The sequence below is a fragment of the Castor canadensis genome, chromosome 18 (genome assembly GCF_047511655.1).
Source record: "Castor canadensis chromosome 18, mCasCan1.hap1v2, whole genome shotgun sequence".
Classification (NCBI taxonomy): Eukaryota; Metazoa; Chordata; class Mammalia; order Rodentia; family Castoridae; genus Castor; species Castor canadensis.
This window is the reverse complement of record NC_133403.1, coordinates 11,864,378-11,936,466: the sequence shown is the minus strand read 5'-3', so window position 1 is coordinate 11,936,466 and position 72,089 is coordinate 11,864,378. Positions and strand designations below refer to the sequence as shown.

The following is a 72,089-nucleotide window of genomic DNA, read 5'->3' as shown; positions in this document are numbered from 1 at the left end:
ACTTGGGCCTCAGGAAACAGCATCGGGGGCTCCTCCACCATGATCTGGAACCTCCTCCTCCTCTGCCTTCCCACCCACTATACATGTGCTGCCTCTCCTGGAGCTCCAGGACCAGCCTGGTATTCATTCTGAGCTCAGCAAGGCCCTACCTGTGAGAATATGATCAGAAACCTGCTAGCAGGATGGCATCGGTATGGCTGGCAGCCCACACTGTGTTAACTGGCTTTTGGGGCCTAAGGAGCTACGGCTCCCCAGAGAGATGGGCAGGTTTGCTCCAGTGCTCAAAGGCTCCATCCTGCAGCCAGGTGCATGGGTCACTGGGACAGGGTTGATGCTGAAGCCTCCCTGAAGGGCCACATAATCCCTACAGGACAGGGTGGGTGTGTCATAGTAAGGGTCCTTCATCTTCAAGCCCATCTCTCCTTTTCTCTCCTGCAGGCTCTGTAGACTCTTACACGCTGACTCAGCCTTCCTCAGTATCAGTGATATGGACAGACAGGATCACCTGTGGGGGAAAACAACACTGATAGTAAAAGTAACCACTGGTGCCAGCAGAAGCCAGGACAAGCCCCTGTGCGGGTCATTTACTATAATAGAACTTGGCCCTTGGCCCTCAGGGGTTCTCCGGCTCCGACTCAGGGAACACTGCATCCTGAGCCTCCGTGGGGCCCACGTTGCGTATGTAAGATGGAGGACAGCAACACTGTCCACAGTGACATATACAAATGAGGAAATGAGGTAAGAACCCTCCACCAACCGGGCTCCCACAGCCTGCTCTGGTACACTTGTAGGAGGGAGCCTGCCACATGGCGTGGAAGTTTCTAGTCCTGACCCTGCTCTAAATGCATGATGGCTTTCTGGACCTCTCCAGGCACAGCCGATTCCATCTTAACCTGATCAGGACATTTTTATTGATTTCATCTCCCAGGTGCCTAAGGCCAAAGAAAGCCAGTTAATCACACAATACCGAGTGTTACTATTAATGATAATTCTACTCTGACAAGATCTTAGTAGAAGGGGCTATCAGAGGAGAGTTATAGGGTTGGAAGATGATTCACATAGCTCACTTGTGACAATATACCTGAGAAAAAATATTAAAAGAGAAATGATTTATTTTGATTTACATTTCACAAGTTTTAGTACATGGTCACTTGACTCCTTTGCTTCTAGGCAAATTTACATGGTGAGACAGAATGCGGGGTGCAACAAAGAGGCTAATCTCATTATGCATAGGAGGGACAGGAAAAGAAAGGATACTACTTTTATTTTTTCTTCTTTGGTTTTGTTTTTATATTTACTTACATGTGTATTCCTTTTTTGTGCCACCTTCCTCCCCACCAACACCCCGCTTCCAGGAAGATCATGTTCCACCCTCTTCTCCGATTTTATTGAAGAGAAAATAAGAAAGACATAGAGTTTTTGCTAGTTTGGGATAAAGATAGCTATACAGAGAGAATCCTAGCATTGCTTCCATGCACTTGTGTATTGCCACGCACATTTGTTCATTTCTACCGGAACTCTTTGCTACTTCTTGGTCCCCTTCCCATAGTGGCCTCTGCCATTTAAGATTACTATATTTGTTCCTCTACAGTGAACACATCAACCACATTCAAGTTTTAGGTTTCCTTCCCTTTCCCTATCCCTCCTGCATGCATTTGCCCCTTAGTGTGTGACCCATGTCCAATAATATTACTGCATTTATTTTGGGTCTATAATCCGCATATGAGGGAGAATATGCAATTTTTGACTTTCTGAGCCTGGCTAACTTTGCTAAAGATGATGTTCTCCATTTCTATCCATTTACTTGCAAATAACAAAATTTCATTCTTTGTGGATGAGTAAAAACCCATTGTATATAAATACCACATTTCCTTGATCGAGTCATCAGTTGTGGGCCATCTTGGCTGTTTCCATAGCTTGGCTATTGTAAATAGTTCTGCAATAAACATTGGAGTGCAGATGCTTTTGTTATAACTTGAGTTACATTCCTTTGGGGGCATCCCTAGGAGTGGTATTACTGGATCATATGGCAGATCTATGTTTAGTTTTTTAAGGGGCCTCCACAATGTTTTCCGTAGTGGTTGTACTAGCTTGCATTCCCACCAGCAGTGTATGGGAGTACCTTTCTAACCAAATCCTCACTCACATTTGTTGTTGCTGGTGTTCTTGATGACAGCCATTTTAACAGGGGTGAAGTGGAATCTTAGTGTGGTTTGATTTGCATGCCCTTTACTGGGATGGTGAGCATTTTTTCATGTGTTGCTTGACCATTTGGAACTCTTCCTTAGAAGAAGTTCAGAGTACTTCAGTTGCCCACTTCTTTAATGTGTCATTGAGTTTCGGGGAGTTTAGTTTTCTGAGCTCTCTGTATATTCTAGTTAACTGTCCTTTGATGTACAGCTAGCAAATATTTTCTCCCAATCTGTGAGAGGTCTCTTCGAGTTAGAGATCATTTCTTTTGTTGTGCAGAAGCTTTTTAATTTTATGTAGTCCCATTTGTCCATCCTTTCTCTTAGTTGCTAGGCCGATGAAGTTCCAATGAGGAAGTCCTTGCCTATTCCTATTGCTTCCAGGGTATTCCCTGCTCTTTCGTGTATTGACTGCAAGGATTCAGGTCGGACATTGAGGTCCTTAATCCATTTTGAGTTGATACTAGTTCAGGGTGACAGGCATGGATCTAGTTTCAGTTTTGATCAGGCAGATAGCCACTTTTCCCAGCACCATTACTTGAATAGTGTCTTTTCTCCATCGTATGTTTTTGGTGCCTTTGTCAAAAATAAGGTAGGCATAGCTATGTTGATTCATATCCAGGTCCTCTATTCTGTTCCATTGGTCTTCATATCTGTTTTTGTGCCAGTACCATGATGTTTTTATTGATATAGCTCTGCAGTATAATTTGAAGTTGGGTATTGTGATGCCTCCAGCATTACTATTTTCATTCAGTATTGCCTTGGCTCTTCACAGTCTTTCGTGTTTCCAAATGTACCTTAGGGTATATTTTTCAATCTCTGTGATGAATGTCATTGGAATTTTGATGAGTATTGCATTAAACATGTAGATTGCTTTTGCTAGTAAAGCCATTTTTGCGATGTTGATTCTACCAATCTATGAGCATGGGAGATCTTTCCATCTTCTGTAGTCTTCCTTGATCTCTTTCTTCAGTGGTTTGTAGTTAACCTTGAAGAGGTCATTTACATCCTTCATTAAGCTTACTTGTAGGTATTTAGTTTTTTTAAGGATATTGTAAATGGAATTGTTTTCCTGTATCCTTTCTGAGGATCATTATTGGTCTATAGAAAAGCTAATGATTTTTGTAAGTTGACTTTGTATCCTACCACCTTGCTGTAGCTATTTATGGTGTCTAGGAGTTTTGGGGTAGAGTTTTTTGGGTCTTTAAGGTATAGGATCATGTGGTCTGCAAATAGGGATATTTTGACAGTTTCTTTACCTATTTGTATTCCTTTTATTTCTTCTTCTTGCCTAATTGCTCTGGCTAGGAATTCCAGGACTATATCGAATAGGAGTGGAGAGAGTAGGCATCCTTGTCTCATTCCCCTCAACCTTAGGGGAAATGGTTTCAGTTTTTCCCCATTAACTATGATGTTGGCTATAGGTTTGTCATGTATAACCTTTATAATGCTGAAGTACATTCCTTCTAGTCTTAATTTTCTTAGAGCATTTACCATTAAATGGTGTTGAATCTTATTAAAGGCTTTCTCTGCATCTATTGAGATGATTAAATGATTTTTGTCTTTGCTTCTATTAATGTGCTGTATTATATTTATAGATTTGCATATGATGAATCATCCCTGCATCCCTGGGATGAAGCCAACTTGGTCATGGTGACTGATTTTTCTGATATGTTGTTGGATTCAGTTTGCCATTATTTTATTGAGGATTTTTGCATCAATGTTCATTAAGGAGACTAGCCTATAGTTCTCATTTTTTGGAAGCAGTGTAATATGAAATTCATAGAATGAGTTGGACAGTGTCCTTTCCCTTTGTCTTTGTATTTCATGGAAAAGTTTAAAGAGTGTTGATATTAGTTCTTCTTTGAAGGTCTGGTAGAATTCAGCTAAGAATCCATCAGGTACTAGACTTTTATTTTTTGGGAGGCTCTTTATTGCTGCTTCAATTTCATTACATGTTATCGATCTGTTTAGGTGGTTTTTATCTTCTTGGTTCGGTTTTGGATGGTCATAAGTATCTAGAAATTTGTCCATTTTTTCAAGGTTTTCCAATATATTGGAATATAGGTTCTCAAAGTAGTCTCTGATGATTCCCTGGATTTGCATGGTGTTTGCTGTTATCTCCCCTTTTGAATTTCTGATTTTACTGATTTGGGTTTTTTCTCTGCTCATTTTAGTCAGATTTGCTAGGGGCTTGTCTATCTTATTTTTTCAATGAACCAGATTTTTGTTTTGTTGATTGTATGGTTTTTTTGTCTCTATTTCATTAATTTCAGCCCTTATTTTTATTATTTCTCTCCTTTTCCTTGTTTTTTATTTTACTTGTTCTTGTTATTCTAGGAATTTGAGATGTAACATTAGGTCATTTATTTAAGATCTTTCTGTCCTTTTAATATATGCACTCATGACTAAAACTTTCCTCTTAGGAATACCTTTGCTGTGTCCCATAGGTTCTGGTAGGTTGTGTTTTGATTTTCATTAGCTTCCAGGAACCTTTTGATTTCCTCTCTTATTTCTGCTATGACCCCCTGATCATTGAGCAATATATTAGTCAGCCTCCAATTATTTTCATGTTTTCTGCTGTTGTTTTTGTTGTTGAGTTCTAGTTTTAATGCATCGTGATCAGATAGAATGCAGACAGTTACTTCTCTTTTCTTTTATTTGCTGAGGCTTGCTTTAAGATATGATCTATTTTGGAGAAAGTTCCATGGGCTGCTGAGAAGAATGCATATTGTGTTGTTGTTGGATGAAATATTCTGTAGGCATAAATTAGGTCCATTTGATTTACGGTGTCATTTAGTTCTACGATTTCTTTGTTGATTTTTTGTTTGGATGACCTATCTATTGGTGATAGAGGGGTATTAAAGTCTCCCACTTTCACTGTGTTGGAGACTTTATGTGCTTTTAAGTGCTTTAGTGTATGTTTGATGCAATTGGGTGCACTGACATTGGGTGCATATAGGTTGATAATTGTTATTTCCTTTTGATGCATTAGCATGAAGTATCCTTCTTTGTCTCGTTTGACCAATATAAGTTTGAAGTCTACTTTGTCTGATATTATTGCTACTCCTAAATGTTTTCAGGTGCCATTGGCTTGATAAATCTTCTTCCACCATTTTCCCCTAAGCCAGTATTTATTTCTGCCAATAAAATGGGTCTTTCATAAACAACAGATTGTTAGATCTTCCTTTTCAATCCAGTTTGCCAAATGATGTCTTTTGATGGAGGAGTGGAGTCAGTTAACATTCAGTGTTAATATTCATAGGTATGTAGTGATTCCTGCCATTTACTTGTTTTTGTTGTTTAAGGATTTGATTGCGTGCAGTCAGATCAATGCTATTCTCTGATTCCTTGTCTTTTCTTCTCTTGTAGTTTGATGCTTCCTGTCCTCTTATGGTTTTGTTTGCTTTCATCTTCTCTGTTCAGAATCCCTTGTAGAATCTTCTCTACTGGTGGCGTGGTGGTCATATACTGTTTTAGTTTTTGTTCATTGTGAAAGATTTTTATTGCTTTCTCAATTTTGAATGATAGTTTTGCTGGGTAGCATATCCTAGGATTGAAGTTATTTTCATTCAGTACCTGAAATACCTCACTCCATGCCCTTCTTGCTTTTAAGGTTTCTGTTGAGAAATCTGCTTTTATTTTGATGGGTTTACCTTTATATGCTATTTGTTTTTTCAGTCTTACAGTTTCAATATTCTTTGTTCTCTGTGCTTGTTGTTTTGATGATGATGTGCCATGGGGAGGTTCTACTTTGTCCTGGGAGCTTCCTGTACCTGAATGGACAAAACTTTCTGGAGATTTGGGGAATTATCTGTTATTATTTTATTGAATATGCTGCATATCCCTTTGATTTGCACCTCTTCTCCTTCTTCAACACCCAGGAGTCTCAGGTTTGGTATTTTGATGGAGTTGCTTAGTTCTTGCATATTCCTTTCACAGCTCTTGAGTTGTTTCACTAATATTTCTTTTGTTTTTTCTTTTCAAGCTCTGTATTTTATCTTTGAACTCTGAGAGTCTGTCTTCCACTTGTTCAAGTCTGCTGGACTTGCCTTCCACTGTTTTCTTGTTTCACTAAAAGGACTTTTAATTTCCAGGATTTCTTTTTGATTCCTTCTTCAGAGGTTTTCAAAATCTGTGATCAACTCTTCTTTTGTATTTTGTAATTCATGTATCCCTCTTTTTATAATATCCTTTGTTTCACTTTGGTGTTTGTTGAGGTCCTCTCTAAGTTCCCTTATTTGTTTCTGTGTCATCTTGTGTTTTTTGTTTTTTGTGTCTTGAAATTTCTTGAGTGCATCTTGTACATTCTGGTTGACCATGTCTAATATCTTCTCCATGAATTTCTCAGAGATTTCTTCTTTGAGGGTTTTTTTTGTGGGCACAGCTGAGTTCCTTATTTACATTTATCATTGTTTTGTTGAGGTCAGGGATTGGGTATCCATTTTCTTCATTTCCCACTGAATTCTGTACTGAATTATGTTTTTGAGGAGAGTGGTTTCCATCCCTTTCTTCTTCCCGTCACTCCACTTGGTGCTGTGCCTTTATGTTTTTGGTATGCTAGCTGGTGAATTTGATTGCCTGATTTCTTTCCCTGATTGAATTTTTGTGTTGTGGTTGACTTGGTTGTAAGCTAGCTTAACATGCTCTCTCTGACCCTTGTCTGGGGATGTAATTTACCATTAACGAGTTCACAGTTTCAATGCCAGACCAGTTGTTAATGAGTTCTGTAGAAAATCCCTTGATGATAATATCTATAAACAGTCGGAGTTGGGAGGGAGTACTTATTATTAAGTTAGTTATAGATTATGGGGAATTGGTAAAGGTGACACTAAAAAAAAGGTGAGGTGGGAAAAGGAATGAGTGGGTGGGTTGATATTTATGGGGATTGCTGGGTTTTGTGGACCTTGTGTGTGTTTGGGTGCATTTCTTTTGTTATAACGGACAGTGTTTGTATCAGGGATTGCAACAGTCTGGGGTTGTGTGCAGTTGGTGAAGTAGACTATCAACAGGTGGTGAGTGTGTAGAAGGGAAGGGTAGTGTGGTGATAAATTAGGGGAGGGCAGGAGGGGAAAGTGAAGACAGGGGAAAGAGTGGATGAGAAGGAGCAGAAAGAGTAGTTGGGAAGGAGAACAATGGATTGTAATCGGAAGGAAGGAGATTGAAGAGGATGAGAATGGGGATTAGAAAATTTTGATTATGGAGTTAATAATACAGAAATAAAAAAAGAAAAAACACAATAAAAAAAACAGGTTTAAACTGGTTCAGGTCAGTTTATTAATAAAAGTTCTGGAGTTATTCCTTAGATGTCCAGTCTTGGTATTGGTGTTCAAGCAGAAGCTCTCATGTGGTCTCACCGGGTGAGTGGCTTACGAGTGGCATTGGACCTTCTGCTCACAAGATTAGTTGGAGTTGTGAGGTGAGGTAAGATTGCCACCTCATGAAGGGTGGTCAGAGCTGTTTTCAGCAGACAGCAGCTGAGGTGTTCTTCAGTCACAAGTCTGATTGCTCAGCTCCTTCCCCAGCAAGATGGGGTGATTCAGTTTTGAGTACTGCCCTCTGTCCCGGATATCTGCTCTGGGATCCACCTCCTGCCTTGCTTTGGGAAATTAGTTTCTCTCTCTTAGACTTTGTGACTCTCCTGACCTCTGCTGGGTGTCATCAGCTCCTCTAGGCAGTTGGCTTGTCAGGCCACCTCCGCTCTCAGCCTTTGCTTCATTGAGAGTTCAGCGCTAAGAGCTCAGTTCCTTGCCATGCCCCTGATAGTTCAGCAGTGAGAGCCCCTCCCCTGTTCTCTAGGGTGGGTTCAGTGTTCCACCCCCCCCCCAATGTCAGTGTTAGACTACAGTTCGCTGTTTATGGCTTTCAGTTTTGCTGGGGGGGTATTTTCTCCACCGAGGGGCTGCACTGGATTATTTTCCTGGGGTGGGGTGGTGGGTAGGGGAGTTGTGCATGGTGCATGATACTTGCTTGTATCTTCTGCAGTTTCAGGCAGGTTTGAAGCCAGCTGTCAGGGAGAAATGGGGTCACTCGGCGGGGCATAGGGTGGCTTTCCATGGGCTAAGTGTCCAGGATGTTACGGGATTTGATTCTTATTGAAGTTCTGCCTTCTGCTTGTTGAGAGAAGAATGAAAAAAAAAGAGAAAAGAAAGAGAGAAAAGAGAAGTGGCCAGGTGCTTTTCTCCCAGAGCCGGAGCTGGACATGCCTTGCTGGCAGTTCCAGGTGGGATTTTTGCAGATGTTAGGTCCAATTAAAGGCTGATTTAAGGGTCAGTCTTTGAATTTTATCTGCACCTAACATGCTGGTGGTTATTATTTTGGCTAGGGGCAATCGAATTACCCAAGTGTGTCTCCAGCATCTCAAGGAGGTCTCTGAAGTCACAGAGCTTATGAGATCTGATTCCCCACCTTAGCCGCCTTTTTGAGCTCCAGGATATTACTTTTAAAGGCATGGCCCCCAGTGACTTACTTCCTCCAACCTGGCCCCACCTCCTAATAGTTCATTCAGCTATAAATTTACCAACAGACTAATTTATTGATAGGATTAATCCCTCATGAACCAATCACTTCTCAAAAGCCCATCAGTTGGCAACCAAGCAACATATGAGGTTTTGGGGGACATTTTTAGATTCAAACCACTTCAGTGGTTTAAGGCAGGTCTGTCAAGCCAGGAACTTACTGGAATTGGGGCATGTCTGTGACATAATGCATGGCAGGTGACAGACCATTTGGCAGGGGGATCTGGCTGGGAATCCTAATTAGAATATTCTATCTGATGAGCTACTTGTCTAGCAAGGTAGAACTATTTCTTCAGTATAGTCAACTGTCTACGTGGACAATAGGTTTTCAGGAAATATCCTCAACCAAAGAAGAATGTCCCTTCTCTCCACCACCCTCAACACCTTCTTTACCTGCATGGAATCCCTCACTCTGCCCCATCTAAGACCTAGACCAAGCCCAGAGACGAGGCCAAGAAACTGGCCAAGCATCACCTGGCTCCATCACCCTGTCCAACCCCAGCATCTTAGCTTTGAATCTGGTCATCCCCAGAGAAAATACCATCCTGTTTGAACTTTACCTCCAAAGCAGAAAACTAAAGACACCTCCAGTCTTTACAAAGTACCTCAAGTATTTGGGGGATAATAACAGAAATCAGGCTAATAAAAACCCCTTGTACTTCCACTCCATCTCTGAGTGTGCCTTTAGGGAAACTCACCTTTTGTCTAGTTATTTATAATTCACTATCTCAGTATTCAGGAAAAACACCAAAAAGTTATGACCAGAACTTCTTAGGAGGTCCCTGGTATAAGCTGACATGTTTCAAAAGATTTGGAGAAATTAAAATATCTGTAATCTTAGTCCACCTTTGTCAATGCAATATCTCTTGAGAAGGTACTTTAATCTTATCATGAGCTTTAAATCTATTTCCCTTCATAATTTGAGTCTGAGAAATTGCAACATTCCATTTGTGGAAAAGCCACACTTCATCTAATTGGCAAAGCCAGTTCTAATGGTCAAACCCAGCAGCCTAATCAGACATACTTCAGCTAAAAGTCATGTGACTATATTTGTCAATACAAATAAACAAATTAATTAGCACTTTCAGGAATATGATAAAATCAAAGAACACTAAAGTTATGTCTGGTGATTCCATGAAAAATTGCCAGTGTTGAAATGATGTTTATGTTATGTAATGATTTTCTATTTCCATAACCTTTTAAAACAAAGTAGGTCAATGAGCTCTGTCATTATTTAATTTGCAATAAGCAATACAATAGCTACCACATATGCTATGCATAAGTGGACATAAATGTGAGGCTATTCAGATGTTTTGATTTTAGGAATAATGAAATTAATACCAAGTATTGGCCTAGGGATGTAGCTCAGAGGTAGAGCACTTACCTGGCATGCATGAGATCCAGGGTACAATCCCCAGCACCAGAGAAAAAAAAACCAAAAACAAAAATCAAGTATAAATTGCATTACTTTTGCCATCTGGGTGATATAAGCATAACAGATGCTGGGTTACCAACTAAGGACCCATTGGTTCTGACATGAGGAGAGAGCTGATTGTTTGGGTGGAGATGGCCAAGGAGCACTGGCTGCTACAAAGCCACCACTTGCTACAACAGGGCCTCTGAGCTCCTGTCTCCTCAGGATGGGAGACCACCCCACACACACCAAATATGGATATGTGACTTTGGGAAGGTCCCAGGAAACAGGCTTCTGCTGTGCCAGTAAACACCCACCTGCTCAGATGAGGCAATTATTGCTGGGTGGTGGCCACACCTCCTCCAACAGCCCCAGTCTTGCTGGATGGGGCCCAGAGGGTCATTTCTGCACTAGAGCACAGACTTCCTTGACTTCCAGGCAGAGCCAGAATTTAGATGAGGTGAGTAAGGTACTCCCCTTGAATGAAAAATTTATTAAATGTCTAAAAACTTAGAAATCAGGATAATATTTAATGCAATATTTTACTTTTTATTTTTTATTGATATGTAATAATTGTTTATATTTATTGGGTCAGAAACCAAGAATATGTTATCTCTTCAGCAACAACAACTGCCAGAATATGAGCATTTTTTGTACCAGTTCCACAAGACCTTGCAAAGAGGGACAGGTGATATCTGCACACCTGTGCTTGGGACCCAAATCTTTTGTACTACACAGTAAGCATGTCTGCCTTCTTCTCCAATGGGAGACACTTCCAAGGTTGCTCAGTATGCCAAAATATTTGAAAAGACAGTCCAGAACAAAAGCAATTGGTGCCTTTCCTTGAGAGACATACAGAAACTCAGAGACCCATGAACAATATCTTCCTGATAATCATCAGTGAAATGAAGTTCTATTCTTTTGTCCACTATTACATCCCATCAAAGTGGCTGGGCTGATTTTCACCTTACAATCTCAGATAATTACATGCTGGGATGTCTGGGGCATCAGAGAAAAGTGGAGAGAGATGAAGGAGCACAGATGACACCAGTGGACAAATGAGGCAGAAGAAACCTCTATTCAACCAGGTTCAGATTCAGCCTGGGTTCAATTGAGTAGCTTCCATGTGCTGGGCTCTGGGTTTTGAGTTTTTCCATGCACTGATCAGTATGACACCACCTGGACCAAGAAAATGGTGTCGTTAACAAAACATGTTCTGGCGTCACTTTTGGGATCAAGCTTAGAGCCAAACCACAACCCTGCTTCCTTTTGGTCCTGTGGCATCACAAAATTAGGAAATCTGCCCGAATATCAATTTCCTCACATTCAAATGGGGAAGAGTTGATCATCTTAGCACCCAGGATTATAGCTTGTAAAGTGCTCAGCCAGGGATAAAGCATCACTATAACCATGTTTTCTGTATTGTATTCCTGGGCTTCAAAATGAACCTTAACCCAAAGCACATGTTCAGCCCCGTCCTCCTCCACCACCACCATCTAACAGAATTTAAATCATGGCTCACTTGCTTGTGAATAGAGACTGGAAATGCAGGAGACAAACTCACTCCTAGTTCCTGGGTCACCTTGCACCCCACACCTAAAAAACCTTGACCCCCCACAGTCATCCTCTCTGTGCCTTAATCTTCTCACCTATCAAACAAGGACCTGTGCCCCAAAGATATTCCAAGCTTTTCTGAACCCCAGAGAAAAAGGGGAACAAAAAAGGAAACCAGCAGTCATTGAATACTCTCTAGGACTTCACAAACATGTGGTGATAACCTCCAAGCTGCAGAAGAATCCTGTTCCCATTCCACAGATGAGGAGCCATACCCAGTGACCTAGGTCTCTATGGATTCAACAACCATGATCTCACCACTCCTGCTGTCTGAGGGACATAGAATCACTCCCTGATGGGACCTTGACTGAATTAGGAAAAGGCCAGACAGGAGCTGGACAGGCTTGGCCAACCCAACCAAGGAAGGGCTTATCCCACTGGCCAGAGTGCAGACTGTAAGGGCTCAGCCTGAAGACTGATCATAAAGGCCCCCAACCCTGCTCCACACACTTCAGCTCAAGCCTTTGGTGACGCTTGCTCTATTGGGTTGCTTAGCTGATCTTCTCGACCTCTCCAAACCTCTGGGAGACCCTCCATAGATCTAAGGTTCCCTTGGGGATAAGAGAAGAATGAGTGGAGTGTGGGTCTGGTGGGTCCCACTCAGGGACCGAAGGCTGGCAGCAGGCAGCTGGCTGTCCTGAGGAGCGGGGCAGTTGGCAAATGTCTCTTTAGGGAACCCCTCCAGGGGTAATATCCATGGCCCATTAAAGTATATGTCTGAGGATAGAGACCAAAACCAGTCCAGTGCAAGGATGGAGACATAAGCCACATGAACATTGAGGCTGCTATCACCAGCAACAGGACCAGGGGATCTTCCAGAAGCCCACCAAGATGTGGGACCAGAGACTCCTTTGACACTGATGGCAGATGAAGACCAGGACAGCCAGGTGGAACATAAAGCTCCCAGGGAGCTGGTCCTGGCCCCAGGCATCATTAATCCCTTCTGTTGCTGGGCCTGGCCATGGGTGCCCCCATGGTAGTACATCAGAGCAGGACCCCAGCTCCAGACCACAGGTATGGAGCAGGCACGCTAGTCTCTAGGGTCTGTGGAGAAGGTAAAAGGGGAGTGAGTCATAGGGAATGAGGCTGTGGAGAAGGAGAGCTTTAGTGAAAGATTAGCTAGAGATGAGGGACATGGGCAGACACTAACTTACACTGTTACATTTTTGACCATTGTGGGTTAGTTTGCATTACCTTTTATCTTTAAATGTCATGTTGAAGTATTCACCTTGGTTCCTGAGCTTTTTGTATCATGGATAGTGCCTCATTTGTCTCCCTGTAGTCCTCTGAGATGGATAGAACTCAGGAACCAGCAGGACATATGCACAGGAGCAGTGTCCTCTTTTTGCACAGGGTGTTAACCCTCCTCATCTTCCTCCCCCTCTTCCTCTAGGCCATGTACTGCCATTATCTTTGCTAGGTACGGGGCCACATCAGGCTGTGGCTCCAGCTGTTTGATACTGCTGGGTGGTGTCCTCCCTCCCCTGGACTGATGCTCCCTAGGTCACAAGACCCTCAGTCAATGACCCTCAGCCAGGGTTACACCATGGAGCCCCCCCAACACCAAAAACCAAGTCCTGGGACTATAAGAGAATGCTGTCATTGCATCGTATGACCTCTGCTGGGGTGGTGGGAGAGCTGGAAATTGAACCCAGGACCTTGTTCATGTTAAGTACTCACTCTACCACTGAGCTACACCTCTAGCCCTGTCCAGTATTTTAAAGAATCCAAAACATACTGAGATGGGAGAGAGGGCTTGTTTTGGTCTATTCCCAAAGATAAGACAGATACTCTTTGACTTGTTCAAAAAGTTACCGTCATCCAGACTTAGGGATGCTAAGAGTATGGGCCAGGATCAAGTTTAAGCACGTCCCCCGGGGCCTTTTTAGGAACCATCAAAATTAAAGGATGCTTCTTCCATGGAAGGATGCCCAAGCTGGTCTCCCGAATCTTGAAGGGGCACTGACTGGTCATGGAAGTTCCCGGAAAGGCAACAACGTGTAGAGATGGGGGCTCCTGGTGCCAGCAGGAAGCTCCTGAATGGAGGAAGGGACTGTGAGGGTCTCTTGTATCTGGCTTTTGTCCTGCAATTAAGGCATTGGAAAGATTGAAGTAGGGGACATTCAGAATCTAATTTGTGTTTGGGAAAAATTTGTTCCGGATGGGAGGCTGTGTGAGGTCAGATTCTAGGACAGTGAAAGAGGCCTAGAAGGACAGTGGCATTCTGGTCTGCACCTGGGGGTAAGGAGTCTCAGGTCCATGACATGACCAGGGCCCAAGATTCCCATGAAACTGGTGAGTGGTTTTAAAGTGAGGATACCAGAGCTCTGACCAGGGAGAAGTAGACACTCTCATGGGCTGTCTGCAGCTGCTTAAATATACAACCACTTTATCAATAGACATTGAGTCATAAAGGAATCCATTATATCAATTGTGTGAATCCAGTCCTAAGTATTTATCCTAAGACCACAAAAATAATCAAAACTGTAGACAAAGATTTACAAAACAAGGATGGTTAGCTCACAATTAGTAATGATGGGAGAAAACTGAAAATATCCTACATACCACCAAGAGGGGACTGAAAATATCCTACATACCACCAAGAGGGGTAAAGCAAAGCACAGTATGGCATGTCCTCCATCATAAGGGATCTTACACAGACCGTCAAAATTATGTTTCTGGCATAAATCTGGCATAAAGTTAATACTCAGTAAAGGCTTATTACTATTACCATGAAAAATAAAACTTTAGTTTCATGAAAAAAATATTTTTATCACATCTTTAATAATGTGGGGAAATCTATCAAAAATAAGATGGTAATATACAAAATGCTTCTAATGGCATTCTTAATGTACATGTGTATTTTCAAAAGCCTGGCAGAAAATATGGAAAATTTTCAGTGGTGTGTTCTGCATGTAATTAAAATTTTAGCTTGATAATTTTCTGTTTATGAGAATTTGTCTCCCCAAATAATTTTAATAGAAGTGGAACACATATATTTTGTAAATATATATATCCATATTATACATAATGCTATTATTAGCCAGAAGTATATAAGCTAAGAAGGAATAGTTTCCTATTACCATCTTCTACCTTTTTCCTCTTTCCCTCCAAAAACTTACTCCCCTCATTGTGGTCTGCATACTTCCAAACTTGTCCTATGTGTGTACACACACTTACACACACACACACACACACATACACATACAACTGGGGTTGAGATTTCATTTTTCAAAAAATACGGCCGTGCTCTTCATATTTCCTTGTAACTGGCTTTTTAAACATTGTTATTGACATTTGTAGACTAGTCCCTATGGAGCTATCATATTCTCATATGTGGCTATTTAAGCAAAGTTTGGACGAACAATAGTTTATTTAATCATCACCCCACTTACAGACATTTAGGATCTTTCTGTGGAAAATGTACAAGTGACGCTGCAATGAAGATACCTGTGTTTCTGTGTGTGTTTGTGTGTATAAAGTGCTCTTGGGTGTCTCCACAGGCTATATGCCTAAAAGTGAAATTTCTGAGTCAGTAAGAACATATTTAAAAACTTTGGGGGTGGGGCGAGTAGTTTTCAATGATGCTTCCAAATGCTGGTCTACCTTACACTCACTATATGACAGTGCCCTTTTTACAACCTTGCTAATAATGTGATGTTGTCAATAATTCTTTATTTTTCCCACATGCCCAGTAAGCAATATAATTTAGTTGTTCATTTGATCACTGGTGACATTTTTTCCTTCCATATTTTTATTGATTGATTTTATTTCTCCTGTGAATTAATGATCCACCATGCTGCCTGATTTTCCATTCCATTGTTGTATCCATATCTGTAGAAACTCTTTCTACTTGGGATATTAATCCCTTGTTTAGTATATATGTCATAGTTATTTTCCCTATTCCCTTTTGTTTATGAAGTATTTTGTTTATGGAGAGTATTATTTTTATACGTTTGGTTAAACATTTTCTTTATGCTTTCTGTGGTATAAGAAGGTCATTTTTATTTTAATGTTATAAATCATTTTTCTATTTTATTCAGATACTATCATTGTTTGGTAAATTTGACTTTTATGAAATGGTAAACTATAGATTTATCACATTATGTCCATGGTTCTGTTGATCCATTGAGCTATTCTTGCATCATTGCACCCTGTTTTAATTATTCCGGGTTTATACTTTATTTTTGTTGTCCAGTAGATAAATAACACATCATTATTAATGTTTTCCAAATTATGCCTGTTCTCCATCATTCTTCCTCTTGGAACTACAATTAGACTGGTAACTCTCAAAACCCTTTCTTTTAGTGTTGTGTTTATAATATCATGGAATACACAGTCAATTTGAAAAGAACTGATACATTTTCATCCAGAATACAACATACTCTCTATTTACCCATGTTAGGTCAACTAGTCAAGTAGTTTTATGTTTTATTCATACAAACCTAGCACATTTTTTGTCATTTCTATGGTGTCATAATATAATTTTGTTGAAGTAATAAATCCTACCCAATTTCATATCTTCTTTCCTGCTCATATAGCAGATTGTATTGGATAATGTATGCTGCTCTTGCATTTATCCAGTTTAATTCTTGTATGAGTTATTATGGTCCCTCAGCTGATTTTCCTGGGTTGTTTGGTTTGATTTTTTTTTTGCATTGAGGATCTTTATCTCTTTTGTTCCTAGTACTGATACCTCTTTCCTCCTTCAGATCATCTCATTGGCTAGAGTCTGTAGAATATCCACTGAATAATGTATGAGGAAACCTTGCCTTGTTTCTGACTCAGCTGCTTTGCCTTTAAATATGAAGGTTGTTGTACGATTTGGGATATAGTCTTTAATGAGCTGAGAAAGTTTCTTTTAATTACAACAGGCAGAATATTTGTTTTCTCTTATTCAGAAACAAGTGTTGAATTTATATTACTAATGTATTTTTTCAAAACTATTACATGCATGTCTTTAATACAACCAGGCCAAATGCTCATGGTATTTAGATTTAAAAATTGTTGGTCCCAATGTAGTAGATAATGTTCCAGCATAGATTACCTTGGGAGATAAAGTCAGATTATGAAAAGCCTGAGGATTCGATTCTTGTCATCATAAACACTTAGAGTGTCACATAGGTGCTTCTTTTTTATTATTTTAATGGTATGTTGTATTTTGGTAGAATATCTAGGATATAGAAGATAATTCAATGAGGGGAAAACATTCTGGCATGACTCCAAGATCTTGCTTGGAGACAAATTGCTGAAAGGAGGACACTTCAGAGGACCAAGTTTTCAGGGGAACGGGTTTAGTTGTGACCTATTTTGAGGTACCTGTAAAACATTCAGGAAGAGGCAGAATATATATGAATCTGGAGCCACAACAAGAGGTCAGCATTTGGCAGTCTTGTGAGTGCACAATGAGGGTCAAATGCAGAAAAAGTACAAAAACATAGGTCACAGGTGATGATCTAAGAGTCGCAACCATTCCAATATAGGCCAAGGAGTAAAGGAAGACAGAGGAGCAGGGGAGTGAGCAGTCTCAGATACCCAGGGAGGAAACTGACCAGAAAGAAAGGTCTTTCACAGGGATAAAGGGTACTGAGAGGAACTGAAGAATTAACTGAGATGAGTGCCTTTTGGGCTTTGACCTGAAAAGTTTCAGGGACATATGTAGGTGAGCAGAGGAGTCCTGCCATGTCCAAACATTTAAAAGAAAAACTGCCAGGCATAAATGGGTGCTAGGTGACCACTTAGATGTGTGATGGAAAGCTGGAAGGATGGATGGATGGGTAGATAAAAGGATGAACACATGGAAACATGATCTGAGAGATCAGAGAAGACTTCAGGAATGAGGTGTGACTGAGATAGGTCTCCACGGACAGAAATGCCAGTAGAGGAATCTCCACGTGAAAAACACGCCAGGCCAGGGTGTTGTCCTCAGCCCTTTAAAGCTTTCTCTTGAGCCTTTACTGGCTCCTGTGCCCTTCCCCCCACCCATTGTTTGTCCCATGTTCCAGGGTGATGTCACAAAGGCAAAGCTGGACAGTCATGCTCAGAGATCAGAGGAGATGGAAAAGAGAGCTCTCTCTACTTCTCTCTTCTCCTGCTCGTTAGCTCATAACTGCTCTAATGGGCAATCTACTTACGAAGCACCATCGCAGGCTCCGTCATGTGCCCTGGCCAAGCCTTCTTCCACGAGTTTCTGTGACTCGTGCTGTGTGTCAGCCTCGCCGGGGTCACCCCGCAGCGCCTACGCCTGCCATCCGTCCTGTATGCAGGCTATTCAAGCAGAATTCCTGTCGTCTGCCTGTCCCAGCCGGCCGTTACAGCGCCCCCAAGAGGCGGCAGCCTCTCCCACAGGCCATAGACTCCGTTCTGGGGATTCTTCCTTCCGTAGCTTGGGGGAAGTCCCCGAAAAAACCTATACTGTCAACTCGCAACTCTAAGATGTTCGGACCTTCCAGAACCGTGAGAATCCCTCCTCCCCAGCCCAGAGCCATTCTAAGGCTTTCATCATCTCAGCAGGTAGTCCCGGCTGTGGAGCCAATGATATCTAGTCATCAGCCTCCTCCTTACCCAAGTGACAGAGAGGTGAAGGCCCAAGAGGAAGGGACAGCAAAGGAGGAGGAGGAGGATCAAGAAAAGACAGAAGGGCCAGACAACACGGAAAGGGGCAGTGGAGAAGTGGCACCATTAAGGTCCCTGAAGACCAAGGAAGACCTCATTTCCATGCCACACAGTCCTGGGGCCCAGAAGGAAAATCTCCATCCCAAGGACATAGAAAACATCGTGCATGAAATGGCCCCTGTGTCTCCCATGAGCTCCTCTTCTGATGGCCATGGTGGCCCCCTCTCGCACAGCTCTGCTGGAGATGCCCTGACTCTTGGGCAGCCTGATGCAGAAGCTGCAGTGCTCCCTGACCCACATCCAGGCTGCTTCACACTACCAGAGAAGTTCACCAAAGAGGAGCTGGAGAAAGAACATCTGCCCAGCTCCCCAGACTCCCAGGAGTTAGGGAAGGAGGTGAAGGGTGAAAAGTCTCAAGTTTGCCCATCAGGGAGCTGTCTTCCACCCAGAGCTCCTGCTCCCAGACCCTGCAAAAGAGAAGCATCTATACCCCGGGTGCTGCCGCTGCCACTGCCCCTGTCATTGCCACTAATGTGGGGTCGAGGTGAGCTGCCCCCACCTCCTAAGCTCCCATGTATTGCCTTTGATAAAGAGTTGAGCACTTGGGTGAATAACCATCAGTGTCAAAAGGAAGATAAAATGGAGGCCTTGAAGGGTAATAGAGAGGTGATGGTGGACTGCCCTACCACTAAGCCTGTCCCTTCATTTCCCCTACCTGCTGCAGGAATTACAGACTCTATGCCTCCACCCACTTTGCAGATTCCAGCTATTCCTGCCACCCCTGACGTGGCAAACCAGGCTTCTGGGCCCTCTATCCTTCCTGTCTCTCTATCTTCCCCCACACCAAATATTGAGGTCCCCACAACCTCCAATTCTCTTCCTTTGACTCTTCCCGCTGTCCCTCTTCCTTCCTTTAGTCCAAATCTGAATTTAGGGGTTCCACCTAATGAGAATGAAGACCCTGTTCTACCAAGTGTTTCAGCACCTCCCACTTCTCACCTCCCCATACTGCCTGTCCCTGAATATTTGCCCTTCAAACCTCCCTCCTGCAGAAGGGAGTCCCCCACCCCCATGTGCATAGATCCCCCTCCTCCTCTTTCCTTTCCCACCCCTCCTCTAGTCCCAGCCACAGCATTTTCTACTACAACAACCAGTACATCACACCTGACCAGACAACCAACTTTAAATTCCGACATCACTGACATGGACACCACTCCCCCATCTCAAGCAGTTATTTTCACATCATCCCCTGATTCCAGCATGTTCTCTTTCCCGTCTCTCAAGGTCCACTGCAGCAAGCAGCAGAGACACTCTGCCAAGGGACCGGTCTCTACCAGCTCACCTACACTCAGGGGTTCCTGCCCTATCACAAGTTTTCACCATCCCTTTGGCCCAAAATTCACTCCTCGGCCCATGTTTGGGACCCCTGATGGGCAGCAACAGATCCCCAGGGCCCCTCTTCTTTTGGTCCTTCCCAAGAGGGACCCTACACTTGCACCCATTTTAGTGGGCAGTGCCTCTGCAGTACCATCAATCAAGCCTACTATTGACAAAGATGAGGCTATGGATACAACCCCTCCTTCCATGGCTGCTATGTTCCATTCTCTTCCTTTCTCCAAAAACCATGACATCTCATTTGGCATGATGACTCCTGGTTCTGGGAACCTACCACCCAGTGGCAGCACTGCCTCAGCCCCAGTCTCCACCAATTTGTATGCACAGTCCATACAGGGACTAAGTACCGCTCTTAACCATCCATTTAATCCAAGTGCCAACTCTCAGCCCATATCTGGGGTACTTAATGGGCAACAAAATGATGGCTCTTCCCTTCTGAGGAACCCAACAGCCCCAGCACCAGCTATTGGCCTAACCTCTCCTACAGCCCAACCACGTGGTGGCATCATAATGCAATCAGGACTTGTGAGCATCACAACACCTTTGCCTGCACTTAGCACACCAGTCACCACTCAGCTGGCTGCTGGTAAGGATCCAGGTGATGTGCACATTGGTTCAGCCACCACTTCTAGCTTCGCACTCACCACCAGGATGATTGGCTGTGGAAACAGTAACTCCGTATTTTCACACATCACTCCAAGCCTACTGGTTCCCATGGGACCTGCAGTTCCAACAAATGCAGGGAACTTGGGGCTTGGTGTGCCTACCAGAGGCTCCAGTTCCTCTTTCAGAGTGCACAACTTTGTATCGGGACTGAAGGGGAAAGTTAGCATCATTCCTGTTCCTTCTTTTAGTCAAAAAACCCAGGGCCCATCTAAACACAGCATGACTGCTACACCAGGAGGCCCCAGTGGACAGTAGAAAAAGGCTTTATGCATCAGCACCCGCTCTTCCTGGCTTGACTGCCAACCTGGCTGAGCCCAGCCTTGGGCCGGTTTTCTCTAGCCTTGGACTTGGCTGAATGTCAGTGTTGTTTCTTACAGGTGCTCCGTATCCCCTACACTGTTTGTCTCAACAGGTCCTATCAGTTATGCATATTAAACCCTATTCTTGTTAATCTGCCTCTGTTCACATGTTTTCTTTGCTCTTTGACTCAACTGTGGAGGAGGAAGTGACATGTATGAGTGGGAATGTGCTGAGGAAGACTTTATGCAAATTTTCTCTGTTTCAAGGAACAGGATGTGAAGTAAACACCTTTGACAGCTCATGGAATAAAAAATACTGCAAGAGAATTCAAGCAACAGATGCAATGCAGGTCTATACTTTTTCTTAAGTGGTATCCTTTTGTTGTAGTACAGTACTGCACCTTACTTTATACTTTTTAGTTTATGTACTCATTTTTGGCAGTACTCAAGGCCTGGTACTTGCTAGGTAAGCATGCTATGACTCAAGCCATGCGGTCCCAGCCCTTGTTTGTTTTTCAGTATTTTTTGGTATTTTTTCATATAAGGTCTCACATTTTTTGCTCTGGGCCTGCCTTAGACCACAAAAGTAGCTCAGGATACAGTCATGTACCACCATGCCACTTGTTTGTTCAGATGGGTGTCTTGCTAACTTTTTGCCTTGGCTAACCTAGAACAGTAGTCCTCCTGATGTCTGCCTCCAGAGTAGCTAGGATTACAGCCATGCACCACCCCCACCCTGCCTCTGACATTTTAAAAATAGCTGTATTAGGCTGGCTGGCTTTTGCAAAACATAATTATTTTGAGAGTTACTCATATGCATGTATAAATAGTTTACTTGTTAAGTTAGTAGCATTCTTTTGTGTGAGTAAGCCACAATTATGCATTTGCCTTCTGATGGATGTTTTCAGTTATTAGAATCAAAGCTGGTGTGAATATTCTTCTAATAGACTTTTATGAACATTTAAAGGAACTGAAGTGGTAGATCATAGTCTAGATATATGTTTAACTTTTGAATAAACTGCCAAACTCTTTTCTGAAATGATTGTACCACTAGTCGTGCAGAAGAGTTCTAGGTCCTACATATTCCTCACCAACACTTAGTGGGTTCAGACTTTTTAAGTTTAGCTCTTTAACAGGTATGCAGTGGTTTGAATTTTCATTTAGTTAATGAATGGTAAATGACAAGCAATGCTTCATGTGCTTATTTAATGTCACTCTACCTTCACTGGTGAAATCTCTTTTTTAAATGTTTTGACTTTTTTATTTTTTTAATTACTATTAGCATAAATTAATTGTACCAATTGGTTTTATTTTGGGATTTCCATTTAGTGTACTTTCATCAAATTCACCCCTGTAATACTCTCTTAACACCCCTCTCTCCTCCTCAAAACAGTATTTAGCCTTGTTTATAATTTTTTATTTTTTCTAATTATTGGGTTGTAGCCTTTAGTGGCACAAAAAAGACATTTTTCAGCTATAGGATTTGGAAATATTTTCTTCCAATATATGCCTTGCCATTTCATTCTTTTTCTTTTGAGACAGGGTCCCACTATGTAGCCCAGGCTGGCCTCAATCTCCTGATATTCCTGCCTCAAACCTCCACCAAGTGCTGCTATAGTAAGTGTGGACCACCATGCGAAGCTCAAATGCAAACTGAAAACTCTTTTTTTCCTTTTTGCACTGCAAGGGATAGAACTCAGGGACCTGGCCTAGCTGGGCAAATGCACTTCCACTGAGCTACATCACTATCTCATTCTCTTAACAATGTCTTTCAAAAAAAGAGAATCATATATTTGAAGTGCCTCAATTTTTGTTCCTTTATGGATCACGTTCATGATATTGTCTTAATTTTTGCCTATCCCAAGAGCATAAATATGCCCAGTGTATTGTTTCATAAAATTTCATAGATTTATGTTTTACATTTTGATCTTTCATATATTTTGACTTAGCATTTACATGTTATGAGACAAGTTCATGTTTTGCATGCTCGTTCTAACCATACCCATATAGTAGTTGCATGTAGAATTATTTCACAAAATCACTATTCTTTTTCCACTGAATGTCCTGTGCACTTTTCTTGGAAATCAGCTGTCCCTCTATGTGTAGCTCTATAGGAACACTGCTCCACTTCATTGACTATTATGTTTGACTCTTCATTATGATAAATTTTCTCCCTGGCTGCTTTTCGGTTGTTCATGGAAATTGTATCCCAGTGTTGTGGCCTCACCATTTTACCACAGAGAACTGGATGTAGCTGAAATGCATTTGTAAACCAAAAGTAGCTTGAGAATCCTTGGGATTACCTCCAAAATGCACTTTAAAAATACTGAGATATCAAACCTATGTATTATAAGGACTAATAAGCTCAAAAAAAAATCTCTGATAGTCTGTTCCCAAAAGACACTTGGCATTTTGTGCTCAACTTCTTTACTAGATCTCCCAAGTATATCCTGTGGCCTAGTCTCACCCTCACATCTACTTTCTCTGGATTAGTGCTAAAGACATAGGATAAAAACAAACAAAAAATACAAATGCATAAAATATGAAGAGACTGTACATGAGCTAGGCACTGTGATCACTTCCCAGAGGTGAACTTTAGACTCCAAAATTATTGAGCTTTTTTCTGTTTTATCTGTATAGTGCTGGTAATATGTGTGTAACTTTCTGATTTACTCAAGTCTCACTCTTACAGCTAACTGATGCACTATGTAACATGCTAAAGCAACATCGGTAGATGACAAAGAGTGGTCCTTGGCCCCAAAGGACCTGTTGTCTAGCAGAGGACAGAGATGATCATATTTTCATCAGCAGCTTAAAATGAATGAGGATTAGGTTAACCCCTCCCCCACTCACTGAATCTGTTTCTCATGTGAGAATATAAATGCCTGAATGTGCACTTTAGAAAATGTCTGCTCAGGTATAAATTCTAGACAGCAAGGAGCAATCCTCAGTAGTTTCATGATTTTAGTTCAGAGAGACATCCAGAACTTCAGATGATTCTCTAGCCCTCATACAACCTCTTGACAAAAATAGAGCTATATATCTCACATGAGTGGGTGATCTTTTAAGAATCACAATATTTTCTGCTATCATTCTGAAGTCCTATAAGAACAGCCTCCTCTGAAACACACTATGGAACCTGGTGCGGTGCCACCAGTTGCTCAAAAGCTGAGATAAGAAGACCACTTGACCTCAGAAGTTTGAAGCCAAGAAAATATAGCTAGACCTCATTAAAAAAAATGACTCACATAGGCTTATATTATGTCCCCACCTAAATATTCCACAGACTATATGTTAACTAAGAGAATTAAAAATGGTAAGAAATTTTGTGTTTTGGCCCTATCTACTGTGAAGCCTCTGGTCAAATCATCTTGCTGTGTCTTTTCATCTTATCTATAAAATACAGAAAGCACTAAAATGTAATTACAGAGATTTGTACAATTTCATATGTAATTGTCTTATTTGTTTTAGAATATAACTGAATCTAAACTATCCCTGCAACAAATCTGGGTGTTGGTCATGCTCAGAGGTCACCAAATGCCCTAAGAAGTGGCCACTGGTCAGTATAGGTGGTCCCTAGCTGGCCTTGATAATTCAACCAGACTCTGAGTTTCACTTCAAGAGATCCTGTGGAAGAATAGAGTAGGGGGCAAGGAGATACCTTTGGCCTGGAATCTTACCTCTTCATCTTGACCACTGGTTTTGGCTGTCACTGATTGCCCAGCTGAGTGCATATCACACATGCCCTGAATCTTCTTTTTAGCATTTACAGAATAGTAGTCACATGATAATCTGTGCATACTCACCTATTTCCTGTGTCACTTTCTAGACTTGAGTCCCTTGAAGGCAAGGATTCAGCCTTGCTCACATCTTATCTCCACACCTGCCACAGCTTGAGGTTCAGAATAAATGTACAGATAATCTTTGTGAAATGACACAATCAAGTAAAGTACCTGGGTTTACTCATTAGATATTTACCGAGCACCTGCTCCATGCCAGGCACTGTAATAGATACAAGGGAATAGAAGAAAAGTAAAATCATAATCTTCTCATAGTTCACATTATATTTGGAAATGAATAATCAAGGGAACATAAGCATACGATGTGGGACCACATCCTTGCTCTGCCCTCACCTTGCTGGGTGACCTGGGGTATGTCACTCCACCTCTCTGGGACTCAGTTTCCTACTTCTATCCAATTAAGTTGTTTCTCAAGATAGTTTACCCAGAATTCAAGGGATTGTTAGCGGGGCTACAGGTACTACAAAAACACCAAGGTGTCTTCTACCCAGGATTACTGCTGCTTAGTGTTTGGATGTAAGCCCAACATTGTGGGCAGGAAACTTTGATGCTGTTTTATGAAAGGAATTCACCAAATCTTTGCCAGGACCCCCTCCAGCTCACATCAAGGATTCCAAGTTTCTGCATCAACTTTCCCTCTGTTTGTGAACAGGCACATGGTACATGCTGCATTATGAGTTCTAGCTGAGTCTGAACCTTCAAAATCATAGTCTGGGGCTGGGCACTTCCCCATCTCAGGAGTCTGAACCCTATATTCGTCCTGTGATTCTCACTCAGAAATTGGTACTTGGTGGAAAGGAAATAGCCAGGGGTCAGAAATGTGGGGATTGCAGTGTGGGGAACTTAATCATCTCCTTTGGAACCAAGTGGTAATAAAGATAAAGGGGTAGTTCTTGTCTGAGAAGGCAGATGACATCTTCTCTCTTTACCCAGGCATCACTTCCTCTTGCACAACTGTGATCCTACCCCTCCACCTCGGTTTCCTAGTGTTAGGAAGGAAATATCACCAAAGAGGTGGCCATTTGGATGCTGGAGTCAGGACAGACTTTGCTCACATCTCATCCCTGCTGTGTGGAGCAGGACCTTCTATCCTTACAGTTTGCCTGTTTCTTGTACCATATGACACAGCAATTCCACTCCTAAGGATCCATACAAGAGAAATGCAAACTTATGTCACACAAAAACTTGTACACACAAGTTCATCCCAGAATTACTAATAACAGCTCCAAACTAGAAGCAACTCAAATGTCCATCGACTAAAGAATGGCATATAAAATGTGGTGTATCCATGCAACAGAATAGTAGTTGTCAATAAAAAGAGATGGACTGATAACATGTTAACAACATAGATGAACCTTGATAGCATTATGCTAAATCAAACAGGTCAACCACAAAAGACCACATATTGCATGATTCCATTCAGATGAAATATCTGGGAAAGGGAAATCTACAGTTAGAAATCAGATTGCTATTTCCATGGGGCTGAAAGTAGAAATCCAAGATGAAATGCAAACAAGAGTGATCTTTGAGGGAATGAAAGAAATGTTCTAAATCTAGATTGTGGTGATGGTTGCCACATCTATAAATTAAGTCATCAAACTCATTCAAATTGTATGTTTAGCATCAGTGTGCCTTAGTGATTCCCTAACTGTCACAGCTATAGGGCATTTGTTGTGATGGCTATAGATCCACCCCACCCTGTCCAGCCAGCCTCTTGTCAGCTCACATCACCCTTTTCCTAACAGCCAAGCAATGTGTCTTTCTAATTCAGATGAACCCTAAGTAAGAAATGCAATACAAGAAAGATGTGAAAGCTGACTGCGGCTGGGATCCCAGACCCATTCCCTGCTAGCTATGTGACCTTGGGCATATTCATCAACATGCACACAGGTCCGTCACAGTTGTTAGCTTACAGTATCATAGAGAAAGGACACCCGCCAAAGGAGATACTTCCCACTATCTCTGGTGAAGGAGACAGTAGAAGGAGCTTGGCACAGTCACAGGTGTAGACAGCAGCTGGGCATGCAGTACTTTTAGCTGTTCCATGGACAGAAATATCTTAAGAGTTTATATGGGAGTAACCATCTTTCCACAAAGGCTTCAATCTTTAGAAATGCTTCTATAGATACCCCAAAACTTTGAAAGTCCGTAGCCTCAGTCTAGTGCTTGGACTTTATCACTATATCACTGACCACAAGAGGTGACATCACCTGCATGGCCAGAGTAGAACTAATCCCCACTTGTCCAATATGCATCCAGGCCCGACCTAGCCCCACCGCCCTCATGAAAGCTGGGACTCCCCTCCATGGGCACCAAAGTCCCTCTTGGATACAGCTATTTACCTATGTGCCCTCAACTGAGGCCTACAGGACAATGACCACGAGGAAAACTCTCAGAACCCACAAACCTGGATTTACATGGAAAAAGAGAGAAAGGAAAAGAACCTTTCCCTCAGCACCCATAGGTCTCTGGTTTGAAGGACAGGATTTTATCATGTCTCCATGTAGAATCCCAGGGTAGGATCTCATATGACCCAAAGAAGATGAGACCCATCTAAATTGCCATATTTCCCCTGGAAATACTTCATGTGACACCTAGAAGGAGTGGTGGAGTATGGGAGAGAAAGAGAGCTGATCAAGAATTCACTCCAGACACTACATTCTTCTTCCTTGTGAGTCCAACCTGGGACTAAGAGGTATACAGAGAGGGGGCACAAGGATCCTGGCCCCCACTTAGAAGTCATAAGTGGCACAGAGTGTACAGTTGTCATGAAGAATTGTGCAAGTGCACATGATAGAACAAGAGAGCAAAGGGAGAGAGGCTCCCACATCTTGGGCCAGGGAGCCCTCCTATTACATTCCACCCATTGCATACCATCCTCAGGACCCTGAGTGTAGACAAACACAGTTTTTCAAGTGGTAGGCTGTGAGAGCTACATCCAATAAACATAAAATTTTCTTTAGGGTTTAAAAAACACAAACATTGCCTGTGGTTCATCTGGGCTCCCAGAAGCCCAAAGGCCACAAGGTAAGCATTCTGGCTGAAAGAAGAGTGAGAGGAGGCACAGAGAACCTGGTGAAAGGGCAACCCATGCGCACATGCAGCTCCTGGTATGCATCCATGAAGACTGCCTCATTGGAGTCTGGCTTGCTTAGGTAAGCCAAAGTGTTACACCTATCTGTGTAGGTAATAGAGCTATAGCTGACCTTGAACACTGTTTTCTCTCCTCTGAGGCCATTATTCATGATGTACAGAACACAGTCAAGAACCTGAGAGAAAGGAGGTTCAGCTATGATTGATTCCAAGATCTCTACATCCTGCTCCACATCTCCACTGTTAGGCCCAGCTGCTTAGAGGTCTGAGTGGACCACCTCTCTCACCCCTGCCAGACCCTTCCTCCTCCATGTCTCTGCATTTCCAGATGCCTTAGTCTCTCAAAGGAGACATGGCCACATGTCTCTTTCTTGTTGTCCTGCAACTGTTGCCCTCTCTCTTCTTCTTTTCTACTCTCATCCTCAACCCAAGAAATGCTATGTTCAAGAACACAAGGGACTGCACAGCCCTCATATCCACCCCCACTTAGCCCACTTCCCTTCCTTAGAAGAGAGGGTGGAACTTTTGAGTGATTAGAGGAAAAAAAGGAAGGAAAAACAAATGAAGAAGAAGCAGAAATGGGCAAGAGTAGAAAGGCTGTAAATGGACTCAGTCTGTTAGTGGGAACCCAGTCCAGCTGGGACCTGGAGTTGAGACTTACTTAAGAGGGCTTTGAAGGGAAAAAGGCATCACTTTTGGAGCCTGGCCATGCAATGTCTTTATAGGGAAGAAGTGGTTTCATTTGTGAAGGGAGAAGGTCCATGAGTTGCTCATTCTCCACACCTTATGCAAAGGCCCCCAGGAGGGGAAGCCCTGCAGGAAGGGGTTGGGGAGAGCATCAGGAAGAACATTTGAGATTGGGTTTGCTGAAGGAATGCCAGATGACCTGAGCTCCTGTCTTACCGGAGTTAACTTCTGCACCTGAGGTGGGTCAGGCCCCAGTGACAGGTGGGGTACAGGGATACCAAAATGACTTATGTAAAGCCACAACCTGAGGGACACCAGTGAGACCAGCAGCCACGACCAACAGCATGAGGGTGCCATGGCCAAGGTAAGCAAGAGGTAAAGGCATGGAGAGCTGCCACCTGTCTTCCTGCAGGGAGGACTCCAGGACTGGAGTGGGGAGAGGCAGAAGTTTTCAGAGTGGAGCAAAGGATGTGTGAAAGTGGAAAGTGGGAAGAATGAGGCCTGGGAAAAGAGTATGAGGTCAAGCTGATCAACCACATCAGCTGAAGTACCCTGACAGCCACTGAGCTGGGACCCTGAGCACCAACCTGCTCTATTATGCAGGTTTGTTGCATCCACCAAGAAAGTTCTAACCCTTCTTATGTTTGATCATACCATGCATCCCCAGCAAGTGTTTAAAAGTATTTATAGAACTTCCAAAATAAAGGACATAGGGGAAGGCATTTTTAAACCACTATACTTCATTTCAGCCTCAGGAATTGTATGACTACAAGTGTCAGATTAGGGTGAGTGACAGAAAGTCCAAAAGTAAACCAAAGTGTGCTCTACACTCACCTCAAAGCAAATGTCCCCCTCCATGCCACAGCACAGTCCAGCAACAGCATGGTGCAGTAGCAGCCTCTGCCCTCCATCTACCACACAGCACACACTAATGTGCAGCTGCCATAGGCCCAGCCTCGAGATTCTCCCTGGGGTCAGGAGGTGAAGTCCAGGTCCTGAGGGTCTGAGCATCAGGTTGGAGGACTGGTATCCAGGTAGAGCGATGAAGTAGCCACCGTAAGGCTGGCTCAGTTACCCAGAAAGGAATTTAGTTCAAACTACCATTGTTTTGGACATGAAAAATTATAATTTCAATATAATCTTTTGTTGTTTTTTCTACTTTTATTACAAGGTCTTGGAACATGGCATGGCAAGTACTCTATACTTTTCAAAGGGCAATAAAAGACTGAAGAGGATTTACTGAGGTTTCCCCCACCTTTTGTGTTTTCATATATATATATATATATATATATATATAAAATGTACTTTGATCATACCCACTCTCCCATTATTCTCTCTTTCTCTCTCTTGACTCCTTCTCTCTGGTTCCCTTCCCCTTCCTACAATGCCCAAAATGAAATAGTAAAAGGGCAAAGTTAAATAACCCTAAATATTAACAGTGGTTGGCTTGAGTCATGTGATTATGGATAAGTTTTCTCCTTTATACTCATTCATATTTTCCAATTTTCATAATATGAAAATAGGAGAAGGGGACCAGGAACTAGAGAAAAGGTTAGATCAAAAATAATTAACCTAGAAGGTAACACACACATACAGGAAATTAATGTGAGTCAACTCCATGTATAGCTATTCTTATCTCAACTAGCAAAAACCCTTGTTCCTTCCTGTTATTGCTTATACTCTCTCTACAACAAAATTAGAAATAAGGGCAAAATAGTTTCTGCTGGGTATTGAGGTGGGGGGAGAGGGAGGGGGCGGAGTGGGTGGTAAGGGAGGGGGTGGGGGCAGGCGGGAGAAATGAACCAAGCCTTGTATGCACATATGAATAATAAAAGAAAAAGGAAAAAAAAAAAAAGAAAATCTTGGGACTGGGTGGGTCCAGCACTCCTGATGAGTGATGCCGGCCACCTCCTCTGCCTACAAGCGCATTTATTTATACAGCAAGTGTGGGAAAGCAGGGTGAAGTGCAGGTTGAGTTCTCATGGGTGCAGCACAGCTGTGGTATGTTGTTGTTTACTTCTGACTATCCTGACTAGTCAGCATGCCGTTTTCTCTGCAAGGCAGCCTTGCTGAACCTTGCCTCTCCTTGGCTGGGTCCATGCCTATCTGCCAAGGGGCTCTTTGACAGAGCCATGCTTATGCCAATGTCAATCTCCACTGCCTCAGTCTCCCTACTTGCAAGGCAGCCTTGCTGAACCTTGCTCACTCCCTTGTGCCAGGGCCTTGTGTTCTCAGCACAAAGGTCTTTGACACGACCTTGCACATGTCAAAGTTTCTTCTCAGTCTTTAGTTACTGGTCTCCCACACCTGAGTAGAGACCCTGTTGGGGTGGTTTCTGTGCTACGGAACAGGTTTCTTGGAGTTTCCAGGATTCAGATGAGGCAAGTATGGGACTCTTCCTTGAATGAAAAATTTTAAAAAGCATCTCAAACCTTAGTAATCAAGATAAAAAATATTTAATACAGTACTTTTTTATTTTTAAAGACTTTTTGGTAATATAGGTGTTTGAACTCAGTGCTTCACTCTTGTTGCACAGGCTCTCCACCACTTGAGCAATACCTTCAGCCTTTTATTTTTTGCTTTTGTTTCTTTGGAGATAGTGTCTTGCTTTTTGTCTGGACCTACCTAGACTGTGATCCTCCTATTTTAATGCTTCCTGCAGTAGCTGGGATTTCAGAAATACACTGCCATATCCAATTTTTACTATTGAGATAGGGTTTTAAAAACTTTTGCCTGGGTTGGCCTATAACCTGATCCTACTGATCTCAGTCTCTGGCATAGCTGGGATGACAGACAAGCACAACCACACTCAGCTATTAATTTTTAAATTTTTAATAGACATGTAATAGTTGTATATACTTATAGGGTACTTTATGATGTTAAAAGTCAAAAAGAAAGCCAAAAAAAATTTAAAAGCCCATCATGAGCAAAACCTTAAGACATAACTTGCCTCACTGGCCTTTCCTATGTCCTTACTGTGGTTCCAGGGGTAAGGCAGGTGCTAAAGTTTAGATCCAGAATGTCCCTCAAAGCCTGTGTGTTAAAGGCTTAGTCCTCGACCCATAGTGTCTTGGAAGACAGTGGAAACTAAAGATGAAGCCTAGTGGAGGTCTTTACATCATTAAGAGAGTGACCCCTGCTGCTGCTTCTTTCCTCTTTCTTCTACTTCTTAACCATGAGGTGAGTAGCTCTGCTCTGCTATATGCTGTCTGCCATGATGTGCAGCCTTGCCAAGGGTCCAAAATCACGAGGCCAACTTTCCTGGACTGAACCTTCAAAACTGTGAGATGAAGTAAACCATGTCTCTATATAAATTGATTATCTCCAGTATTTTTATATTTTTATTATTGTATAGTAATCGTGCACGTTGATCAAATTCATCCCATTTCACTCCCTTTTCCCCCTCCTCACATCTCTCCACTCTGTTTCTAATGGTACATAGTGAGTTTCATTATTATTATTATAATATAAACGATATTATTATCGTTTTCAATGAATGAATGAAAACATGTGGTATTTGCCTTCTTGACCTTGGATTATCTCATTCAATATGATGATTTTCAGTTCTGTCCGCTTTCTGACAAACATTTCCTTGTTCTTCATGGTAATACTCCATTGAATGTATTTCCTTTATCCATTGATCAGTGTTGGACACCTAGGCTGATTTCATAGCTTAGCTATTGTGAATAGTGGCATGATAAGCATGGGTGTCCAAGTATCTCTCTGGTGTATTGATTTATGCCTTTCAGATATATGCCCAAGAGTGATATGATGGGCTCTTAAGATAGGTCTATTTTAGTTTATGATGAACCTCCATAAAGATTTCCATAGCAGCCGCAATAATTTGCAAGGAAAGCGTTCCTTTCCCTTGCATCCTCGCTAGCATTTGCTTTCTTTCTTTCTTTCTTTCTTCTTTTTATTTTTTTATGTGGTACTAGGGTTTGAACTCAGGGCACTTGGTAGGCAGGCACTCTACTACTTGATCCATGCCCCTGCCCTTTTCACTCTTTAATTTGGAGGGTTTCACTTTTTGCTCAGGCTACCATGAATGGCAATCCTACTATTTTGTCCTTCCTGCTATAATTGGCAAACACCCAGCTTTTTTCCACTGTGATGGGATCTCACAAACTTTTTTTGCCTAGGCAAGCCTAGAACAGCAGTCTTCCAATCTCACCCTGTCACGTAGCATAGGGATGACAGGCACATGCCTTGCACCCAGCTTTTGGCTGAGATCTTGCAAACCTTTTGAACAGACTGGTCTCAAATTGTGATCTTCCTAATCTCAGCTTCCCAAGAAACTAGACTTGCAGGCATGAGCCATCAGTGCCCAGCATATTTCTTTCTTTCTTTCTCTCTCTCTTTCTCTCTCTCTTTCTTTCTTTCTTTCTTTCTTTCTTTCTTTCTTTCTTTCTTTCTTTCTCTTTCTTTCTTCTTTCTTTCTTTCTTTCTTTCTTTCTCTCTCTCTCTCTCTCTCTCTCTCTCTCTCTCTCTCTCTCTTTCTTTCTTCCTTCCCTTCCTCCTTCTCTCCCTCCCTCCTTCCTTCCTTTCTTTCTCCTTTTGCAGTTCTGGGGCTTGAGCTCAGGGTCCACACCTTGAGCCACTCCACCAGTCCTTTTTGTGTTAAGTATTTTCAAGATAGAGTTTTGCAAACTTATTTGCCGGAACTGTCTTCGAACCATAATCCTCCTGATCTCTGTTACCTGAGTAGCTAAGATTATAGGCATGAGCCACTGGCGCCCAGCCTATTTGTTTTCTTGATGAGTGCCGTCTGACTACAGGGAGGTGGTATGTTGGGGTAGTTTTGATATCCTTTCCTTTATCGCTAAGGTTTTTGAACATTGTGTGTGTGTGTGTGTGTATGTGTGTGACACGGAGATATATTCATATATTTTTATTCTTCTGAGATTTGTCTGTTCAATACATCTGCCTATTAATTATTTGTTCTTTTGGTGTTTAACTTTTCAGTTCATTGTGTATTTTGGATATTAACACTTTTTTCAATGAATAGCTTCAAAAAGATTTTCTACCATTATGGTGATGTCTCTTAATTTTGGCAATTGTTTCCTATGTTGTGCAGGGTCAATTCTTACTCTTATTTACTGTGCAATTGGAGTCTTGTTTTTAAAAATAATAGCCTATGCTTATGTCTGTAAGTGTTTTCCCTGTTTTTCTGTAGGAATTTCAAAGACTTAGGTCTTAGATTAAGATTTTTGAACCATTTTGAACTGATTTTTGAACAAGATGAGAGGCAGAGGTCTAATTTCAGAAATGTGAATATCCAGTTTTTCTAGCACCATTTATTGAAGATGTAATCCTTTCTCCAACAAATGTATTTGGCTTCTTTGTCAAAAGTCAAATGACTGTAAGTGTATGGGTTTCTTTCTGGATCTTCTATCCTATTCCATTGGTATATGAGTCTGCTTTGTGACAGTACCATGCTGTTTTCATTACTACAGCTCTCTGGTATAATTTGAAGTTTGCTATCGTGATCCCTCCAGCATTACTGTTTTTGCTCAGGATTGCTTTGGCTATGCAGGGTTTTTTGAATTATGTTTCCATAGAAACATTAAGTTTTAAGATTGATTCTTTTATTTCTGTGAAGAAAGGCATTTGGGATTTTTTATGGAACTTGCATTAAATCTGTAGATTGCTTGAGATAGTATGAACATTTTCACAATATCAATTCTGCTGATCCCATGAACATGGGAGGTGTTGCCATCTTCTAGTGTGCTCTTTAATTTCTTTCTTCAGGATTTTATAGTTTCTATTGTACAGGTCTTTCACCTCCTTAGTTAAGTTTATTCCTAGGAATTTTATTTTTCTGAGGCTATTATAAATGGGATGGTTTTCCTGATTTCTTCCTCAGCCTGTTCATTGTTGGCACAAAAGCTACTGAGTTTTTAATGTTAATTTTGCATGAGATCTAGGATTTGTTAGTGGAATTTTTAGAATCTCTTAAGTATGGCATCATGTCATCTTTTCTGAAGGATTGACTTCTACCTTTCCTAGTTGTATCCTTTCTATTTCTTTCTCTTGCTTTATTGATCTGGCTAGGAATTAAGCACTATGTTGACAATACTGGGGAGATTTGACACCTTTATCTATTCGTGACTTTAAGGAATTGATTTCAGCTTTTCCTCATTTAGTATGAGGTGGCCACAGGTTTGTCATGTAAAGCTCATATTATATTGAGATGTATTCCATCTATTCCTAGTTTCTTCAGAACTTTTAACAGAAAGAAGGTTGAATTTTGTCAAGGGCTTTTCCTGAATCTATTGAAATGATATTGTGATTTTTGTCCTTGATTCTGTTTATGTGCTGTATTACATTTATTGATTTCTACATGTTGAACCATCCTTGTATCCTCTGAATGAAATCAACTTGATCATGGTGTATGATCTTTGTAATTTGCTATTGAATTTGGTTTGCAAGTATTCTTTGAGAATATTCTCTCTGATCATCAAGAAAATTGGTATATAATTTTATTTTTTGTTCTGTCCCTATAGAGTTTTTGTGTCAGGGTAATATCAGATTCATAAAATGAGTTTGGTGTGTTCCTTCCCTATCCATTTTATATAATAGTTTGAGGAGCACTGATGTTAGTTCTTCCATTGTTAGAATTTGACAGTGAATCCATCTGGTCCTGGACTCTTTGTTTGGAAACACTTTATTACTGCTTCAATCTCATTGCTTGTTATAGATCTGCTTAATTCGTTTATACCCTCTTTATTCAATTTTGGTCAGTTATATGTATCTAAAAATTTATCCATTTCTAGATTATCTACTTTAATAGAATGTAAGTTCTTGAAATAGCCCCTTATGATGCTCTGGATTTCATTGGTATTTGTCATAATACCCCATTTCTCATCTTTAGTGTTAATTTAAATCTTCTCTCCTTTTGGTTAGTTTGGCTAAGGGCTTATCAATTTTGTTAATCTTTTTCACAGAAGCAATTTTTGTGTCATTGATTCAGCGCTTTTTGCATTTTAGTCTCCATTTCATTGATTTCTTCCCTAATTTTTATTATTCCTTCCCACCTACTAATTTGGGGTTTCATTTGGTCTTGCTTTCCAAGAGCTTGAGGCACATAATTAGGTTATTTATTTGAGATCTCTCTGCTGTTTTAAATATAAGCACTCATATCTGTAAACTTTCCTCTTAACACTGTCTTTTCTGTATCCCAAAGGTTCTGATAAATTTTGGTATCATTTTTATATGATTTTAAGAACTTTTTGGCAGTACTGTGGTTTGAACTCAGGGTTTCACACTTAGAGGCAGGTGCTCTACTGCTTGAGTTATCTCTGGTCCTAGGAATTGCTTTTTTAATTTTCCTCTTCTTTCTTTGACTACCACTGGTCATTCAAACAGTATATTGTTCAGTCTCCATGTGTTTGAATATCCCCTATAGTTTCTTTTCCTATTGAGTTCTGGTTTTATTACACCATGGTATAATAGAATACAAGGAGTTATTTCAATTTTTTGGATTTGTTAAGATTGCTTTATATCCTAAAGTATGATCTATCTTAGAGAAAGTTCCATGACCTCTAAAAAGAATGTATATTGTGCAACTGTTGGATGAAATATTCTACAGATGTCTATTAAGTCCATTTGGTCTACAGCATCATTTAATTCTGAAGGTTTTTTTTGTTGATTTTTTTCATGGATGACCTGTCTACTCTTAAAGGTGGTGAATTGAAGTATCCCACTATTACTGTGTTAAGGTCTATCTGTGCATTTGCATCCAGTAGTGTTTGTTTGTTGAAATTGGGTGTGCTGACATTTGATGCATCATGTCTATACCTATGTTTATCTCCCCTTGAGGGGTTCTTCCTTTTATTAATATGAACTGACCGTCTTTGTTTTCTCTAATGTTAAAGTCTATTTTGTCAGATATGAATATAGGTACTCCTGTCTGCTTTTATCCAATTGCTTATATAAAATGTTTAATCATATCACCCTATGTCAATATTTGTTTTGGTCATCAATATGTTTCTTTATGGCCACAAGTGGTCAGTTCTTATTTGAATACAACCTACAATACTATGTCTTTTTGAGTGGAGAATTGAGACCACTAACATTCAGTGTTATTACTGAAAAGTATATAGTATTTTCTGTCATTTTGTTATTTTGTGACATTTGGCTCTTTCCTAATCCTCATTTCCTTATCTACTTATCTAGCTTGATTTATTATTTCCCTTATTTTCCTGGTTATTTTTTATTTCTCTTCTAGAGAATGGATTTCTTTAAAAATCTTCTGCAGTGCTGCTTTACTGGCCATGGATTCCTTTAGGTTTTGGTTATTATGGAAGGTTTTTATTTCTTCTTCAATTGTGAAGGATAGGTTTGCTGGATATAGTAAGCTAGGTTGATAGTTATTTTCTTTCAGGGCTTTTAATATTTCATTGCATGTCCTCTTACTTTTAAAGTTTCTGCTGAGAAATTACTGTTATTCTGTTGGGTTCACCTTTATATGTGACTTATTACTCCTCTCTTGCATCTTTCAAAATTCTCCCTTGTTCTATATATTTAGTGTTTTAACTGTAACATGTCTTGGGGAGTTTCCTTCTTGATCTTGTCTAGTTGGTGTTCTGAAAGCCTCCTATGCATGGATAATGCTCTTTCTCGAGACTGGGAAAATTTTCTGCTATTATAGTATTGAATATGTTGCCTATGCCTTTAGGTTGTACCTCTTTCTTTTGTCTATTTGAATGATTCATAGTTTAGACTTTCAATGATATCCTGGAGATCTTGCATGTTTCATTTGTACTTTCTTGGTATTTTTTCTTTGTCTTTATCTGAGTGCTCTAACTCCTCTACTTTATATTCAATCCCTGATGTTCACTTTTGCCTTCTTAATTCTATTAGTGAGGCTTTCAACTGTATTCTTTATTTGGGTCACTGAGCTTTTCATTTCCAGAATTTCAATTTTATTTTTTCAGAATTTATATATATTTACTGAATTCCTCTTTCATAACCCACATTGTCTTCATTATTTCATTGACCTGTTCATTTGAATTGTTTTAGTTCATTTACCTATTGGTTTGTATTCTCTTTGAACTCATTTAGGTGTTTATACTTGTCCTCTTTAATCTCTTTTTCATTCTTATCATCATTGTTTAGTTCATTATTGGAGGTTTCATCCATTTTACAATTGTTCCAGTCCTTTGTTGTTGAATTGTTGACTTTTGAAGGAGCCTTGTTGCCTTGTTTTTTTTTTTAATGTTACATATATTTCTATGTTGGGATTTACACATCTGAGGGCAAGTTTTTGGTTGAATGGTTTAATCTCCTGTACCGTTTCAGTTGAAATGTTCACAGTGTTTAAGCAAGAATGAGTAGAGGCCAGATTGTGGTGCATTTTCTCATCACTGGACTGGGGTTGTGGCTCAGTAGTCAAACATTCACCCACAGTACTTAAGACACTGGGTCCAGTCCACTACTCCACAGGGAGAAAAAGACAGGATTTTCTCTGGACTGTCATGGTTTGGTTTCCAAGTCAGAGACTGCCTTGGTTTACTCTACTTTTGCTGATTCTCTCCATGGTCATGACACTTAGGACCATGCTACAATTTCCAAGATGCAGCTGTAGCCCCTAGAAGGACTGTGCTGATCCTCAAGACTCTATTTTTTGACCCACAGGGATTTTCTATGATGCAGTTGGTGTGTTCCTGTTGATTAGAAGTTCTGTGCTGTGGAACTAGCAAGGCTGGACCAGGGATCTCAGCCAGTGCATTTTTTCTCCCCAAGCTCCTGCCTGGTCACCTTGAGACTCCATGCTCCATTTGCATCCACTAGGCCCATGGTTCTGTGCCCAGCAGCCCCTCTAGCGTGATTATGAGATGCTGGTGCAATCAAATCTATTGTGCCGCATGATCTTCTGAAGAGTGTTTGGTCTAAGAATCTAATTCAATATGGGGATAGGTAGAAAACCCAAAACATGAAAGCATTTGATGTCTACACTCCACAGGAACTAATACAGAAACCTGAAAGCAACAGAGATCAACATGAGAAGGGGATCAGGAACCAGTGTAAAGATCAGTCAGAGATGAATCAACCTGGGTTGTAATACATTTGTACATGAAAGCAATGCTAGGAATCTCTCTGTATAGCTGTCCTTATCTCAACTAGCAAAAACGCTATGTCTTTCTTATTATTGCTTATTTCTACTCTTCAACAGAACTGTAAAAAAGTGCAGAACAGGTTCTTCCTGGAAGCAAGGGGGAAGAGGGAGGGGGCAGGGTGCAGGAAGGAGAAATGACCCAAACAATGTATGCACATGTGAATAAATGAATAAAAAAAGAAGAATCTAATTCAAGTATTTGTTATAGTGAAAATGCTTAATCAAAACATCAGAAATGTAGATACACAGCCCAGCCCTTGTATATTCCCTCCTTCCTTCATCCCCACACATTTCCCGTGGATCTTCAACCTCTTTTTGCTGAAGAGCTCAAGCACTTTCTGGCTTCCCCAGCTGCTGATGTCTGCTTCCCCCTACTGGACTCTCTCCTTAGGGTGGGGCTCCAGAGATGGTTGGGGAGTTTGAAGTTAAAGAACTAAAGCAATTCCATATCCCACCCTTTTGTTCCAGGTGGCTCCACCCTATGTCCAAAAGGTTTGGTCATTCCTTGTCTCTAGGTGATACTGGTCAACTGGTCAAGTCCCAGAACACAGTCTTTATACCAAATTGCTTTGAAAGAAGACAAGAAATTCCCCCTCTTTGTACCTCTAACTCGCCAGTAAAAGGAACTAGAGTGCTTGCTGCCAGGTCGGGAAGTCTGTGACATCTACAGAGAAAGCAGGAGTCATCCCCATTTCCCGGAGAGAGATGAAGTGGGGAAAGCCCCCAGGATTACCAGAAGAGCCTGTCTTTGGGGTTCTTGATGTCTTCTCCAAGGAGGCTTCGGATCTGCATGCAGATCTAGCCCCTGAGCATTCAGAGAGACTCAGAAATTTTGTCATGTCTCCAGACTGTAACATTGTCATCCTGTGCTTAGGTCACCCCAGACCGACTTCCTACCATGGGAACATCAAGACAAGATGAGGAGGATCCATGGCTTGAATTTGAGGACAGTGGAGAGCAGGAAACTGGAGATACCTGGGCTTGGGAAAGAGGAGTGCACTGGGGCCATGGGCAGAGTCTCTGGGTATTGTGGGTGAGGAATGGGCAGGGACTGGCAAGCAGTAAGCCAGTGGTGTCTCTCTGACAGGGAAGGACAGGAGCTCCTGGACAAGACTCAATCCTTGGCCTTGGAGAGGGGCTCTGGGATCTAGGGTCATTGAGCAAAGGGTCAGCTGGACCCAGAACTCTCTGCACAAGACTGAATCCAGCCCTCAGCATATCTCAATCTGAATGCACAACACCTGGCAGCCAGAACTGCAACTGCACCAGCTGAGGTGGTACCTCCCATTCCTCAGGCATCTCCAGGATACAGCCAGACCCAGATTTCTGACTGTAGCCATCCTAGGAGGATGTGGTTTGTGGTCTGTGATCAGACATATACCCAAGGGTCATGGCAGGTGCAGAAGCCAGGTCAGGAGTGGGAGTGGAAGACAGAGCAACTGGGGGTGGTACATTTAGGGAGAGCCCCTTCTTTTCCCCTGGTACCTTGGGCCGTCCCTGGGTAAAATCAGTGCTTCTAGGATCTGGGTACTAGGAGAGTCACACCCATATATGGTGCTAGAGGGTTAAGACCTCCCAGATCTTGGCTTCCTCCGGTCTCCAGGATGTGAGGAGCCCACTTTCAGAAGCAGAGAAGACCCCAGCTGAAAGAAGCTGGCCTAAATCAGGAGATTCCAAGGATGCCCTGGCACCTGTTAGGGTGTCCATGCCCCTCAGTTGTTCAATGTTTTGCTTATCTACAAGGTCAAAGATGTTCAGGGTTTGCTAGTATAACCTAGCCCTCAACACAGGCATGGTCCTCAGACACTGCCTGAGCAATGCTATGGAATGTAAACACCCAACCTGGACATCCTTGAAAGCGGATCCAATGAGTCGTGAAACTATTAACTTGTGATCACCATTCTTAACTTCCTCCCTTCCTTCTCTTCATGATCAATATTATTAACAACTGTGAAGAGTCTGAGACTTTACCCAACTCACTGGTTACAATGTAAGCCTAACTGGGTTCCCTGGATGTGACAGAAAACACAGACTTCTGAGTCAGACACCAAGAACATTTTACCTGTTCAGCAGTAGCAGTTGCCAGAGCATCAGCATTTTTTGTACCAATTCCATGATGTCATGCAAGGAGGTGCATGGGACATCTGCATACCTGAGCTTGGGGACCTCAAATATTTTATACTGGACAGTAAGGATCCCTGAGGTATCTCTGAGATACTCAGATTCTATCTCAGACTTTTGCATGGTAAGCTATCAATGACTTCAAAAAGGACAGGAGTGGAGAGAGATAAGGGAGCCCAAATGCTACCAGTGGACAAATGAGGTAGAAGAAAGTTTTAGTCAACCAGTTTCGGACTCAGCTTGGTTTTAATTGAGCAGCTACTATGCACTGGCTCTGAGATTTGAGTTTCCCAGTACCAAGCAGTGTAACCTCACCTGGGGTTATGACTGCCTTTAGAGTACAACCCCACCCCTGCCTCCTTTTGGCCCTATGGCATCACAAAGTTAGGGAATCTGCCCAAGTATCAATTTCCTCAGCTTCAAATTGGGGAGAGGAAGTAATTTCAGCCCCCAGAATAAACCTTATAAAATACACAGCCAGGCCTAAGCATCACTGTTACCACGAGTTATGTATTTTTATTCCTGGGCTTTAAAACAGACCTCAACTCAAAACATGTGCTCAACCCGCTCCTCCTCCACCCCTGCCTATGGCAACTCAAACCTTGGCTCACTAAAGAACTGGGCATAAACTATTTGGTGAACATGGGACTTGAAATACAGGAGACAAACTCACTCCTAGATTCTAGTTGACTTTGCACCCCTCTCCTGGCAAAACCTTGGACCCCGTATTCATCTTCTCTGGGCTTTAGTTTTCTTACCTGTGAAACAAACTCTCTTTCCCCAAGAGCACCCCAACAGTTTAAGCCCAAAGTAAAAAGGAAGCGAAAAACAGAACAGGCATTCATTGAATACCTACTGGGAGCTTAGCAAGCATGTGGTCTCATTAATCCTCATAAACTCCCTGCTGTAGAAGATTCCTCTCCACATTCCACAGACAAAAAGAAAATTGAGGCCCAGATGACCTGTGTTTGTATACAATCAATATTCAGGATCTCACCACTCCTACTTGTCCACAGGATACAGAATCATCACTCCCTGCTGACACCTTGCCTGGTCAGGAAAATGCTAGCCAGGTGATAGCTATGCTTGGCCAAACCAGCCAAGGAAGGGCTCATCCCAGATGACCAGAGTTCAGAGTGCAAGGGCCCAGCTTGGGGACTAATCAGAAAGCCTCAACCCTTCACCACCCCCCTAAAAGCAAGCCCTTAGTGATTCTTGTTCTACCAGGACTCTTGACCTGTCCAGGGCCCTGTGAGCCCCTCCACAGACCCAGAGCTCCCTTGCAGAACTGGAGAATGTGGGTGGGTAGGTCTAGTGTGCTCCACCCAGGAACTGAGGGGTGGGGCCAGACAGCCGGCTGCCCTGTAAAGCAGTTGAACCCTGGATCCCAATCACAGCAGAACAGTTGGCAGATGTCTTTGGGGAACACCCCAGGAGTATTAGCCATGAGCCCCCCAAGGAGCCATCTGAAGACAGGAACCAGAACCAATGTCAGGTGAGGGTGGAGCCATAGGCCACATGGGTTCCTGTGCACTGGGGCTTTCACCACCAGCCAGAGGACCAGGGGCACCTTTCCTATAAGTCCACTCATGGGTCAGGCCAGAGATGCCTTTGACCCTGATGGCAGATGAAACCTACAGTGGGACAGATAAGTCATGAAGCTCCCAGTGTTCTAGTCCCAAGCACTGCTGGCTCCTGCTGCTGGGTGTGGATGAGGGGCCCCAGAAGTGCTTCCCTTATGGCAGCAACTCAGAGCAAGACCCTGATCCAAAGCGTGGCCAGAAAGCAACTTCTCCACTCTCCAAAGCCTCTGATGCAGGTAAGTGGTATGGAATAGGAATGGGATACAATGAGGTGTGAGAGGATCAACCTAAGAGAAGGGAACTTGGCAAACACTCAAAGTGTTGACATTTTGTTCAACGTGAATTGCTTTCCATTTTTAAAATTTAGTACAATATTAGAATAGTATTCACCTTGGTTTATGAGGTTTTTTGCACCAACACTAGTGCCTCATTGGCTTTACATTTGTCCTCTGGGTGAGGCAGAAACCAGGGACAAGCAGTACATAGGTACAGTAAGTAATGCCCTCCTCCTCTTCGGTCTTTTCCTTCTCCTATTCCTTCTCCTCATCTGGGCTATGTCTGCCCTTCTCTTTGCTGATCAGGGGCCATATCAGATTGTGGCTTCTGCTAATATTGCTGAGGAGTCTTCCCTTCCCTGGCTACATACTCCCTAGGACAGGATGCAGAAGTGCTGGAGATTGAACCTAGCACTGAACTACACTACCCAGCCCTGACCTGCCTTTGAAATAGGAGGACAAGACATACTGAAAGGAGAATGAGGGCTTGTGTTGGTCTGTAAGACGCATACTCAGTGACTTGTTCATAAATATGTTCTGAGATCCAGGCCTCGGGATGGACCCGAACAAAGGAGACCAGTCCAATTATTGGGACAGACCCATAACCTTTGGGGATGTTCCCTCTGTGGGCAGATGAACAAGCTGGTTTCACAGATCATAGAGGGGCACTGGCTCTTGTTGAGGGTGTCCTGCCAGGCAAAACAGTGCAGAAAAGGGAACTCCTGGTGCCAGTGATAGCAGGGAGATCCTGGGCAGGACTTGTAGACTGTGATGACCTTCTGGGCCTAGCTTTTGTCCTGAAGTCCAAGACGAGGCATTGGAAAGATTTAAATAGGAAGCTATGAGGGTTGGATTTGTGTTTTAGAAAACTCAGCTCCAGATGGGAGACTGGTGAGAGACCAGATTCAAGGATAGGAGGTAGAGACCTAGAAGGATGACAGCCTTCAGGAAGTGGTAAGCCTGGAGTGCAGCAGAGGGTAGGAATGGAGAGGAGGCCCAAGTATGCATGGCAACCAGGTGCCAAGATTCCTATGAAGATGGTGAGTGGACTTAAAGGAAGGATAGCAGAGAACTGATCTGGGAAGAGTGGGCACTTTCATGGACTATCTAGGCATTTAAATGTAAAACCACTTTAGTAAGAATCAATGAGAAGAAATTTTGTTGCCAGGCGCCGGTAGCTCAAGCCTGTAATCCTAGCTACTCCCGAGGCAGAGATCAGGAGGATGGCAGTTCGAAGCCAGTCCAGGCAAATAGTTCTGTGAGACCCTATCTAGAAAAACCCTTCACAAAAATAGAGCTGGTGGAATGGCTCAAGGTGAAGGCCCTGAGTTCAAGCTTCAGTCCCACAAAAAAAATTGTTTATCTCAATTGTGTAATTCCACTTCTAGGAATTTACCCTAAAGTGGTAACAAAACAATCAAATCTGTAAACAAATGTTTACAAACCAGGATGGTTAGCGCACAATTATTAATGATGAGGGGAAATGGAACTAACCTGAATACCATGGGAAGGGTGTGACAAAGCACAGGACAGCACATCCATCATGAGGAATGTCACACAAAACTTTAAAATTATGTTTTCCAAACCCAGAATCTGGCATAAACTTAATACTGAATAAAGGTTTATTATTATCTTTACCATGATAAAATAGATTTCAGTTTCATGGAAAAAAATTTAAAGCACCTCTAGTAGTATGGGAAAATCTATTGAAAAATGAGATGGTAAAGCAAGGCGGGGTATGGGGGAGAGGGAGGGGACGGGGGGACAGTGGGGAGAAATGGCCCAAACAATGTATGCACATGTGAATAAATGAATAATAAAAAATGGGATGATAATATGCAGAATATCCCAATGGCGTTCTTAATGTATGTGTGCACTTTCAGAAGCCTGTAAGAAAATTTAGGAAATTTTTTATGTTGCGTCTCCAGCTGCTTGGATTTCACTTAATTTTAATTTTGGCTTTATAAAGTTTTCTGGTTTTAAGTTTTTACAAGAGGAGATATTTCATTTTAACTTTAAATACAAAAGTAATGCATATTTTTATAATATATGTACACATACTTTTTGTAAATATATTAAATATATATTATAATATTATGAACACAAGTATATAAATAACAAGTAAATGTCTCCTTTTACCATTCCCTACATCTTCTCCTCCAAACCTGTTCCCCAGAGATGGCTATTGTCATGGTGGTCTATAACCTCCAGACTTCTATGTATTTTCCTGAAAACATACACACAAATTGGTGATGAGATTTTTTTTTAAAGTCATACTCTTAATATTGCCCTGCAACTAACTTTTAAAATAATCTGTTACTCACATTTTCTAGATTAGTCATCTGAATCTATCATATTCTCCCAAATGAATATTTAGTTTGAATGAACTGGAGTACCTATGGACATTTAGATTGTTTCTGCTAAAAAAAATAAAACTTATGCTGCAACCGAAATCCCTGTGTGTATGCATGTGTGTGGGGGGGGTGGGGGAGTAGAGCATTCTTGTGTGTCTCCATAGGATAAATTTCTAAAAGTGGAATTGAATTTCTGAAGTAGAGAGGATTTAGTTTTGAAATTTTGTGGGTAGTTTTCAACAATGCTTCCAAAAGGCAAGTAAACTTACACTCACTGCTGTGAATGACGGTGTTTTTTCTCCTGCTTCCTTTCCAATATGTGATATTGCTGATCTTTTTTTCCCATGTGTTGAGCAAACAATATAATGTGCTTATCATTTTATTGTTTGTTTGATCACTGGTGAAATTTTTTTCCTTTCAAATTTTTATTGGCTGATTTTATTTCTTCTATAAATTAATGGGTCATCTTGATGCCTGCTTTTCCATTTGGTCATTGTATCTATGTCTATAAAAATTCTCAACCTACTTGGGATAGTAACCATGGTTTAGTATATATGTTAGGATTATTTTCCCCATTCAATTTTGTGCCTTTTGTTTGTAGAGTATTTCAACACTAATAGAGTGCTAATTTTTATGTGTTTGTTTCAACATTTTCTTTATGGTTTCTGTGATTTGCACCATGTGTAGGAAGGTCGTTTTTACTTTAATATTATAAACTGTTCTTCTATTTTACTCTTCTTTCATTGTTTGGTGTTTGGATAATTTTTGGTTTTGCATTTTTTAAGCTTTATCTTGTGTGTGTGTAGGGATGTGTATTTTCCAAATGGAAATCTAGTCATCACACATGTTGGATATAAATGCTACTTTTATCAGATGTTAAACCATTGACTTATCACATTCTGTTCATGGTTCTGTCGATCCATTGATCTACTCTTGCATTATTATAACTGGTTTTAATTATTATAGGCTTATACTATGTTTTGTAGTCCAGTAGGGAAATAAAACATCATTACTTCTGTTTTTCAAAATATGCCTGTTCTCCATCACTCTTACTGTTGAACTTTACAACCAGTTCACTAATTCTCAAAACTCATTCTATCAGTGTTGTAATATCATGGAGTACATGATCAATTTGAAAAGAACTGATAAATATATATATATAAAGTGCTCCACATTTTCATTCAGAACATGACATATTCTCCATTTACTTTCTTTTATGTCAGCTAGTCAAGTAGTTTTATATTTATTCATGCAAACCTTGGACATTTCATGTTTCTTATTACTATGGAGTTGTAATTTTACTGAAGTTGTAAATTTTCTACCAATTTCATATCATAAACAATCACTGCTTATGTAACAGAGAAACCTATTTGCTTTTGGATGTTGCTCTTACATTCAACCATTTTAATTCTGGTATGAGTTCTTATGATTCTTCATGTGATTTTTTTGAGTTGGTTTGTTTGTTTGATTTTTAGTAGATACTTGCATTTAAGAACTTTATCTTTTTTCCTGGTGCTTAAATCTCTTTTTTTCTTTTTAATATACTTCCTTTGTCTACAATCTGTACAATATCTGTTAAATAATGAAAATATGAGTGTGGCTTTGTTTCTGATTTGCCTTTAAGTATGAATGTTGTTAGAAGTTTTGGAAGATACTCCTTAATGGAGTAAGGAAGTTGCTTTCAATAGCACAATTCTGAATATTTGTTTACTTTATTCAGAAATAAAAGTTTTATCATTATGTTAAATTCTGTTACAAAAATTTATGTGTATGTCTTTAATACAATGATTGTTGAATAGTAAGGCTACTGAGGTTTAAAAAAATGCTGGCCCCAATGCAATGAGTAATGTTCCAACATAAATAAACTATCTTGGGAGATAAAATCAGATTATGCAAAGCCTTAGGATTCTTGTCATCATAAACTTGTAGAACATCACTTGAGTGTTTTTTTTCTTTTTCTTTTGAGTATTTTAATGAAGTGTTGCACTGTGGTAATATATCTAGGAAACAGAGAGTAATTCAATGAGGGGAAAATATTTCAAAAGTCCAAACCCTGGCTTAGAGAGAAATTGCTGAATTGAGGATGCTGCAGAAGATAAACCCTTTTAGGAAAATGGGTTTAGTTGGGGCCTGTTCAGTTTGGGATGCCTGTAAGACATTCAGGCAGAAGCAGAATATATATGAAACTGGAGCCAAAAACAGAGGTCAGGGCTAGAAATAGAGATCTGGGATCCCTGGGCAGTCATGGAAGTACACAGTGAGGGTCAAAAGCAGAAAGAGTACAAGGAGGAAGTGTCCAAGGATATGGTCTGAGAGTCCCAGGTATGCATGACCTAAGGGGAAAGGAAGCTAAGGGATCAGGAAAGTAGGCAGTCTCAGACACCCAGGGGAGAAGGAAGACCAGAAAGATCAACATTTTGCAGAGATATAGGGTACAGGGGGGGAACTGAAGAATTAACTGAGTGAGTGCCTCTTTGGCTTTGACCTGAAAAGTTTCAGAGAAATATATGGGTGAGAGCCAGAGGAGACCTACCATATCCCAATATGCAAAATAGTGCCTGGCATAGATGTGTGCTTGGTGGTCATTGTTCGATGGATGGATAAATAGCTGGAAAGAGTAGTATGAGAGATAAGACTTCATGAATGAGGTAGAACTGAGCTGCATCTCAATGGACAGAAATTCTCTGTGTGAAACACATTAATCCAGGGATGACATAGAGTTCCTAAGTTCAGGGAAGAAGATGGCCTGTCTGGACTATGGGAACTTTTGTAGAGGAGCCTCAGAGCCCCTAAAATAAGTCCGGGAAAGGCTCACAACTCTGCTGCACCACTGACACCCAAAAGGATGTGTTATTCAGGGGCTTGCTTAGTATCTACTATGCCTAGTATTGCCGTCAGCACTGAGAGTCCCAGATATGTGGGTCAGCACACATGGTATAGCTCCAAGGCCATGGACAGTGCCTGACTGGATCTGGGGTCAAAAGTATGGGGAGAGGAATTCTAGCCACCCACCTTTCCTGGGATGAGGACATAGTCCACCTGTAACACCACGCCAGCTCAGCCACCAGAGAGGCAGGCTCCAGGTGCTGACCCCACTGGGTTTGATCTCAGCCTAATCACTGTGGTATGTCTTTGGCACTGGGACCAAGATTGCCATCCTAAGTAAGTGAAAATTCAAGGCTGCTCCACCCCACTGCTGTGTTTGGAATGTCTATTCTCATTCTATTTTCTCTCTCTCTCTCTCTCTCTCTCTCTCTCTCTCTCTCTCTCTCTCTCTCTCTCTCTCTCTCTTTCTATCTCTCTCTCCCTCAGCTTCTGCCCCTTTGCCACTTACCAATCCCAACCTTAAATACTAAGCCCTTAGCTTTCTCTGTGGGGCCTTGGGGAGATGGGCAGTCTTGGCATAACTGGCATAAAGGGTCATACAGTAGGAGCAACCATCTTCAAATTTAACCAACAACCAGACACACATCATCCCCAGGGACCTGGGCTAAGGGTCAGCCAAAGACAGGGGCTTCATCCCACTTAAGCAGATGACAGTGGGGGCCTCAGGCATGATCTAAGAAGGGGCACTAGGACTTAGAGAAAGTCCATGGGCTCCCACCATCTGAACTGAAGGCCAGATGACTGTCCAGGCTGAGAAGGCCACACAAGAGGCACAGGGACATGGTTGGGGCTGTGGCCTCAGCCTCCAGGGACTCAAAAGGATATCCTAAGTAGAGACCAACAGAAGCAGAGAAAGGGATCTGGCTCACTCTAGGATGCAGCTCTCTAATCCTCTGCTGGGCCATGAGAACACAGAGATGCAGAGAGATGGCTCAGACTGGGTAAAGTGACCAAAGCCTGGCTGACCCTCCCATAATGGCACTGAGAAGGAATACAGACTCCTTTGTCCCTGGAACCCCTTTAACCCTGGATCTCTGTGTCTCACTTATCCATAGATTAATGTCCCACACTCTACACAGGGCACATTAGACTCAGGAGATGAAGAATGAAGGAACAAATGGGGTGTTCAGTAAAGTTATCTGGATGCCAGGTAAAATCAGGACTCTGGAGGGATGAGGTGTAGCTGGGCTAGGTTAGATGCTCAGGAGATCAGGGCCAGATTCAAAACCCAGACCATGGATACCAGTGTAAATTGATCACAGCCATGCCTAGTGACAATGGGAAAACTGAAGCTGTAAGCAGAGAGACTAGGCCAGGTGACATGGAGTGGTGACTTGGGAAGGGATTCTAGGAAGTTGCAGGTTTATCTGCTCTTTACAGGGATGAAGTGGACAGATGGGAAAAAGGAACGAAAGGAGTACCCAGGTGGACAAAAGGGTCAAAAAATTAACTGTCACTGAGATGTTGAGAGGTTTCCAACACCTTAGTTCTCTAAACCTACTCCTCTATCTACACAGGCCAGTTTAAGTCTGCCCCATCAGTAACTCTGTTTCCACCTCGTCTGAGGAACTCTAAACCAACAAGGTCACACTGGTCTGTATGATGAATAATTTTTACCTGGGAGTCGTGACAGTGGCCTGAAAGCCAGATATCACCCCTGTCACCAAGGGTGTGGAGACTTCCAGGCCTGCCATACAGAATGACAACAAGTACATAGCCAGAAGCTACCTGTCTTTGACATCAGATAAGTAGAATTCTGGCAAGACATATAACTGTCATGTCACACATGAAGGGAGCACCTAAGGAGAAGAGTGTGTCCTTTTCAAAATATACTTAGGTCCCCAAACCTCAACCCACCCTTGGGGACCAACAGCTGAAAAACCCCAGGGAAGGATCTTCTCTCCTACCCCTAGACATCTCAGCACTTCTCTCTGAACCCATAAATTCTCAATAAAATGTCCATTCTCAACCAGAAATGTTGTTATATTTCATTTATTCTTATCTCATATTTAATTTGCAATGGTCTCAGAGTTCTCAGCGGGAAGTGGGGGGAGTCCTGACACCCAGTGGGAAATGGGCTCCATTTGGAACATCCCCAGGTAATCACCTCAAGGGTCTTTCTTACCCAGACAATGCTTTCTCCAATTCTCCACTCTATCCTTAGAAATTCATACCAGGCACTTATGCACTCCTTCATTCTAATCACCTCAATAAAGATATAATCATGTATGATCCAGTATTTTAAATTTGTCATTCATCTCTGTTCAGGACTCTAGGGACTATCATCCACATCAGGAAGTTGTCCTGAAGATTTGCCCTTGAATAAAGTTCTTGCCCACCTGAAAAGGGAAAGGGACCCAGGGCAAGAGTAGCTGGCCATAGTGGAGAATTAGAGGAAAAATGAATGAGATCCCAGGAGCCCTGCCTCAGCCTCAGGATAGAGGCAGTAAGGAGACTCATCTGAAGCTATGGTTTTAGCTAGAAAAGAGGTTGAACTTTCCTCTCCTGTAAGAGTCCAACCAGGAAAATCATTACCACGTAGAGGGTCTGAAGTTTGCAATCACCAAGAAGATTCAGAAAGTGGAAACTAAACATGCATTTCTCAGACTTTCACAGTACATGTTAGTTATATATAAAGACACTGAAAAAGTCCCACAATGGGGGGAACAGTTAATAAGAAACCCACAAATTCCCACATCTTGGTTCTTATCTTCACCTTTGGGAGTGCTATAATACTCAGATGGACACCAGAGTTTCTTGGAACTTGCTAGGAGAACATATGCTGAAGTTGAGACACACAGGGGTGATCACTGTACGATCATATGAATGTGGAGTCAGGGTCAGGCTCAAGGTTGACAATAGCAAGAGGCTAAGATGTTAACCATAAAAGGCTAAGAGCACAAGTTTTAGGCTCTACGATGCAAGTGTTTTATGACTGGTTTATGGCTGGAGCCTGGAAAAAGTCAGTCTGCATAAGGGAACAACATGGACGAAACTGGACAAATGAGAGATGGCACCTATTGAGTGGGTGATGGAATCTGTATCAGAGTCAAATTAAGGACTAGAGTTGGGGCTGGGTCAGGATAGATCAGGGCAGAGTAAGCATGTCAAGAGGGAATATAGGAAAAGTCCATCTTTCAGAGACACTCAGTACCCCCAGGCCCTCTATCCAACCAGGCCCCACTCCCTCCCTCATGTGGCTCAGGCCCCATGTTCTCCTGTATCCTAATGTCAGAGACACACTCACTGCCAGGGACAGTAGTATAGGTGGCCTCCTACATGTATAGACCCTCAGGCCTCTCTATCAAGCCTCTGTTCCAGGGGCTCAGAGGCCAGCCTCTTTGTGTCTCTAGCTCAGCAAGAATATGGCAGCTGTCTTCACTAGAGCAGTTATATAGCCAGGCTAAGTCAAGGATGGAACCTACAAATATAGGGAGCTCTGCAGTCACAATGGGGCATAGAAAGGGGTCCCATTAGAGGTTTAACACAGCCACTCCTGTCCTAGACCCATGCCTCTGAATTAGAAGGCACCTCAGAAATTCTAATGTCCCCTGTCCAATGCCATTTCGTGGATGTGTAGCTGAGATCACACAGGTGTATATCAATGGCCTAGGTGGATAGAGTTCTAGAGTCCATCCCATCACTAGTTGCTGCCCTAAGAATAGGCTCCTCTCCATTTTGTTATGTTTTATACTGGAGATTTTCAACACAAAATGAGACAGAGGAATAAAAATGACTCCATGGCCCATCAACCAGTAATCAAAATAAGACATTTTTGGGTGATTTCAATCCACTCAAAACAAAATAACTCCTTCCTCAAGTAAGTTCTAGACATCTGATATTTTATTTGTAAATATTCCTCTTCAGACCTAAAAAGATGAGGCGGTAACTACAAGATGATTACCATACCAAAACAGAAAATAAAGACAATACCTTAACATTAAAGATAATTAGGGCCTCAGCAAATCCCTCTCAAATATATGAGTTTAATTACTTCGTCATTTTATGATCCTGTTGTTATTTGTGGTTCTTGCTCATTTATTTGTAGGAGGATGACCTTAAGGTACAAATTGTGATTGTTGTGTGTTCACAGCCAGCTAGCTGTCATCTTGCAGAGTTCCTAAATCACTCTCCTTGTTCTTTCCTAGGCAGGAGCTTCAGAAGCTGACCTGCTAGTCCTGGGATGTTCCCAGACCAATGCATCCCAGGAATTAACTGTACTGCCACTGGGGTCTTCTCTCTGCTCCTCCTTTTCCTAAAAAGCGCTTCTTCCACAGAGCAGATGAAAAGATGCAGGTAAATTTTTTTGCAAGGCCATTCCTCAGGACAGGTGGCTACTTCAGAGAAAGGAGACATATGTTAGTAACCTTTGTCACTACGTCCTTATGTCCGCCATGTAAGCATCAGAGCTGCTTCCAGCACAGCTACAGCTGGGGGTCAGGGGAGAGGACCAAGGCAGGGAAGGGTTTTTGTACTAGTCTGTGTCATAGTGTTTGGTGTTCAGCAGAGGGACCAAGCTCTAATTGTCCTAGGTGAATGAATCCTTCCCTTCCTTTATTGCTCTCAGAAGCAAGAGTCTCTGGATTTAAAAAGGAGCAAATTTCAATGTAGAAAGCCTATAGATCTGGCATTTAGTCAGAGGACACTAAACTGACTATAGAAAAAGAAAGCCCAGGTCAGGCAGATAGATCCTGTAGTGAAAAGAGTCTCACTGCATGGAACCCAGGGAACACAGATTCAGGGGAAAACAGACACTTTAGATTAATAACAGCTCTCACCAGAGAAGAGGAAGCATGTCCTAACTGTGCCCTGAGTGGAGTTCCATAGGATTAATAGAGAACTCACAGGAGAGACAGACATGAACAGAAGGCAGAAAGAGACTGGGACAGGAAGGTGAAGGTCAGGTGTCTGTGGGTGGCCAGGGCCCCGGGAGGTCCTAGGAGAGCAAGTGTCCCGGTGCATAAATACTAAGAACATGGTGAGTACTTGGAAGAGTTCCCCATCCTACACTCTGCATCATGAATGCTCACCCCAAATTCTGTAAACAGGAGTCATTCTTCATCCACTGACACCAAGGGCTCTCACAGAGACGACTGGCCTTTGGCCACCCTTCACTTGGACTACCTTGCAGGTCAGTCCAAGACTCCCCCACTCTATCAGCTTGTCCTCACCCTCCTCTGAGGAGCTCCACACCAAGAAGTCCACACTGGTCTGTCTGATAAATTCTACCCAGGTACTAGTGCAGTAATCTGGAAGGCAAATGGCAAGAGTGTAACCCAGGGAATGGAGGGAGCACAGGCATCCAAACAAAGCAACAAGTACATGACCAGTAGCTATCTGTCTTTAATGTCTTATCAGAGGGAGTCTTATTACACTTTAACAAAGGGAACACCATGAAACAGAGTGTGTCCCCTACAGAGTGTTCTTAGGTTCTCAAACATCACCACACCCTCAGGAGCCTGAAGCAGAAGGACCCCAGGGAAAGGGTCTCACCCTCTACCATGGCACTCTGAGCCTTTTCTCAACCTTATAAATTCTGAATAAATACCTTCTTTTTCAATCAGAAAACATGGTCTTTGCTCATTTTGTTTATTCATTTCCCATCCTAAATTTGAAAATCTCCAAACGTAATCACCATCAATTCACCTTAAGAAAAAGGAGCCAGGAAAAGACTCCTGATGCTTTCCTTAGAGATTCTTCTTTCTTGCCCTTACCTCACAGAATATTTCAGAAGGGAATGGTCCTAAGCAAGAACCCAGCCTGAAGGAATTTACCCACCTTTCCTCTGTGCTTCCTTCTGTAGTGTGGACTTGTACACATTTGCCTTCCCAGAGTCGATCTCTATGATTCATGTTTCTTTGTTGCTTTGTTTTTTTGGGGGGGCAGGCAAGGGGCTGTTGTTGGCATTGTTAAGTTTTGTGGGTTTTGTTGGTCTGCTGTCGGTTTTCTCTTTGTGACAGTGTCTTGCTATGTAGCCAAGCCTGGCCTGGAACCCACTATGTTGCCCAGACTAGGTTCTAATTTATGATCCTCCTGCCTCTGTCTCCCAAATGCAATTTGGTACACCACCATGCTAGGCTCAACCTCTCTTTGGATCCTCTGGTTTATAGAACATAGTGTTCCCTCCCTGGAGTCTTCAGCTTTAATGACTAGTATTCTTCCTGAAGGAGCAATCATACACTAGGCCATGCCTTCTCAGTCTCTCTTACTCCACCTTTAAATCTCTGTCCTAGCACCTTAGAAATCCCTCTCTTTCTTCCAGGTATACTCTGCTTCTGATTCCTCAGGCTCATACACATGGCTCATGGAGCACCTCTCTGAAGTACTTCTCACAGGATGCTCACCAACTAGAAACTGACCACGAATCCCAGTTCCTCTCTTGGTGCCCTGGTCTCCACATAGCCCTCTTTCCCAAATATGCTTAAGCCCCTGGGAGACAGGAATTAGTTCTGATCTAAACTGACCCACCACAAGTGCCCCAATGTCTAGGTGTCTTTTGGTTGTCAATAAGACTGTTGAGTTCAAAGTCAGGAGCATAATTCTGGGATTCTGCCATGGGCTTGTGTACAGGCCAACTTACCTTATTTTTGTTTCAATTTTTTGGTGTTATTTGGGTTTGAACTCAGGACCTCACACTTGCTAGACAAGTGTTCTACCCGTTGAACTATGCTCCCAACACCCAACTCATTTTCTTAACATGCTTTGGGACTGAGCTATTACACAAACACACACACTGATGTATGCATATACATACATGTACACATATATCCATAAAGAATCACATACCTTCACACAAATCACACACACTAGATACTCATGCAACAACAACCTTGCTGTGATAAGCATCTCTTGGAAAGGTCAAAAAACAGGAGCTGTAAGTTTTCAGTTCAAGCTATTGACATGGGGTACAGTAATTCTTGTCCTGGCCAAGTGATACAGGGGACAAGAGGAGGTTTTGGAAGGAGACTGCCCAGAAAGGAGCAGGCAGATTTCAGGGGACTAGGATGGGTCTTGATGAGGAGGACACTATCAGGAAGTGCAGGCTGTCAGAAGTGTGTCCAGGTGTTAGCTCTGCAAGTAATTGGTCAGGATAAGTAAATGTATCAAGGCTCTGGTGTCTACATACAGCTCTGAGTATGTTAGTCCAGTGTAGGATACCATGTGAACCCAGGCTGCAGGTGTACTCAAAGCAGGTGAAAATCATGAGTACAGATTAGCTGTTTCACATGCACACAGCTGCGCACAGATGTAAGCATATAAGCCAGAGAAGGCCAAGGGGATAGCAGAGACTGCCACATTTAGAGCTCATGGAATAAAGTCTCACTGCAAATGAGCATAACCTACTACCTAGCCTCCAGGAGCTCCCTTCAGACTATCCTAGCTCAGAAGCAGCATCACACCATGAAGAAGGCAGCTGCCCTACCACCTCTGGAAGCAATTTGAACAATGATCACACACTGCACTTTCAGGACATCCCAACCAACACTGGCTTCTGGGGCTCAGTAACTCCCTGCACCATTTGGGTCATTGCTTGGGAACATGATTCTCCATCCATGCCCCCAGTCCCATCCCCAAATTTTCCCCTGCTACCAATCCTGTGCTGAAATGGGAGCGTCCAGGGCACTCCTCACAAGTCCTAGCTGTACACATAGGTCCCAGCCCCACCATCATCTCTGTCTTGGGAAAAGACCTTTCTTCCTCCTTTTTCTCCTATATATCTTTCTACTCTTTTTCTTTTCTTTTCTTTTTAAGACTTAAGCAGAAATTTATTAAAGTTCACTTTTATAGTGTTTTACACACAAAAAAAGTAGAGTCCTTAATATTCAGGCAATCAACTTTAAGAATAGCTTTATGAGAAATGGATTTCTTTGACCCCCACCCCAAGTAAGATACTTCTGCTGTTTATATTCCTGGAAATGATGCATTTAATAACACCACTTTTAAAGAACAATCCCCTGGAGATCCCAAAACCTCTGCAGAGAATGAAGAGATGCTAGCACAGAACCCTCTCCAAATGCAGTGCCTCACGACAGAGGTGTAGTGCGAGAGATAAATGAAATGGCGGCTCTTCAGAGGTGTGTGTACACCCGGCCAGAGGACCATGGGAAGAGCCTGCAGGCCGAGCTATGCAGCCCTAGCTGCGGAGTGTGGCCAGCCGGGACTGCCTGGCCTCCAGGGCCTCTTCTTCCTCTTCATCTTCTGAAGCAGCCATTGCTCCTACAGGTTCAGTCTCAGGAAGGGCGTCTGTCACTTTACTGGGTGTTTTGCCCAAGGCCCCTGCTATAATTTCAAACAAGATTTTGTCAATTTCCATTTCTGCTTCTTCTTCCATTTCTTCTTGATCATCCATGCTTTTGAAAGTGTCCTCTAACATCTCTTCTATGATCCCAGCCTTCATCATCTCTTTGGACTACTCCCGCATGGTGGCCTGGATTTCTGGGATCTTCATGAGACTCTTGCTTGGCTTTCATCACCTCTGTGCTTTTCTGTAAGGAGCCAGCTGGTTCTTCATCCCCATGAGCATGGAATTCATGTGTGCTTTGGATGCATACAACTTGCTCACAGCCTTCCTTGACCTGATCATCTCCTTGGCCAGGACCACACAGACATCCTTCTGGCCCTTCTTGGCAGCATCCTTCACAGGTCGTTTCACTTTCTCTTCTCCTCTTTGGATATCTCTTATCTGCCTGTCAACAACTCTCATATCCTTTCTTATCTTCAGTGACCATTCATTGACCAGCTCTTTAGGCAGCTTCTCTTGTGTTTTTCCAAAGAGCTCCATGGCGAACTGAACTCCTCTTGCCCCTTCTGGCTTTTTGTTCCCTGCACCCAGTCTACTCTTTTTCTTGACCCTTCTCTTTTTCTTCCTGATTCACCGTGTCCTGTTCCTCGACATGTGAACACCAGCTGAACCAGGAAAATCCCTCTGAGCAGGGCAATGCCAATATCTGGGAACACTGCTTCCACAAAGACACACTCTCCCCAGTCTCATCCATGACTCAGAATGGACAGGTAAAGAAAGCATGACCCAAGGCCTGAGCAGCTTGCATGAAAGCAGGTCTCAGACTGTTTCACTTTCATGTGAGCCTGGTAAATGGTATAAAAACAGTTCGTGTGTGTGTGTGTGTGTGTGTCACTTTGTGCTGTCTTTGGTGGAAGAGCCCAGCTGACTGTCCTCCATAAGTCTCCCTCTTTCTCTCCCCTTTGGGGACCAGGGTGATTTGGGTAGATTTTATCATCCTTCCTATCCTATCATGGGATGAAGTTTTAAACTGTCATTACTGTCTGTAAGGTTCATGTCCCCTCATCTGGTCATTCACCTCTTCCAACTTTTCCCTACTCTCAGGCATCTGCCTGGCCAGAATCAGACAAATCCAATGACCACTTTCTGTTTTCTGCAGGGGCCTCATTCTGACTCCAGGAATCTTATCAAGGGGTCCCTTCACTCTGGACTCTGAGGTGACCGCTTCCTATTCTGCCAAGGTATCTGGTTTCAGAGTCCGTGGGAATAGGGGACTTGGTCTGGGTCTTCAGGAACGTGGTCAGCATTCGGGGGTCAGTTCTCCGTGGTCCCAGTTATGTGAATGCCTTTGATACATGAAAGAAGTGCAAATGATAAGGTAAGGAGGAGAGAGGAAATATTTCCTATGAGAAGATAGACCTACCTGCTGGTTTCCTCTACCTCCCTCAGCCAGGATGACTTGTTTACAATGGTGCACAGTACTTATAGATCCAAACACGGGTACCCCACATCCTACATATGGAGTAGGGACCCCAGAGCAGATGTTTGGGAAAGAAGTCTTGACAGGAACTAATGTCAGGTATCTGTCCAGACAGGAAGATGTGTTAAGAATATTAAATCCCCCGAAAGACCTTCAGATGACAGTGAGAATCCTTAGAAGATTCCAGTTCAGGATCAGCCCTAGTCCAATGGAGGCACTTAATCTACCTAACTCCCTGGAATCCAGCCCCAGGGCTTGACAACCTCACCCCATAATGCAGCAGAGGGGGTCTGGCAATAGGGTGTGGGAAAATTTCTTGGCAAGAAAATAACTCTGGAGAGGGCAAAGAGTATGGAAGTAGTAAATACAGATAGAGATGAAATGAAGATCTAGAGGGCAGAACCTGGCAGGAGATGGCCATATTACAGAGCCCCGGAGGAAAGATGAGGTAACAGGGCATGTACACTCAGCATTGAGGAGAACGATGGAGCGATAGGTAATGAAAGCAAATGAATCATACCAAAGGCTGAGCTCAACGAAGGGTGGGACTCCCCTAAAGTCAGGCTCTTGGGAGTGTTCCATCGGTGAGTGTCCTTTGCCACTCAAGTCTTAACCTCAGTCCAGGAGGGGCATGGAAAAAATTCCCTGCCCTGGATCTTAGGCCTGAACATCACTTAAAGCCTGAGGTCAGAAAACGCATGACACATTCCAGACCTCTGACCTCCATTATTTCTTCTATTCCCCAGATCAGCCCAAGGCTGCCTCCTTGTTCACTCTGTTCCCACCCTCCTCTGAGGAGCTCCAGCTCAACAAGGCCATACTGACCTCTCTGAGGAATGAATTCTCCACAGGTGTAGTGAGGGTGACCTGGAAGGCACATGAAAACCCTATCATCCAGAGCATGGATACCGCTAAGCCCTCCGAACAGAGCAACAAGAAGCACATGGCCTGCAGCTACCTAACTATGACACCTAACCACAGAAAATCTCACTGTAGACTCAGCTTCCAGGTCATGCACAAAGGGAGCACCATGGAGAAGAGTGTGTCCATGGCAGAAGGAACCAGACACCTGAGCTAAGTCCATGATGAAGGATCAGAGGCTGAAATTCTCTGTTCTTTGGTAGGACCATAAGGGAGAGGAATTTCTAGGTGAAAGGTCAACAGCTACCTCCCTTGCAAGGTAGTCCTAGAAATATTGACTGGGGAATTCCTAAGCCTATCAAAATACTAATCAGCTTACTGCAAAATACTAGTCTGCAATAAGAAAACAATTATTATAATACCACTAACAAGTTTACAATCCTATTGAATTTCCCAATCAAATTAGGGACCCTGCATTATTCCCTGAGGACATGGTTGTTCATGGTCACATATGCTAGGATATGAGATGAGGCTAAAGCACACAAATGAAGTCCATGTATGATCTCATATGTATGGAGTGAGAGTGTGTTCATGAATGCTAGCAAAAGTCTAGGATCTGAATCATGATGTATTTTGACAACAGTCAGGCTGCAGCAGTGTGTCTAAGACTGGTTAAGGCTGGAGCATAGTAGTTGTCTAAGAAAAGCTGTTTCAGAGTAAATTCAGGACTAGAATCAGGGACAGGTCACACAAGGGTCATACAGTGAATGTTACCTGAGAACAACAGGAAAGGCATGTGCTCAATTAGTACAAGCTCTAAAAACACTGCCATTCCAGTAGTCCACATCTTCTCAGGTGCGTCCCCATCCTGGTATGCACCTCAGATTGATGTCAGCCACATTCCTGGACACAGGTAAGGTCTGCTTTCAGTGGTCCAAGCCCAGTACAACTCTGGTAGTCCACAGTGCCCAGAACTTGGGGACACTATAGTCTGTAGATCATCAGGGATATGGATGCTGCTCTCAATAAAGCTCCTTCGTGGACCATTCAATACAAAGACACCATATGCAATACCAGGGAGCTTCCTCAGCAATAGGGAAAACAAAAAGAAGACTACCTGGAGCTTGAGCCCAATAACAACAACCCAAAACACAATTCTAAGCTAGAGGAAACATTTGGGAATTGTGTCCTACAATATCTGTCTGACTCCATTTGATGGAGTTGGAATCTGTGACCCAAAGATGTAGTACATAACACTGATCATGTTTTTCTCCATGACCTAAGTGGGTTTAATGCCAAAGTCCAAACCATCCCCAACTACTACTACCAAGAGATAAATCTCCTCAACCTACTGGAGTGTTTATTTTTCCTACTGAGAACTGTGAACACAAAAAATCCGGAGTCAGACAATTTTTAATACTCACATATTTACATTAACCAGCCTTTACTCAGTTCACCCCAGACTGTGATCAAAACAGAAGAATTCCTCCATTACACAGTCAGTTTACTCCAGACATTATATCTTATCTTCTCTAAATGATAAGCTTCCGTCCTTAAAAATCAAGAAGTAAAAAATATCTAGAAATCCTATCAAACCTAAAGCAAAATCAAGGATAATTCCTTCCTATCAGAAAATAGTCAAGTCGTCATCAAATATTCACAAATGTCAGGGAGCCACAGTGTTTTGCAGACTGGTGTTCTTTGGGTATTATTCTTTAGTATGTAGAAGGATAGAATGATGTTTAAAATTGTGATACCAGGTCCATCAAGGTTGCCTCCAGCATGGCTGCAGCTGGGGACTGTGGGAGAGGGACAAGGAAGGGAGGTGTTTTTGCATGAGCCTGTGTCACAATTTTGGGTATTTGGTGTGGGACCAAGATAACTGTTCTAAGTAAGTAAATCCCTCTCCCATCTTCCCTGTTCTCCCCAAGATTTGGGAAATTTTGGGGCTGTTTTTGTTCTTTTTCTGTGTCTTTTCTCTGCCTGGAATCATATTTTTCCCTTGATTTGGACCTTGTGGCAATAAATTCTTCCCTCCCTCTTCAGTCCTTCCTGATTCCCTCAGCTTAGCAATAAAACCTATTCTTCCCTGACTCCAGAGGCACAGAATTGAACCAAATGACCTTTTAAGACTCATCTGTCTGTGATCCTGTCAGTTTGTCTATCTTTCTATCTGGGCTTGTTGGGTTGTCAAAGGAACTCTTCTCTGTCCTCATCCTTTGGGCTTGTGGCTGTTGATGAGCTTTGTGAGAGATTAAACTGAGGCCCCGTTTCTTGGGGAACAGGGACACAAGGCAATGAAGGAACGAAAATGGACAAATTTAGAAGACCCAGAACAATCACTACAGAACCTGGGGAACCACACATTAGAATGTCAAACCAGTTCCCAAGATCTGTTGGACCCAGGATTCAGTATAAGAAAAAGGGAGGAGTTAGAAGAGATTCCTAACCCTCCATAGGTTGCCACAGATAGAGCATGAAGCAAATATAAGAAGAAAGTTGGGAGGGAGATGGGAAGAGAAGGCTCTGAGAGAGAGCAGAAAGGTGATTGAATGACATGATTTGGTTGGGGGGGATTATAAGTCTCTTCAGCATACACTACTCAAGAAAGATGAGTCTCTGAAATCACAGATGATCAGATAGCAATGCAGAAAACCTATAGATCAGGGTTATAGAGAGGGTTCCCCAATCTGATTCTGCTGAAGGAGAGAGTGCAGGCCAGAAAGACCTGGTCCGATAAACAAAGGTACTGAGTCCATGACAGTTGCTTAGCAGAAGCACATTTGATGAAAAGAGATTCCTTGGATTAAAAATTGTGCACCAGTGCAGATGTCTGAATTATCCCCAGAGTGGAGCATTAAAGAACCACAGAAAATTCAGAGGTCATAAAAAATACAGACAGTTTTGACACAATGTCAGGAGATAGAACAAACAAAAGAAAACAAGGATCAGACATGTACTGAAAGGACAAAAACCAGGGAAGTCCTGCAGAAGTGATACACTTTGTTCAGGTACATATATCCTAGTACATGAGGAGTACTTGCAGGAACTCCCCATCCCATGTTTTGGCTTATGGGTGCTCAATAAAGAATGTCTGGAAACAGGGCTCAACCTTAGTTTAAGACCCAAATCCTTCCTCATAAAACAGCTCAAAGTCTCCAAAGGTAGACATCAGGCCTCTGACCTACTTCTGTCCCACACTGCAGGTCAGCTCCTCCCTAAGTCACTCTGTTGGCACATTCCTCTGAGGAGCTCCAGGCCACCAAGGCCACACTGGTATGCCTGATAAATGACTTCTACCTTGGTGCTATGACTGTGCTCTAGAAGGAAGATGGCACTCCAGTCACCCAGACGTGGAGACCACTTAGCCTTCCAAACAGGGCAACAAGTACCTGACACTGACACCAAACCAGTGGACATCTCCCAATAGACACAGCTGCTGGGTCACACATGAAGGGAGCATTATTGAGAAGAGTGTGTCCTCTTCAGAATGTTCCTAGGTCCCAAACCTCACCCTACCCTCAGGGAATGACACTGAAGGTGCCCAGAAGGGGTATCCTCTCATATCCCTGTCCCAATCCATCCCTCTGAACACAATGAATGCTCAATAAATATTGATTATCTGTCAGGACTCCTGCTCTACCTCACTTGTTTTTATTTCATATTTGATTTTCAATCACCTCATGTCCTCCTTGTGGAAAGGGGGGTATCCTGGGAGCCTGTGGAACAAAGAGTGCCACTGTGAACATCCCATGGGTATCACATGTGGAGGGGCTTTTCTCAAGCAATTTCCTTTCAATGATTATCTGTTCTTCTCATGAACCCCAGCATCATATAATTTTGCCCCAAGTGGGCCTCACATTATAATCCTCAGTTATAATCTCCTTTATAAAGACCTAATCATACTTCATCCCAGATTTGTAATGTCCTGTTAATGTCTGTTCAGGACTCTAGACTGAAAGTGCAATGCTAAGTGGCAGTAGCAATTCCAATTTGCGATCATCTCATTGGCCCATCATCAAATCAAACCAACCCAGCAGGGCCTCAGATGAACTCACTATAGTGGTAGGTACTGTGATCCGAAGCAAGAAGTTATCCCTGCAGAATGGCACCTGGAATACAGAACTTGCCAACCAGTGAATGAAAAGGGGCATAGGAAAACAGAATTGGTAGAGAAAACAGAATTGATATGAGATAAGGATAAATGAAGGGTGAGCCCAACAAAGTGCTGCTAGCAAGAAGTTGCTAGGATACCCTTTAACCAAGGCCATGATTAAGGATCAGAGGTTGACATCCTTTGTTCTTTAGATGGGAACAGAAGGGAAAGGAATAACCAGATAAAGGATCAATGGCTACCCACTTATCAAGGAGTCCTGAAAAGAAGTGACAATGGAATAAACAGCATTTCCAAGTCCATCACAATGCAGGTCAGCTAAATGAAGTAGCAGACGTGCTCTGCAGTAAGAAAACAGATTTTACAATATCACTTCAAGTTCAAAATCCTGTTGATTTTCCCAAGCAACTTAGGAACCCTGAAATACTCTTTAGGACACAAGAGTTCATGGACCTGTGCAAAAAGTGAGATGAGGCTCATACATGCAGAAGACCATCATGCATGACCTAATTGTTGTGAGGTCAAGTTGTAGCATAAGCAAATGCTAGCACAAGCCTGGGATCTGAAACATGATATGACTAAAAGTCAACCCTACACGTAAAGTGTGTCTAAGGTTGGTCATGACCAGACTGGAGCCTGGTCATAATCAGCCTTTGGTCTTATCTGGAAAATAAAGGTGCTTCAGAATTGAATTCAGTGATAGAGTAGGGGTCAGATAAAAAAGATCAAGGAAAGATGAGGATCGATTGAGAACTATAGTATGAACAGGCGTTCAAAAAAACAGATTCAAATGTACCACCTCATATTTCACGTGCTCACCTCCTGTCAGGGGCTTCTGAATCCTGGTGTGCAATTCAGACTGAAATCAGTCACTGACACAGAAAAAGTCTTCCATCTGTGGTCCAAACCTTGTCCAATTTTGTTGGTCCACAGTGCACAGACATTGTGGATACCATATTCTCTAAATCATTAGGGACATGCCAGCTTCCATCAACAGAGATCTGTTTAGACCAACCAGCTCGAGGACAGAACTTTCAAGTCCAGAAAACTGTCTCATAATGGCACAGACAGAAAGGAAATAACATGGAGCTTGAACCCAGTCACAGCAATCCAAACACAAGCCTTTGAGCTAGAGGAAACATTAAAGAATTTATGTCCCAAAACATCTGACTCCAGTTAATAGAAATGGAATCTGTGAACCAAAGAAGCAGTAGATGATCCTGGATGCCCTCATCTCAATGGTTTTCCTTTAGATGATCTCAAAGTCAACCCCATTCCAATCTACTACCCAGAAACAAACTTCCTCATCATTTTGGTGTAAGTTGTTTTTTCTACTGAGAATTAGGAACACAAAAATCAGGAAACAAATAATTAGTAACAGCCCCTTGTTCACATCAACCAGTCTCTAATTCCTAGTTCACCAGATGTTTTGATCCAACAAAAACAAAATCTCTGTCCTTGCACCATTATAAGTTTTTTCCAGATATCATGCCTTAGCATCTCTAAATGTTGAGCTTCTATCAGGGAAAAATAAGAAGTAAATATACCTAGAATTCCTATCAAATCTAAAGACAAATAAAGGAAAATTCCTTCCTATGACAAAATAGTCAAGTTGCTATCACATGTCCACAAACGTCATGAGTCCACAGTGTTTTGCAGGCTAGTTATTTGGGGCTGTTCATTGCTCCATAGAAAGATGGAATGATGTTTGAAATATTGATACTTATATCTGTTCTCAACTGATAGAATCTATAGATCTGGTTTTCCAGATCAATCCCTTTGTTATTAGCTAGGCTGAAAGATTAAGGAGCTGAGCTGCTGATCCAAGGAATTTTATTTTATTTTATTATTCATATGTGCATACAAGGCTTGGGTCATTTCTCCCCCCTGCCCCCACCCCCTCCCTTACCACCCACTCTGCCCCCTCCCTCTCCCCCCACACTCCCCCAATACCCAGCAGAAACTATTTTGCCCTTATTTCTAATTTTGTTGTAGAGACAGTATAAGCAATAATAGGAAGGAACAAGGGTTTTTGCTGGTTGAGATAAGGATAGCTATACAGGGCATTGACTCACATTGATTTCCTGTGCGTGTGTGTTACCTTCTAGGTTAATTCTTTTTGATCTACCCTTTTCTCTAGCTCCTGGTCCCCTTCTCCTATTGGCCTCAGTTGCTTTTAAGGTATCTGCTTTAGTTTCTCTGTGTTAAGGGCAACAAATGCTAGCTAATTTTTTTAGGTGTCTTACCCACCCCTCCCTTGTGTGCTCTCACTTTTATCATGTGCTCATAGTCCAATCCCATTGTTGTGTTTGCCCTTGATCTAATGTCCACATATGAGGGAGAACATACGATTTTTGGTTTTTTGAGCCTGGCTAACCTCACTCGGAATGATGTTTTCCAATTCCATCCATTTACCAGCGAATGATAACATTTCATTCTTCTTCATGGCTGCATAAAATTCCATTGTGTATAGATACCACATTTTCTTAATCCATTCGTCAGTGGTGGGGCATCTTGGCTGTTTCCATAACTTGGCTATTGTGAATAGTGCCGCAATAATGATCCAAGGGAAATTTAATGATTCCCATTCAGCCTACTTCCTCCAAAGTTGTCATTGTCCACTTCTCTCTACACCTCTATTTCCTTCAAAGTAGTTCTATCATATAGAGGATAAGAAAGAGCAGTTGCCATGTTGGTGTGCTCATTTACAAGACAGGCAGACCCATCAAAGAAAGCTACCATGTGCTGGTCACATTTCAATGAGGTCAATATCCTCCCATGCAGATTGGCAAGGAATGTCAGGGCTGCCTCCAGCACAGGTGCAAATAGTGACTGTCGGGGACTGGTGGGGTCGGGGGAAGTGAGTGGTTTTTGAATGATCCTGTGTAACAATATGGCATCTTTGGTGGAGGGATCTATCTGGCTTTCCTAGGTGAGTGACTCTTACCCCCTTCTTTCCTGTTCCCCCCCCCCCGCCAAGGTTTGAGACAAATTTTGGCTGTTTGTATTCTTTTCCTATACCCTGGCACTGCCTGACATCATGCTTTCTCACTAGATTTTAACCAGACAACTACATTCTACCTTTCCTCTTCAGACCTCCCATTTACCTCAGGTTGTCAACAAAATCCCTTCTCTCATGATCCCAGAGACAGGGCACTGATCACAATGACCTACTAAGACTAACCTGTCTGTGTTCCTGTCTGTCTTTCTGTCTGGGTGTGTTGGTTTCTTAAAAGTACTCTACTCTGTCTTCATCCTTTTAGCTTGTATGTCTGCTAGGCTTCATGAGAGGTTAAATTTAGGTTCCATTTCATGCAGTACAGGGGCACAGGGCAATGAAGGATAAACTTAGAAAGATCTAGAACAATCATCACTGAGGCTGGGGAACCACACATCAGAGTATCAGACCAGTTCCCATTGGTTTTTGGTCACAGGATATTGGAAAGAAAAAAGAGAGGCAGTAGAGAGATCCCCAAGATTCACTCTGCATTCCAAGGACTCAGGAAACTTACAATGGAGAAGAGAAAAAAGGCTCTGGTAGAGATCAGAAGGGTGATTAAAGGGCATGGGTGGGGAGATGAGGTCCTGATTCACTGCAGCACACACAGATCAAAAGCATGTATCACTGAGATTACAAATAAGCAGGTGACAATGGAAAAAAACCTATAGATAAGGCTTATGGAGAGGGTTCCCTTACCTGTTTTTGCTGAAGGAGAGATCTCATAGGTCAGGAAGACATATGCTATGATGAGTAAAGGCATAGACCCCTTTGGAGAGGTTCATAACAAGCTCATTTGGGGTAAACAGGTTCCGTGCATTAAAAACTAATGCCCTAGTGCAGATGTCAGAACTGTACCGAGAGGGGTGTACACAAGAGTCATAGACAACTCAGAGGACAGACAGGTTAAAGATAGTTTGGAAATTATGCCAGGAGGAACAAAAGAATGTGAGGATCAGATATGTTTGTGAGTGGTTAAAATCAAGGAAGGTCCCAGAAAAGGTAATGCCCTATGTCCAGGTTCATAAATACTGGCACATGAGGAGTACATAGAGGAACTCAACAACCTACATTCTACCACATGAATGTTAAACAAAGAATGCTTGTGAGAGGACTCCACTTGAGCCTAAGAACCCAAATCCCTCCTCAGCTAACAATTCAGTGGCTCCAAGGTATACAACAGACCTCTGATCTATGTATTCTGTCTCAAACTGCAGGTCACCCCAAGACTCCCCCTCCGTCAATATGTTCCCTCCCTCCTCTGAGGAGCTCAAAGACAATAGGGCCACACTGGTGTGTGTGATTAATGACTAAGAGGTGTTATCTTCTAAACAGGACAAAAACAAGTACATGGCCAGCAGATACTTGACACTGACCCAGAGCACTGGAAGGCTCAGGAATTATACACTTGCCAAGTCACCCATGAAGGAAACTGTGAAGAATAATGTATCACATTCAGAGTATTCTTAAGTCCATATGCTTATCACATGCTCAGGAACTGACACTGAAGGTTCCCAGAAGGTGGCTCCTAACCTACTCCTAACTGCCCTGGTCCTTCATCTGAACATGACAAATGCTTAAAAAAATATTGATTACCTATCATAAATCTTACTCTACCTCCTTTGAATTTTTCCACATTTAATTTTCAATTATGTCAGGTCCTCCTTGTGAGAAGGAGGATATTCTGGCAGCCAATAGGTTGCCAGTGTGAGCACCTCTTGGGACATCACCATTGGAAGCGTGAACCATTTTCACTTGAATCAACTATATATTACCCTCATGAGACCCGCCGTTAGGAAATTGCAACCCACGTGGGTCACACATTCTTCTTAATTATAATATCTAAATAAAGACCCAATCATACAGCAATCAAGATTTGTAATGTCCTGTATGAAGTTCTGTGTCTACACAGAACTCTAGGCTGAAGGGGCAATTCTAATGTAAGATCATCTCATTGGTCCATTATCAAATAAACACAACTCAACAGTGTCTCAGCTAAACTCTCTGTAGGAGTGGTGACTATGATCCAGAGCAGGAATTTGTTTCTGGAGAATGCCACATGGGATATAGAATTTGCCAACTGATGAATGGAAAAGGACATAAGAAAAAGACAGTTGTTGGGCACCGAGATGAGATGAAGCTAAATGAAGGGTTCCAGTGGGTCCAGTGAAGGGCTGCTAGCAGGAACATTCTAGGAGCTCTTTCAACCAAAGCCATGATGAAGGCTCAGAAGTTGAAATTCTCTGTTCTTTAAGAGGGAACAGAAAGAAATGGGTAAACATTTCTTTGGGTGAAGGACCAATGGCTACCCACTTATCAGGGAGTCCAGGAAAGAACTGACAGTGGGGCACACAGGGGCATATCCAAGTCTATCGCAATGCTCATCTGCTAAGTGACTATTTCTGCAGTAAGAAAAAAGTTACTAACATCACTAACTAATGCAGAATCCAGTTGACTTTCCCAAGCAACATTGTGGCCCTATTATACTCCTCAGGACAAAGGTGTTCAGGGTCACATGTACAAGGAAATGAGATGAGGCTGATGCACACAGAGGAGATCCAAGTGTGATCTGATGGCTGTGAGGTCAGCCTGGGTTGAAAAATATGATGGATCTTGAAAACTGTAGTCAGGATACAGATACAGGGTATGCCCAAGGTTGGTTAAGACTAGATCCTGATCATAAACAGACTTGGCATTTGGGGAAAAAAAGCTGTTTCAGTGCAGAATTCAGCACTTATGTGTTGGTTGTTGAGGTTGCAAGTGAAAGTCAGATAGAGGAACACTGAATATTCATAGGCTGACTAGGTGTTCAGAAAAACAGATTCAACTGTACCAGTCCCCCAAGTACATATGCCACATCCTCTCATATGTACCTGAATCCTGTGTGCACCTCAGACTGATGTAAGCCATAGTCCCTGACACAGGCAAGTCCTGCCTTCAATAGTCCAAGCCCTATTCAATTCTTTAGTACTGTAGCAGGGAGGAGGGCCAGAAAAGAAACAGACAGGCTGTGTTCTGACAAAACAGAAAGATAAAACTTAAAGAATTGAAACATGAAGGTCACATAGCACTGGGGAAATAAAATAGCCAATGAAGTCACATGAACCCACAAGGGGCTTGAGCTTTGTTTTTTGCTTCTGTAACCTGCTTGCAAAGGTATATAAGGTGAGGCTTCTTTGTTCTCCGGGCTCAGCCTTTGGACACAAGTCCACTGGGTTGTGCTGGAACAATAAAAGTTGCTTCCTGTCAATCTGCCTCAGTGTCCCATACCTCAGCTTGTAATTTCCTGCAGTACCACTGTGTCCAAAACGTGTGTACACCAGGACCTCTTTCTCATCAGGGACATGGAAGTTTCCCTCAACAAAGCTCCATGGTGGACCAACCAGTCTAGGACCTCACCTGTCACACCAGTGAGGTTTCTCAACAATGGTGTAGACAGAAAGTAGCTTGAGTAGTCTCACCAAAATTATCACAAGCCTCTGAACTAGAGAGAAAACTTGGAAATATATGTTAAACAACATCTGTCTAACTCCATACAGGAGGTGAAATCTAAGACCCAAAGAGGTAATGGAGGACCCTGGAGGTCTCTTCTCATTAAATATCCATGGCGTGATCACAAAGTCCACCCCATCCTAATCTACTAACCAGAAACAAATCTCTTTGTTCTTTTGGTTTAAGTTTTCTACTAAAAATTGTGAAAACAAAAATCAGGAGATAGAAAATTACTTAGCTCTCCATTTTCCCTATTAACCAGCCTCTGCAACTCAGTTCATCACTTGCATTGTGATCCAACCACAACATAAAAACTCCCATACAGCATTAGAAGATTTTTTTCAGACATCATATCTTTTTTTGTTGTTGTTTTATTATTCATATGTGCATACAAGGCTTGGGTCATTTCTCCCCCCTGCCTCCACCCCCTCCCTTACCACCCACTCCACCCCCTTCCTCTCCCCCCCACCCCTCAATACCCAGAAGAAACTATTTTGCCCTTATCTCTAATTTTGTTGAAGAGAGAGTATAAGCAATAATAGGAAGGAACAAGTGTTTTTGCTGGTTGAGATACGGATAGCCAAACAGGGAGTTGACTCACATTAATTTCCTGTGCAAGACATCATATCTTTTAATACCTAAATGCTGAGCTACAGTCCTAAAAATAGAAGTAAACAAACCTAGAAAGCCTATCAAAACTAAGAACAAATCAAGAAAAATTCCTTCCTGTGAGAAAATAGTCAGGTTGCCATCAAATTTCCATAAATGTCATGGATCCAAAGAAGGTTTTAGGCTGGTGCTTTGGGGATTGTTACTTTGTGTCTAGAAATATAAAATGATATTTGAAATTTTGATATCAAAGTGTGTTGCTGACTTGTGGAATTTATAGATCTAGGTGCCCAGATTGCTCCCTTACTTCCTATCCAGAGAGAAACTCAAGGTGCAGAGCTAGCAATCCTTTTACATATCATGGTTCCCATGGAGTTGACCACTTCTCCAAGCTGTCAGAGAGCACTTTTGCCTACTTCTCTATTCCTATTTCCTACAAAGTAGCTCTTCCATATAGAAGATACAAAGAAACAGTTGACATTTTGGTAGGGCAATGTTCCAGACAGATAGCCCTTCCAGGAATGTCACCATGCACTGATCATCTTTTATAGGTCACCATTCTCCCATGCAGGTTGCCCAAAACCATTTGTGCTGTCTCCAGCACAGCTGCAGCTGGGGATTGAAAAGGAATGAGGGATATTTGCATGAGTCTGTGCCACAGTGTTGGGTGTTCAGGGCAGGGACCAGGCTCACCATCATAGGTAAGTGAATCCTTGAATCCTTTCTTCTTAATTCCTGTTCTCCCCCAGAATTGAGAAAATATTCTGCTGTTTTTGTTCTTGGCCTGTGTCTTGTAGCTGCCTGGGTGCATTCATTCTCACTGGATCTTTATTCAGCAGACTAAATTCTTCTCTCACTCTTTAGACCCTTTCTTCTTGCCTCAGGTGTCAAAAAAAAAAAAAGCTTTCGTTTCTGACCTCAGAGGCAGGAGACTGAAGCAAATGACCTAATATGACTGAACTTTCTCTATTCCTGTCTATGATCTTTTTGTTTGGGCAAGTTGGTCTCCCTAATGTACTCTCCTCTGTCCTCCTTTCAGCTTATGTCTGTCTACTAAGCTTCCTAAGATGTCAAATTAAAGTACCATTTCATGGAGAACAGAGACATAGAAAATGAAGGACTGACGTGTGTAAATTTGGAAAGACAGAAAACAATCACTACTAATGCTGGGAAACTGCATATGAGAGTGTCAGAACTGTTCCCATTAGGTTTTTGGTCAAGGGTCCAGGAGAATAGAAAAGGGAGGAAGGAAGAGTGGTCCCTAAGCCTCCATCAACATCTACGGACAGAGAAGGCATCCAACCTGGGACTCAGGAAACTTGCAATGGAGAAGGCAAGAGAAGGCTCTGGTAGGATCTGAAGGGTGACTGAAGGACAGGGTAGGACAGGGGGCCTCTTGGTTCTCTGCAGCACACACAGCTCAGAAGCACACATCTTTGAGATTACAGATGAGCAGGTAGCAATGCAGAAAACCTAGAGATCAGGCTTATGGAGAGGGTTCCCTAAACTATTTTTGCTGAGGGAGAGCATATACAGGTCAGGAACACATGATCAGCAAAGGCACAGACACAGACCCCTTTTCAGAAGCTTACCAGAGCACATTTGGTATAAACATACTGCTTACACTAAAAACTAATGCCCTAGTGCAGATGCAGAACTGTACTGAGAGGGGCACAAACAAGTCATAAACAGCTCAGAGGTCAGAAAGATTACAGATAGACTGGAAATGATGTTGGGATGAGCCAAGGTGTGAAGATAAGTCATGTTTGTGAGAGGATAAAATCCGGAAAGGCCCTAGGAGAGGTGATGCTCTGTGTCCAGGTTCATAAACCCCTGACACATAGGGGATACTTGGAGCAACTCCCCAACCTACACTCTGCCTCATGAGTGCTCAAATAAGAATGCCTATGAAAAGGGCTCCACCTGAGCCTAAGAACCCAAATCCCTTATCTCATAACAGTTCAGAGGCTCCAAGGTGGACAGGACAACTCTAACCAATTCTTATCTCTCACACTGTAGGTCAGCCCAAAGCTACCCACTCAATCACTGTCTTCCCACCCTCCTCTGAGGAGCTCCAAGCCAAAAAGGCCACACTGATGTGTCTGATGAGTGACTTCTACCCCAGTGATGCGACTCTGGCCTGGAAGCCAGACGGCACTCTTGTCACTCAGGGTGTGGAAACCACCAAGCCTGCCAAACACACCAAAAACAAGTACTTAGCCAGCAGTTACCTGACTGGTACACCTGACAAGTGGAAAACATTCAGATCAGTCAGCTGCCAGGTCACCCATGAAGGGTGTAGTGTGGAGAAGAGTGTGTCTGCTTCAGAGTGTTCCTAGGTCCCCAGTGCTAACCTCATTCTCAGGGACAGACACTGAAGATCCCAAGAATATGTCCTGTCTCTCACCCCTAGATTTTCAATCCTTTCTTCTGATCATGATGTTTGCTCAATACAATATCGATTATCAATTTTATCTCACCCCAGTTAGAATGGCCATAATCAAGGAGTATAACAACAACAAATGTGGCAAGGATGTGGTGAAACAGAAACCTTTCTACACTGTTGGTGTGAATGCAAATTAGTGCAACCACTATGGAAAGCAGTATGACAATTCCTAAAAAAACTAGATATAGAACTGACATATGACACAGTGATACCCCTCC

General features: G+C 42.4%; 1 protein-coding gene, 1 long non-coding RNA gene and 1 pseudogene across 3 annotated transcripts; 2 read left to right on the top strand and 1 right to left on the bottom strand.

Annotated features, from left to right (window-relative positions):
* The first annotated feature begins 18,170 nt into the window (after positions 1–18,170).
* Positions 18,171–20,666, top strand: Npap1 (nuclear pore associated protein 1). The gene has a single exon (XM_074060821.1). It carries the CDS (start codon positions 18,171–18,173, stop codon positions 20,664–20,666), a length of 2,496 nt encoding a protein of 831 aa, XP_073916922.1.
* Positions 20,667–41,895: 21,229 nt separating this feature from the next.
* Positions 41,896–61,844, top strand: LOC109678334 (uncharacterized). Of its 2 annotated transcripts, XR_012443588.1 has the most exons (4): positions 41,896–42,350; positions 57,031–57,112; positions 58,098–58,471; positions 61,419–61,844. It is a non-coding gene; the product is annotated as an uncharacterized lncRNA (long non-coding RNA). The 2 variants fall into 2 exon arrangements; XR_002211677.2 differs by having other exon boundaries at positions 41,897–42,350; positions 58,098–61,844.
* Positions 55,446–56,474, bottom strand: LOC109678332 (charged multivesicular body protein 3 pseudogene; annotated as a pseudogene).
* Positions 61,845–72,089: the final 10,245 nt, after the last annotated feature.

What these genes read in the sequence shown, in the direction of transcription:
- Npap1 (XM_074060821.1), top strand. Translation starts at nt 18,171, where the DNA reads ATGTTCGGACCTTCCAGAACCGTGAGAATCCCTCCTCCCCAGCCCAGA.